Genomic DNA, 72,089 nt, shown 5'->3' with positions numbered 1-72,089 from the left:
CTATCTACTTCATTTCTTCCCTTTTAAAGCTATAATAAATAGATATGTAACTCCTGATTCTTCTTCATGCTTGTGGAAGTCAGGACAAATTGACTTTGAGCTCTGTGGAATTACATGGGAGTGGGGCAGGGGAAATGAGATGTTTCTCTGTCTGCCTGCTCTGATCTTCTGTAATTTTCCCCAGTTGCTTGCTGCTTGGATGTGGGTTAGAAAACAAGATATAGTGACCTGGCTTTACTGCTACTGCTCTCTAGTGTGCAAAGAGAGCTGGCATGGCTGTTCTGTGAGTACAGTACGTTGGCTGCTATTTAACAGCCTGAGCTTCTTAAAGCAACTGACTTATCCTATTGTAGGTATGTGTGTTTCTGAACAGAACTAAATGGTGGCCAAGGTGATTTATCCCAGTGGGGCTGAGAAGTGCCTAGCACAGTGTTATTGGAGTAATGACAATGGTAAAAACCTGTCCAGTCCGATGCCTCTTAACAGAGACATTATTGAGCCTATGGATGTATGAGCACTTCTCTCACAGTGCTTCATTAACTAGCTACCCCCACCCAAAACTTCATGGGCATCTTTCATCTCTAGGCAGCTGCATTTCCACAAACACAAGGTTTCTCAGTGGCAGGCAGTGGAGAAGTTCCTGGTGCTGTGTGATGAGAAGTGCAGACCACGGTTGCAGACATCTGGCGATGTCACTAGTCTCCAATGGTGCGCTCTGCTCTGGTGTGGCTCTACCCTGGAACAGCCTCTGCTGTTGTGGGGATGCGATGCCATATGAGAAGGGCAGAGCAAGGCTGAGCAGGAGGAAAATGTTTTTCCAGGCAACCTCTCTCAGGAGACACTGTCTGCACTCTCAGAGGTCCCTCTTTCTAGGCTTGTGAGTGACATTGTGTCTGCAGTGCCACATCACGCTGGAATTTGAGCACACCAACGCTCGGACTCCCCTGTTATCCACCCCACTTATGTGCTGGCTTCAGCTTCACACCAGTTCCTCAAAAGATGAGGGGTAGAAGTGGGGAGGGTCTGGGTCAGACTGGGCTCTAGCTGAACCCTCTCTCTGCAGGCACTGGGGATGCAGCCTTGTGAATTCCTGCCTTTGCCTGGGTGTGGATGGCAGAGGCACAAGAAAGAAAACTAAAGCCCATCTGAAGCTGTAACAACTGAACTGAGCAGACCTGAAAGGGGAGAGAAAAAGGACAAAAGGCTGTTATTCCTGCACTACATGATGCTGGAGGCTGTGGTGAGTTACTGAGGGACTACTGGGGCTGAGCTGCCCTCTCAGCAGGTGTTGAATCCTGTATTTCCAGGGCTCACCTTGCCAGAATTTGGGTCCTGAGGAAGACAAGACAGCCCAGCTACTCCTTCAATTGCCACAAGGAAGACCAAACAGCCACAGGAAGGGAAAGGCCTAGGGCTCCCATGGCAGCACCACTGCTGCCGTGTTGGGACCACTGACCTGGGGGAAATGTCTAGCTCCCACTGATGCATCTTCTTCCCCTGGAGACAACTGTGAAGGGAGAGGAACAGGACACAGTACTTAGTCTCAAGAAATGCCTGTGCTTAGACCAATGCCTGCACAAAAATGGGGAGGAAAAGTGGGGTTTGTGCACTGGGAACTCCACAGGCTCTGCAGCCCCAGAGCACTTTAACTGCAGAGCTTGCACTGCTTCTCTGTCTTTCCTGAATGAACAGGGACCTTGAGTCTTTTGGGCCATTTGTCATTTTTTATGAACACACCAATTCACTTAAAATTCTCCCACACTATCTTCCTCCAGGCTCTCGCTCGGTCCATTTAGTTGATTGCTGCATACTCCTGTTAGTGCTCTGTTGGGCTGCTGATGTATGTTCAGTAACTCTCCATAGTAGACTAGTTCTAAAAAAATAAAGTATTAAGAATTTTTGACACAGAAAGCTGAAAACCCAAGGATACGTAGTTCAGAGCGAAGCCCTGCTCTTGGCCTCCAGCCCTCTCACTGACATTGCATAGTGGGATTGACAATAGAAATTTTTGGCCCATGTCCCTGCATTAAAGTTAGTTAAACAGAGTTTTTTTGTTTGGTTGGTTGGTTTGGTTTTGTTTTGGTTTTGTTTTGGTTTTGTTTTTCAGTTAATTATAGTTTGGCAATTGTACTTTGTGATGATTAGAGCAGCTCTGCATATAATAAATGTACTCAGGTAATTACCTCATCTGTTTAAAAAGGCCTCATGGACAAATAAAATTCCCTTTCTCATTTTTTTCCCCTTTCTGAGAGGAGAGGAACACTGAACAAACGGTGTATGTATTCTGAAAGAGCCCTGACATGTATGACATGCACAGACACACACAGAGGAGCAGGTCTGACTCTCTCCCATGCTACGGTGCCACGGTCTGACCGAAGATTCCCACCCTGCAGTATCTTGGCGCTACAACTGTGCTAAGTAATAGCAAAATCTTTTAATGGGTTACGCTTGGTGCTTCCATGATACAAACCCGTCAGGCTCCATTTCCTTTTCACACATACCGTGCTGTTTTACAGCTTTCTCATGCCTTGGGTGAGAAAAAGCTTTCTCTCGCTTTCAGTGCCAGCTGGAGAACTATTTTATCTCTCCATCCCAGCTCTCCGTGCACAGGGATGCTTGGCTGGCAGTTCCCTGATGTAGGGGCAGCCCCATGATGTTGGGGGGGATGAAAGTGGCTGCAGCAAGATATGCTCTCAGCTGCTGCTTGACCCGATGTCGTCGGGGACACAAGCACAAGCGTCTGGGTCTGCAGACACTAAACAGGGTCAAGCTATACGCTGCTCCTGCTGAAATGATTGCTCCTCTGGTGGCGGAGGGAAATTGCTCCAGCCTGGATTTAAAAGCGAGGCAGGTCCTTATGCCACGGGAAGGGGTGAGTGCCTCGCTAGCCGAGGTTTCCTTTGAACGGGCTGACCTCCCCTGGCAGGGGCTCGGATCTGGTCACATTTCTGTCACATGAGCCAAAGGCACTGCTGAACGACAGCAGTAGTTATTTGCAGACAATGGTTCACTACAGCATCTCATGTGCCTTACACCTATGGCGCCACACATGCGGATTGCCAAGGGAGTGAATCAACCACAAACGCTTTCTCTAATTAATGTAATATGGTGTTTTCTACAAAAAATATAGCACAGACCCAAAATTTCACATCTGAGGCTAGAAGGAATTGTTTGAGAATTTCCTTTGCTTATGATTAAATTTCTAGTCTTCAAGTCTCCTCAGGAAAAGGAATAATTATGAGAGGTCACTTGTTGAAGTGCATTCATGTACATGATTAATTTATTGCACTTCAGCAATTTACTCTGGATCATCTGGGAGATCAGACTGTCTGTTTGTGTGTCCCTGGCCCTAAGCATATGTACGGGGCTAGGCTAACATGTATTTACACAACAATATATTTCTAAAGGATGTATTTTCAAAACAGCAGTGAAAAAGCCAGAGATTTTCGTGAAATTGTTCATACTTTCACTAAGCCTGTGATATTACTGTATTGTCACTGTGTTACAGAGCTCAAACTGTAACCTGGCAATATTTCCTAAAAGTGGTAGTACTGTTGAAGTTAACCTTTCCTGGAAGATGCTTTTCTAGCCATATATTTTTAGCAGATAAGGTTCTGCCCCCCAGCTGTCAAACATAAAACCCCTGCTCTCAACAGCTCCCGATCCAGAGAAATTCTTGGTCAGTTATAGAGTAAAATCTTGCCTTTTGTCCAATTAATTTTGTTCTCCTAAATGCTACCAGGTCTCAGTACTCTTCTCAAAGTCTAATACTTCAGAATTATTTCTCATTTCACTAACTTCATTTTGATTATTCTTCGTTGTTATGTATCAGATGTACGGAAACGAGTGTATGGAAGGCTGAGAGGACTTAGCAGAGGATGGGGTTGAACGTTGTCACAGAAAAAACTCCTGCAGCTTTCTTGCCAGGGTAGTTGCCAGTTCTTGCTGAGTCAAGTCAGTATGGATTGCTAAAATGACAATGGCTTTTTCTGCTGTAGGAAATGAATGCTCCCCTGTTTATTGCTTTTCCTTTTTTTATGAAGGAGAAGCCAGCTCAATTAGTTGGAGAAGGCGGGCAGTCTGCTGGGAAATCTGAAAAGCTAAAAACAGTGTTGAGAGAATACTTGGATAAATTGCTGAATCGGCACTCATTAACATGTAGCAAAAATGCTTAAGCATGAGTTTAGGTATGATAAGCTTAAGGGACTTGTTAAATAACGTAAGCTCTTGGATTTCACAAGCGTGCTCTCTCTCTGGAACAAAGATGACTGTGAAGATACCAAGTACACAATACTATTGAAGTTCATTCACTGCTTAGCCTAGCTTGTATCAGTCAGACTAGTTCTTGAAATGAAAATGAGCAAGAAATTTCAGGACCTTTTGGTTTATACTTTTCACACTCAGAGGCTCAACATCAATTTTGCAAAGAAAAATTTTGTCTTTTGAAAAGAAGTATGTGAACAGAAAGAGAGAAACCCACAGCATTTGCAAAAAGTCTTTTGAGGACATAATAGAGCTAATGAAAGGCTCGATGGTTTTCAATTTCCAGTGTAATTTTGCAGATTGAGGAAATATTAATAGTTCAGAGATGTCTGAAGCCCCTGCTTTATTGCATTATTATTTCACCTAATGTAAATCCAAGACCTCTGAAATCCTCTTCTATCCCTTCCTTCAACAAACATGAAAAACAGGCAGGGATGGTCTGAGTTACGAGCAGATACAGAGCAGCGGGGCTGGAAATTAGGTGGTTCTGTTAGCATAAGGTTGTCTCCACTGTGATAAGCCCAGTTTTTTTCCTTTTTCTCTGGGAAAGGATATCCTCTTTGACACAAGCGAGTGGATCAGTGCATCATTGCCCAGGGCACTTTACAGGTGAACTGCTCTACCTGCTGCTGTGGTTCCTAGGGATGAGTTAACCACCGTGACTTTGCCAGGGTTAACCAGTCCCAGGATGGGGCTGTTAACCATACTAGCTTGTTTTCAGGACAGCAGATGCAGCCTGTGAGGCACTTGCTGGATTAATGATAAAGCAGGATATGACCGCTAAGGACAACACATGGGGAATATCTACAGGTTCAGCTGATTCCCTAGCACTGGCATCCTGACAGAGTTACTTTGCAACTATCATAAAGAAAATAGAAGGGTTTTTTTTAAGGAAAAGAGGCAGCAGGATTTTTTTTCCCTAAAACACAGTGAAATAGCTTCAAAATGTAGTGAAACAGCAAATATGTTTGCTCATATCTTTCAGGAATAACTGATGTTCTCTGGTATGCTTATTTCTTTCATAGTCTCATCTCTGCTACTTAGATGATGATACAAGATCTTGTCAGAAAGGAGGATCACACAGCTCTTGGAAGTCACCATCAGTATCTCTTCATGGCAATATATTATGGTTTGAAAGGCAAAGATACAGTGTAACAGGTGTGTGCCTTCATTTTTATCTTTAAAATAGATCAAAAATTTATGGAGTAGTATTGATAGGTTTGCGATTTAACTTATTTCTGTTACCTGTGGTACTGAAACAACCCTCTGCCCTGTATGTTACACACAAGCAGTGATGATGTATCCGCTCAGGATCAGAATACACATTTGTCTGTGTTATTTCCCAATAAGCTCTTAAAATAACAAATATTTTGGTCTGCCTGCTATGTCTCTGTGTAAAGACATGTGTGCATATTTGTTTTCAGAGCTGAATGAGTAATTGGAAACAAATAATTCATTTAACATGTTCTCCTTCAGCTGAATCTACAAAGAAATGTAGTGTAATTGGGAAAGCAGTTATGTGCCTCTCAATGTGCCTTTGAACAGGATTGACATGAAAGCTGGCAGCAAGTAATTTCTCAAAAAAAAATATTATTCTTCATTTAAAACTTGGGGGGGAAAAAAGTGTCTTCTGTTTTTCTTCCATTGAAGAAAAATACTTTAAAAAAGAAAAAAAAACCCCACATTTATTGACAAAAGCATTAGGGACAGGGGAATGGGAAACATCTTTTCTGAAACAATTCATTTTCCCAGGTTAGGGCAAGGATCTCTTATACCAAATAAGAGGGGAACCAGCTCCACAGTGAAATCCCAGATAGCCTGGGATTTCTGGGGGTTTAGGGCAGGATCTCTGCTGCACAATTAGCAAACTGCCAGTCCCATGTCAGAGATCCTCATACATGTATGGTGGGGATGTGACATTTAGCTCAGAATACCACTTTTTTTCTGGTAAAACATAACCCAAATAAACACCTCCCAATATACTAACTGATTTATAGAATGAGGAGGAGCACATTTGAAATCACCTTATAGAGTTGGTGCCTAACGCCGCAGCAAAGCCAACTATTTTTTTGCAGTTCTTCTCAGCTCCAGTGGATCATTTTACGTTGGGAATTAATACTCTCCATTCCACACCAACAAATATCTGCTATTCTGTGACAGCAGGGCCACTCTCCTGTTTCACTGCCAAAAACTGCTGCAGGAACCACTGGCTGTGTGGTCTTATTGAGACATTAAATGCGAAGGTCCCACAGTAAGTGCACAGGTTAATGTGACTGCTAATTCAGTATATCTCCTAGCTTAAGCTTCCTGTGTTGCCTTTACCTGGTCATGGTTCCTTTCATCTGAACAGTATCAGTTCATTACAACATGACAATATACATATTCATCTGTTTAGGAAGTAGCTTAGCACTGAGTGTGTTTTCCACATCTCACTGAAAGTTAATGGCCATGAACTCCATTGTCTGAAAAATTTATTTGCAGTGATGATTATGATAATGTCTCATGGGGTGCATTTATCATTCATGCTTCTGAAGTGAGTCCTGTGGAAAACAAAGGTTGACATGTCTGCTTCCCTGTTCAATTAGCAGCATTAGCTACTCTTAAAATATTAATCTTCCAAGCTAAGTTGCAAAAGAATTTGTGGAAAGAAGACAGCTCAGGGCTACAGGGATGCAGGAATGCAACATCTCTTTGCAACGGTGCTATAATCTGGAATGAAAACATTTTTACCAATAAGTATACTGCAGTTCTTTGATACCTTTTGTCTTGGGATTACAAAGCATCTCACAAGCCTCAAACCAGTGCTCGTGTTCTCCTTAATGTTACAAAGCCACATAGAGACAAATGATTTATTCCAGATGGCTGGGAGGATCAGAGGAGCTACACAGAGTAGAGTCTGCTCTCCTTCTTCAGGAAACTCATTTTTCTTGCACCCCCTGCTCTATTTATTACTTGAAAATATGCCTGCTCCCTCATTTTGTCCTAACCCGTCCTTTATCCCTTCCACGTGCAGGGCTTTCTGGCCAGCTATTCAGTTGACTTTCCAGAGGGTATTTGGGGACCATGGCCCCCTGTGTGATTCCCCACAGCTGGGTCATCAAATAGAAAGTTTGCTAATCACGATGTTGGGTCTTTGGCATGTGGCACTTCGAAAATGTGACTGCTCATTTGTAAGACCAAATATAGAAATTCGTTGCTTATATTAACACTGCTATAAATGAGGTTCATTGTCTTAGGCACTGCTTGAAAGTATCCTGTGAGTCCCAGATATGTAGGAGCTACAGTTTACTTGGACACACACACACAACTGGTTGGTGGCAGCGATGTTCTGTGATTCATGTCTTCTGAATCCCCATGCTCATGCCTGCTAGAAATGTGTCTCCACTCCAGGAGCAAACAGTAGTGGCATCCTCAGCATCTGAAGACAGTGCCAAAACCAAGACACGAGTGCTGAGCTTTGGGTACCATTCTTTGGTTTTGTTTGGTGGAGCATGGCAACACTGAGGCTCCAGGCATGTTGAAAAGAGTGTCTCAGTGCTGACCTGGATGGTCCCTTTGTCTCCTTATATTCCTCCATCTTTCATCTATTGTCTTACCAAGGAAAGCACTAAGGCCAAGAAACATTTTTTTGATTCTGCATTTGCAAATGATCCAATAAGGGCATGGCTTATGAATGAGCCCTCAAGGCACTGCTGCAGTAACAGAAGTGAAAAATAACAACAATTATGATGATAACGGAGATGGCATCTATTAGCAGAGACACTAATAGAGTTCTAATAAGAATCACAACTGGGTGATGCTTTTTAATCAGAATTAATGACGTGTCTTGAAATACGTTGTGGCAGGATGCTGTTGATTCTGCAGCTGGGTAGCTAACAGAATCTCAAACCTTTCCCTAAGTAAGGTCAGTCCAAAGGTAATTAGGTAGAATATAAATAAGGAAATTATTTAAAGCTGCACTTTACTTTGGGGGAAACATTTATTTCTTTCTTTATTAACTGATTGCCTTATTTGCCATTAGGGTCGTTGGAAGATGCTAATACGTGTGCTGCTTTTCCAAATTTGTGGATATGTATTCAAGCACAAAATGCTTGGGCATGTTACCAGAGTGTCATCCTCCTCTTTAAAACACTGAAACACAGGTTACTCTCAAAGCACTGCTAATAGTAGGCATGCACGGGGCAGATAACAGTCAGGATCTTCAAAGTGATCACCTCTGATTAGTAAAAAATATTAATAAATACAAAACATCATTTTGTCACAAGCTGACCTCCAGCTCTTCACTTAGTACCAGGCTAGGGAGATAAAAGAAGCTTTTTGCCTTGTTCTAAAATCTCCAGTATTTTATGATCTTTATGACATTTATTATAATCTTTATGACATTTATGATAATCTCCAGTACATTCAAGATCTATTTCGGGAGAATGGCCCACCAGCCCCTCCCTCCTCATTTACAAGCGAGTGCAGCTCCATCTTTACCTGTCCCGGAAAAACTGCTCCTGTGTGGTGCCTTCCAGAGCTGATGAGTGCTGAGGACATCAGTGAGGTCAGAAGGATTCCTGGCTCTCACTCCCTTCAGATATCCCGGTGAACATGGGTGCGCATGGGCCAGTACCTTTGGCTGATCTAGGTGTCCCATTGCTAAGGGCTTGCTGCAGGGCTCTGTCTAGGAGGTGCTCTATTCTTTGCTTTCATGGTGCTCGTCTGTGGTGCCTGCAGTCACCTTTCACTCAGGAACTTACTGCCTCACGCACTGGGAACCCCTCTCAATGCCAGGGACCAGGAGCTGCTGGATGTGGGTCGTGATGCAGGGGATGATGCTCTCTGGGATGTGCAGTGCTGGAATGGATGAAGGGGAGGTTCATGGTTCAAAAGCAGTCATCACTGAAACAATTGGCTTCAGCAGTCACCATGAGTTTCCTGGAAACAGAGCATTTCGGGGACCAAAGACAACCCAAAAGCAACTTCCCTGTTGTGCGACACCATTAAATAGCTCTATCAGCATCAGTGGAAGGTGATAAAGCAGTGACTGCCTGTGTGTGGCAGACACACTCCCTCACACCTCCAAAGCCGCAGAAACTTCTAGGGTGATGGACAAATATGGTCATGCACACACCCCTTGGTTGACAGACAGAGCCTTTGACCAATGAGATGCCTCGGTTGAGAGATGTTTCTGGACCACTACCATAAATGACCACAGCTCAGATTCAACTAGGGTATAAAAGGAGAACCTAATGGAGTTAGCCTTGCTTGAAGTGGCGGGTCTGCAGTTGGAGGTTCTGCTCCCTAGACTGGCCATCAAACAGACATTCCTTGGGGACTGAGACACCTTACTGAGCTGGTAAGTGATCTGGGTACCCTTGAGAGTCTTCACTTTGTAAGCGTGGGAAAATGTTCATTTTGAATCATCACTCTAGAGTTCTGGGATCTGATCCCTGAGTTTGAATTAGCTGTGTAGCAACTGAACTCCTAACCAGTATCTGAACCTATGTTTTATGATGTTGTCAGGGTGCTGAATGGTTTTGGTTGTGGTTGGTTTTCTGCTAAATAGTTCTGGTTAGAATAAAGTCTGTTTGGAGCTTGTTGCCTGCCTAAATGGATTTTTGGGGTGCCTCCATGGCACTGTGATCGATTCACCCCTGCCTTCTGAGGGGTTTGTCTACTGGTCTCAAACAGAGAAGACAAGGATGAAACAACGATTTCTTCTCCTCTCCTTTTCCAGCTGGGTTATCCATGTATTAGTCTCTGGTCGGGCTTCCCTCTCAGTATGGAGACTGTGTCACCAATGGTTCAGCAATGCCTCTCTGCTGTGGCTCTGCTAATGAGCAATCATGAATTTCTTGACATAAATCTCCTTGCATCCCTCCTTAATGATGCTGAGTTTGTAATGATCATTGTTCTTCTGACATCCCATCTATTACGGCACCATTTATTTAGCAAGGGCTTTATTTTTTTAAAAAAGAAAATAATTATTCCACTCTGTTCTTGTTCCAGATGGCTTCTATAATTAGTTTATTACTTTTGCAGATGTTGTATGAAAACTTCAGGATGTGAGCCAACAATGGGGAGATGAAGCTAATGAAAGTGAGTTTTCAGTTGATTATTCACAATGTGGAAATAAATATATTCTGTATGTCAACTAGGTGCAATGCAGAATGCAAAGCATGTATCTGGAGCGTTTGATTCCAAATGGTGTATATTGTATCACAGCTTCTGCCTTCAGGTCATGTTCATGTTCCTTGCTTCTTTGGGCAGGAGGCAGGGACAGGCCGATGTCTTTTGCGCCCAAAAGATCAGGGTGTCATCATCAGGAATCAGATTATAGAGTCCCATTTCAAATCCCTAAATGCCTACCATTTTTCAGCCTTGCCTGGATCCTTTCTTCCCTTGCTGCAGTCCCCAGAAAGGAGTCTGTCCCTGTTTGGTTTTCATCTGTGCTTTCTTATACTTCACTGTTTTTCACAGCAGCTGCACTGCAGAAACAGACCTCCTGCCCCCCGTTCATATGGTAATGAGATGATCACATATTTACTAGTTTTCTGGGATGGCAGTTATTTCATTAAAGGCAATTAGTCATTCCTCTTTTGGATTTAAATCACAATTTTAAAAAAGGAAAAAAAAAAAAAAAGAAAACTACTTGAGAGAACATCCCTTGCATTGGAAAAGTGTTTCCCTCTGAAGAACACCAGTACCCATTTATAAGCCCTCCTGGATAGGTTTCAATGTTAATATCCTTGACTGAAAATACTTGGTGATTAATAGCATTGACTGGCTAGTTAAATACATGATCAACCTGGGAGCAGTCATGCTTCTCAAGTAACAACAGTAATTGACAGAACGTTCAGCAAATAAAACTAGTTTAATACTGTACTAATATATAATTCAAATACCTGTAACTGTTTCCCCCAGTAGGGATACAATGCTGCCACAGAAAAGCCAAGTGTTTCAGTTTAAAAAAAAAAAATCAGATGTAAAAAGCTTGATTTTTCTTTTTGAAGTCCCCCTCCCCCTCCATCCCATAAATAGCCACAGTGGTAATTTTGTATTCAGAGGTGCCAGTGAACACAAGACCATTTCAGTTTACAGTTGCTCCCACACATTGTGCCTGCAAACAGGAGGCGATGTATATTTAAAGATTTACTCGTTGGCATCCTCTCTTCCTGCCTAAAACATGTCCCACCTACAGCTCGGGGACATGAATTATTTACTGCCAAGCAAAAAGCGAGGGTGTTTAGCAATGGCATCCCGATGGTGTGGGCGGAGGTGAGAACTTTCAGCCTCTCCTGTACAGGTTCTCCCCCTCCTGCTGGGCTGGTGAGCACCATGGAGTGGTGACACCTGTCAGTGCTTTGCAGTGCAGGGATCCTCCTGCTTGTATGCAAGATATTGGCTCTGTATTTCTCAAACTTATTGCCCTGCCTTTAATCTGCCACCATCCTTTCTTCAGGCACATCTTCGAAGGGATTTACTGGCAGTGCACATTTAAATGTAGCACACGTCTTGAGCTTCAAGTGCTCTGCAGCATCACAGTCCAGATCTTTCACTGTCCCTGAAATCGAGAGGGGAGGGGAGACATTGACCCTATATCTGTACATTAGGCTGAGCTGCCAGACATGACTAGAAAACAAAGTGGTGTGATAATCTCCTTTCCCCTTCCATTGGCAACAGATCTCCAGTTCTAACAGAATTACGATGTGTGGTTCCCCCAGCTTTGCTGGCACTGCAGCAGATATTAATCAATTTGTGCTATACATCGAACTATTTGTTTTATCCAGATATGCTATTAACCTCCTTTCCATCAATCCAGTGAGGGCCAGAACTGTTTGGAAGTACGTGTGTATTCACTGCTTTCATAGAAGGTATAGTAAAAAAAATTAAAACTCCATAAAACTTCAGGTCAGATTCACACCAGTATAATTCTTCTGCAGCTAGCGGAAAGGCCAAAGGAGGGCTCGAGCTCCGTTCTTCCTATAGAAAAGCATTGAATATGTTATTGATTTTGAAGCTCTGTTAGCATAAGAAAAAAGAAGACATGAAAGTAATTACCATTAGTAATTATGATAGCTTATAGGACAAAAACATAACTAGAATGAAAGTGATGGCAGCATGAGGCTGTCAACAGCAATATTCTGTAGTATGGAAGTAGGCAGAGGAAGCAGGAGCAAGAAATAGGTGCATCAGGAATCCAGACACTGTGCAGAAACCTAGTAAGACATGAGTCCTGTCCTAAAGAGCTTCTAGTCTTTGGATAGAATTAGAGGGATTTCTCTCATACTTTTTCAAAGTAAGAGAGACATGATTAGGATGAAGTGACTTGTTGGAGATGCTGTAGGATGCCCATGAATTATCTGTGAGTGTTGGGAATTTCTGCCTTTTAGAAGATTTGCCACCTCTTTCTCTGGAGGGCAAACAGGCTCAAACAGAAATAGCTATCAGCTCCTTAACTGGAGAGTACTGGGAGGACAGGAATAGATACAATGAAGATAAATTGCTAGAAACCAGAAAGAGAGAAATTTGATTGATTTTATACAGTGATCAGCTTACTAAGACTTCGGGTTATTGACAAATCTTTATGTTGCACAAAACTGGAAAGTTTTTTATTAATATATATGTATATGTTCACAAATATATGAAATTGAATCACAACTACAAAATATTCTCCATTTTACTGCAATTCCTATCTCAAAACAACTCCCTCTCTTTTTATTATCATCATTCTCTGGCTGTTGCTTCGATGCTTTGTGCAGCACTGTTACAGGGCTGACATCTGTTGCGATGCATCTCTTCTTATAAGTAAACCTATCTCTTCTATCAGGCTATGCCTTTTTTCTCATATGGTGGTTCATGTTGTTGTTTTCCACTGTTCTTACTTTTTAAGTTAGCAAAAGGCATTTAAAGAAAAAAAAAGTCACCAAGAAACTTTGAAATCAATTTCAGAGTCACTTTATTATGAGTGTGCTGGTTCAGGTGGGGAGAGGGGCAAAGAACCTATTGCTACAGACCCAGGTGTGAGACAGATGTTGAAACACTGTTCTCAGGAAATTTTTCTTCATGATCTGAGTCAAAATCAGTGGGACAGAAAAAGCCGTAGGGGGCATCACACCAAGACACTGTTGTGACAATGACTTTCAGGAGTTCAGCATGTGGCTTAGCTTGTGTAGTCTTTTCTGCTGCGGATCTAGTGCTTTCTAGCTCTCATCCCAGTTCAGAGCCATTGCCTTTAAATAGCCCTCCAAAGTTGTTTTATTGACAATCTCTCCAGGCTGACAAATCTTTTGTGCACTTGAACTGGGCTGACACACCGATCCACTCATTTCTATCTACCTTCTAGTTCAGATCTTAGGAAAAATTGATTCTTTAGAATTTTCATGTGCTGGCACCGGAGACCTTTCACTCGCTACCATCATTCAGATGAAGAATCATCCCAGAGTGATCTGCTGCAGGCATCTGTGGAGCGTTTGCAAGCTTGAGAGCAAATTAAAAATGTGTTGGGAGGTGAAAATAGCAGGGGGCATCACTGTCACTCACCTTCAAGTCTGACATGTTGTGGAAGTTTAATATGAAAATTCTCCTGTTGGCTCACTGATGAAATCTGGTCTTTGATACTAAAGGGTTTATGCCAAGGAATAATTTTCAATGTCATTCTAGGCTCAGTGTACAGCATTGCAAAACTTCTGGTTTGCTAGCATTAACTGTATAGTATGCTACCTGTTTTAGACAGACATCTTCTGCACTAAAATCCTTAGGACTACTTATTTGCGTCAAGGGTTCTTCAAGCACCAGGTAAAAGCTGATTATGAGGCAGACCACAGCATGTCGTTAGTAATTTCAGTCTTGAATTATCTCAATGGTTGAATCACTTTTAATGGTAGAGAAGGGGCTTGACTAACAGGTTAGGTCAAGGCTGATCCTAAACCTTGAGGAAAACTGCACTCATGTCTGAATTTCATGGCTTCAATATTAACTTTATGGGCCAAATGATGGCCCCTATGATGCATCATTCTCTCTTTTGTATTGGACTTGTTCAGTACTTAATGGCTTAACACTTCCGAGCTGGCACTTTTAGCATAGAGGGTTGTATTTCTCTTCACATGGCTCATGAGCAGATAATCAGAGTGCTGAAAAATACAGCTTATCTTCTATAGGCATTATCTTTCTAAGGGGAAAAGACTGTGGCATGTTAAACCGCTTGTGGGGATATCCTCTTTTAATATGATACAGAGTCTTGGTAAAAGTGATTGACATATCTGGTGGACTGTTTGTTGGGGTTTTTTTTTTGGTTGAATAATTAACCCAAACCAAAAGCCTGCAAAATCCAGGAACAAGTGTATCTGGATCTAAGCGTGACAAATGGTGTCTAGAACCAACCAAAAGTTTAAGGTCCAGGACTCTCCAGATCAAAGCTGGATGTCCTGCTATTGCCTTGGCTCAAGCTACATAAATTCCTTGTCTCATTTGTGCTAAACATCTCAGAATTAGACCATGATCCAACATTGGTAACTATTATAAAATGTTGATGTGCTGTGTTGCTTTTAGTGTCATGAGCATGGGATCTTTGTAAGATCATCTGCTCAGGTAGCAGATAGAACTGAACCTTTCTGCCAGGGAAAAGACAGCAAAGCAAAGAGACACAATCCTAAGAGAAATCAAGGATAGAAATACCAACACGGCTTTCTACTGATCTGAATTCACCACATGAGGTGAACGTGCAAATGGAGGGACCTTAAGAAAAGGAGACAGGTCCTGGTATTTGTGAATTTTACATTTTGGGGAGGTTGTTTCAGTACCTAGAAGATGGATTTGGTCATGGACCGATTAAAAGCCGAGGCTTGAAAATTGGTTAGTGTGATGTATAATTACTTTTCCAACGGTATCAGGAAATTATTTAAATGCAAATTAAACTATGCTGCCAGAAGGTAGATGTATAGCACTGAACAGAGCTGTTTTAGAAAACAACGTAATTTTAGGAAAATTACCTCCCTTGTCCTGAGAAAATAACAATGGCAGTGGAATTAGTGGTACCAATAATGTTGTATCACTGAGATCAGTTAAACATTGTTATTCTCCAGGACTTGGGCTGCTATAAAACTCTTCTAAAATGAGTAACAATGCTTGCCTAATTAAGTCTGAAAGAGGTCTTTTGAAGTGAAACAATTTCCCTAGCTTTCTTGTAAAACAAAGTATATACCACTTAACACTAGCTAGTTTGGAGGTGGGGTGGAAAGTTGAGAAGATTATAGAGATTAAACTCCTGTCCTTTTGTTTCCTAAAACTGTAAGTTTTGTACATGCCAGGCAGATTGTCTAACTTTGTAACAATACTGCAGACAGTATGCTGTTTGCCATTTTAATTGGAGGATTCATGGAACCACCCGGTCCCACACTGTGCCTCTCTGAGTCACCATGTGAAAGCCACAGGAGGTCCTTCTAGGACCTTCAAAGTAAGCAAAAGAAAAAACATACCTGAAAAAAAAGGAAAATAAATTAACTCAGATTAATGTAGAGGGAATATCACAGTGTACTAGAGGCAGGGAAGTAGTTTGTTTGGCTTTCATGGGGGCAGTGAACTCCCTTTCCATCTGTCAGGCTTTCCTGCAGGACTGTTGCAGGCTGTACCTACCACTAGTTCAGCAAGACAATTGTGCTTGTTTGACAAGTCCGGGAATTTAAAGTTGGTTGTTTTTGGTTTTTTTGTTCCCCCCATGTTCAGAGCTTCCTTTTCTTTCCCCTGGGAGGTTAAAAAGGAAAAAAAAACGAATGCTTTGTTGTAAAATGACACATTTAGGGCTAAAGACCAAGCAGTTCTGGTTGACTTGCTCAGCCTGCTTTTGTACCAATTTGCAGTGAGCACAGCTGGGTAACTCTTAGTAAAGTGAGGCTTACTCATGCAAATGGACATATGAAAGAAAGAGTGAAATGATAAAGCAGAAATTATACAAGCACATGTGGAGAGGTAATGGTGTTAGTTTTTGCCCTGTTGGGCTTTCTGTCAACCCTGCTGGGACAGGTCTTGCTAATAGCTCAGACCTGGGTTTCCATGTGTCCAGCATCCATTATAAAGGGCAAATTTTGAAGATCACTTTAAATCCTCTTGGGATAATGGTCCACTTCAACTAAAGAAAAAACAAACCCAAACCTGTAATGGGGAACAAAACTAATTTTTTAACTACAAATACTTTTCCCAGGGAAAACTGGAAACTTCTATCCCCACAGCTCTTTTGATGATACTCTGAAAAGGGAGACGCAGTGATAAAACCAAACAAAGTCTTCCTTGAAGGCTGTCCCACAGACTCCAGAGCTTGGTGAGGTTCCAGGGCAGCCAGTGCTTTAACACCACATCTGACACACTTGTTCTCAATGTCTAGGAGTCGGTCACAGGTACAGGACATGGGCACAGAGTCCACTTTTCAGCTGCTCCAAATGTCTGAGAAGAGTTGAGATGCAGCCCCTAGGGAAGGGAGATTCACCTGGTTGTAGGGATGACACAAGGCAGGAAGCAGCAAGATGCAAAGCAAGAGAAAATCAAAGTTAGAGACCCTGCTTAAGACTACCATTTCCAACCCTTTAATCTGTTTAAGGGAGTGGTCAGGAGCATCATAGGCAGAGAGGTTAAAGGCAGAGGACCCAGCATGGACCCTCTATGTGTGCTGGGTACGTGTGTCCTTGTGCAAATACGTGTGGTCAAATGCTTCTCTGAGCTGTGTCGTAGGGCACATAATTGCAATTCAGTTCCCACACCTCCCAAGGAACCTGCTGTGACAGCTGCTGAAAGACAAATGCCAGCAGCAATCAGTGCCTGGCTAGCAATATTTTAAGCAAATGTGTACCCAGAAAAAAAGGTTCCCTTGTTACCTGCAGTGTCAATGACTTCCAAAAGCAAGAGAATATCTGAGATGAGATCTGTACCTTGACACTTGAGGTGTAAATGTGCCTTACATTAGTCTAAGGAGGATCAGAGACCAATCTGCCTTCTCTCCCATTCTTATATCTTGCGTGTCCCTGGCATGTGAGCACCCAAACGGTGTGGGAAAGTAACTGGCTTTGTGTGCATTTGGAAAACTTCTCGTTCCTTATTTCTATGGCCTCTTAAAGGCTCATTGCAATAAGACTGAAGGGACTAAAATCAGTAGTAAAGAAGCAAAGCAATAAACGTTGATCAGGTTAGAGCAGCCAGGTGTACACTACACACAAAGAGCTCTTATGGTAGCAAAGTTTAAACTAATATGTTGCACAGACATCAGCCTCACAGTATGCTGAAGCCTCTTTATGACACCTTGGCAGATGAAAGAAGTTTAAAACCATTATTTCGCCTAAAGAGCCTCCTTGAATAGGCCGCAAGTGCATGTGTGCTCATGCATAGTCAAAATTAAACCACAATAACAGCAAAGGCTTTTCATTCCAGAGGCTGTGGGAAGTAAAGGGTGAGAAAGTGGTTCTGCAAGGGAATGTGAGTTTACTGCCAGGGGCTGGGGAGACTCCTGCTGCACTGTGGGGCAGGAGGTGGGCAAGTGTTTTCACATAAACATCACTCTCGCCTCTTGTTCCCAAAGGGTTGTACTAAAAATGAGACCTCCTTACCCTCTGAGAAGGATTATGTGGGAAATAAAAGGCTATAACGTGAGGGCACAGGGTTGCTCAGAAGAAATCGGTTAGCAATTTGGCCAGGGGAGCACTGAAGCAGGAATCGAGCTTGCTGTGAAATGATGACTTCTGTTGACAAATCAGTTCCTTGTTGGAGATTTTTGACAGCTTGGCCCTGGATGCTTGTTCTCACAAGATTCTTGTTGTTTTGGCTTCTGGCTCTGGCCTGAAAGAATTGGGAAGGTCATGTTTACCTAGCAATATATAATTTATAGAACTTGAATCTGAGGGGGACTCTTTTGATATGAAATATGGAATGTACTGCAAAGTCTGACAAGCTGTCATGGTGGAGGAAGGGACCCTGTCCTTTGTTTAGCTCTGCAAAAAATACAGCAGCACTTGGGCAGGATGGTGATAAACACGAGGTGCATGCTGCCTCGGGCAGAGGGCTAGATGGAGCATTTCAAACATATGCCCAAGGGTATTACGACTGAGCTAAAATCTTTCTGCCTACACAACTAGGATGCCTTGTTAAATCTAAGGTCCTCTTTGACCCCCATCTGTAAGCTGCTTGCTATGATTTTAGGCTGGTGAGGTATCTGGTTTAGGCTGCTCACACAGTAGAAGAACTGCCAAACTGGCCTAACCACAGAGAAATCCATATCTAGGAAGAAGTTATGATTCAGCTTTCTTGGCATGTCCTTTCTTTGCAAGTAATGAGAAATAAAGGACATGGAAGTTCAGGTAGTCCTTTGCACTGAGCCAGGCATAGTAAGTAATGTTCCTCTACTGATCACCGATAATGTGTGAAGCTGAGGCGTGAGGTAGTATCCACACTGTCTATTTGCCATAGTAGGTGGTGAAATTATTGTTACTGTTGCTTAATCAGTAAAAATATTCTTTAATGACCTTCATATCTGAGAGGAAATATGAAAAAAGTCAGAGCAATTAAATAAGTCCTCTTAAAAGCATAATTAAAACATGAAACATTTGATTTCAAGCAATTAAAAGAGGCATTTTCTGCCTTTAAATAGTGTTCTGATATACTCTAAACAGAATATGCTTATGGCTGGAGCTGTCTTCAAGATTATAATAGTCCGGATTAGCAGTGCTTCAGATGTGCACCTCAAAGCAAAGCTGAATGCAAGTATAGAGGCAGAGATTTCTTCCCAAACACTAATGAGAGCTGAAGATGCTCTGCTGGTGGCTGTCAGCATTGGCAGCTGCTTGTGAAGCTGAAGGGCATAGGTCAAAAATGGGTAGAAAGTTTGGAAAAGAAAATGTAAATGATTGTGCTTCTCTGGAGTTAGACAGCCAAGTATAAGTGACCATAAACTGTCCACTGTATGTTTGGGAGCAAGCCAAAAAAGATGCCTTTTTTCCAACTAAGCCATTCATTCCTCACTCCTTTTTTCTAGCCGAGCCTAAGGCATCCCTCAACATTTGGGTGAGGTCAGAGGGAGAAGATGGGCTTTATTGTCAGTCAAATCTCAGCTTTGGAAAGTAGCTTTTGCCTGCCTCAGTTTGTTCTAACTGCACATGGCTGGAGCTTTTGCTTTTACACCCTGCCCTAAAATACTAAACAGCAGCATGCTAGGCAATTAAATAGCTGTCATGCCTTCTCCCAGACCTAACAGCACTTTGGGGATATTTATGACACATGATTTGTACAATCAGTTAGTAAAAACTTTGTAAAGCACTTTGGGATTCATCTGAATGAAAGGTACTGCCATAAATGTAAGAACATTCTCATTATCATTAATATTCTTTTACAAGGGACCTTACGAAAAGCATTTTGAAAACACAAGTAAATTATGTCTACCAGGTCACTTTTATGTACTATTTTATTAACTTTTCAGATGAGGGATTGCTTTGAAAGAACGATATTTCCTTATGGAGACTGAAGTGGGTTTACTCCCCATTGTAATTTATTTGCCTCCGTGATGGTGACATTACAGGTGACAGCTGAGGTCAAGGCTCCATTGTGCTTTAGGCTGCACAAACATGAAGGGAGAGAGTCTGGTTGCATTTTGGAAAACTTAAAATTTAAATAAACTTGCGGATTTTGTCCATGCTGAGGTCTGTGCCCACGTGTCCCGTGCGCACCAGCTGGACAGTGGTTGTTCCCAGGGACAGAAGGAGGGATCATCCCCCAGCCAGGGTATTTCTATCACTTTTGGGGTGTGATCCAGCCCAAGAGATCCTGTGCCGTTCCCCACAGCGCTGCAGCTGATTGCAGTTGGTGCATAGCCAACAGTGCTGCCTGGATGAACAGGATTTCTGCAAGGATCTTCAGGTACTGCTCCTGCATTAGCCCTCAGTGAGTTTTCCCTTACAACACTGAATCCCTTCCTTCATTTTCAAGGGGGGATTTCACCCGGTAAGGTGAGTTGGACACCTTGTTTGACAGGTTCACTATTGTGTAGTTTGTTTTCTCTACAGTCTGTGCCAGGTACTAGCTAGTCCAGGTGATTTATTGCCCTGGTGAACTGGCGGCCACATAACTCCTTCCTCAGGTCCTGTTCACCTTCTAGGGAGTTAAAGTAAATCACTGCTGAAGTCGCTCTCTAGTTTCCCACAGAAAGCAGCACAGACAAGGAATCTCTTTAGTTACATCCATGCAAATAACTCAGGCCAAGGGTTTTTTCCCTGCTTAAGCATCCTCTGATTTTCAGCCTCCCCCTCTCCCCACAAAGGTAGAGTATTCTGCAGAAGAAATGTCTGATTTTGTACATCTGATAGCGAGTTACCACAAAGAGTGGTGTCTTCCAGCAGATAAATCTATTTGAGTTAATTAGGTACAATAAAGCTGTCACCTAACAACAGCGCTTTCTGAGTTTCACTCATTACATGCCTGGTTGGGGGTTTAATTTTTTTATTCTCTACTGTACCAGAAATACCTTGAATTTTTTTTTTTTTTTAGCCCTATGTCTCTGTGTCTGTTTCCTATCTAGCTTGACAGTATCTGCTCTAGCCTCTGTTCTGCTCTTTAGTCAGATACCACTTTTAATTTTTAAAAGGATGTTTTTCAATAAACTCTGCTCAACCATCCAGATTTTATCCTTCCTCTTCTTATTTTCAGCTGAAAGGTCCAACGACCATCTGCTTCTCTAGCACAGGTTCTTAAATAGCCTCCAGACTGATAACATTAGCCAAGCTCACCCTTGGTACAACTCTTGGAGCTACCAGAGGATTTACTCTAGGAACAAATTTGCTCTAAGTTGTTAAAGAGTTTCACTTTGCCCTTGAGCCTTCTGTTAATCATTTTTCTCATAGTTTTAAAATCTGGCCTTTTAAAGTTCACCCTCACTGCATCACCCCTAGGAGAGTAACTTTCTATTATGATATCAAACCTAATTGCACAGTGATTATGATTACCCAGTGGGTTTCTTACTCTCACCTCCCTCAACTCCTGTACATAATTTAGCACAGAGTTGAGATTCAGTTCCTCCAACAAAGGACTCCCCTGAAAAGCAGTCTTTAAATAAAGTCAATTAATTGGCCTTTCAGATCATGGGATTTTCAGCTGATGGGCAGCAGAGGTGTTGAAGTCATAGCTCTTGCTCGGTTGACTCTGTGTCCCCCAAAGGGTCAACCTGCATTGTCCTAGTGGTGGTCCTGAGAGACATCCAGGGCTGATCTCTGAAGCCTTGCTGGTCCCTGCAGCTTACCCAGGTGGCTTTGTCACCTGCAGAATGGTGACATGGAGAGGAAGAATCCCCACCCCAAACCCTCAAAAACCAAAAAAGGAGAAGGTTTGGAAATGTAAAATCTCTCTGTGTGATTATGGGCAGAGGATTACAGAAAGGAGGGAGGTGGTGGGATTCCGTGCATGTTTGGAAGGGCTGTTTGGTGACTGCGGTTCTTGCAGCACACGAGTGATACACATTAATACAGCTGCACACTCCACCAAAGCCTCTTGGAGCCTGTGCTCACTCTTCTCTTCTTCCTATAACCCTTAATAATGAGTGTGGTGGCAGACCAGATAAATACGTTTGGTGGTTTCCATGAACTAAGAACAAATGAAGCAATCTGAAGAGAGCATTTTGCTAATTTAAGAATGTAATAGCTCCTGGTGACTGCAATGGGTCATTACCAAAATGTTTACCCTTCAAGGGCTTTGGGAAATTTAGTGGAAATATTTAGGGCTCAGTATGACAGAGGTAAATATTCTGGTATTTTTAGATTTCTCAGTTGGAGTACTTTTGCTGAGGATCAGGCACCCCTTTTATAAGTAACGGTTAGCAGAAAATGCAATTCGTGTAACAAAAAAAAATAACACTCATTTCCTCTTTAAAAACACCATGGTAGCTGTGAAGAAATGAAGGAAATGAGAGGTAGCTCATAAAGATTAATTAATCACAGGAGAAATTTCCTCTGTGAAAGGTAAAGTGTGGTAGGATTCTAACTACCTATGATAAATGCAAACGAATATTTTCTGTTTGCCCTAGCAGCTGTTAATACATGTATTTATCTTAATGCATTTGGAAAAAAAATTAAGTAAAATAAAAATAAAGCTCAATGGCTTGTTATAAATGGGTTCTCAACGTTGGCAGAAAAAGAGGTACAAGGCACTAAACATGCCTTTCCTGAATGCCGTATGAGTATATACCAATCGTGCTGAAAACAACATAACGGGCTATTGCGTTTCAGGTCTGTAATTGTGGCTACGTGGTGTTGTTAGGAAATCTCCTGCTTCATGAGTGGGATGTGCTGAGCAGAGACTGGTGCTGATATTGAGCCAAGCAACAGCTCTGCTTGGATTGATACCAATCCCATATTTTCCTGCTTTCACCTGTCCCTGATGTGAAGTCCTCCCAGCTGATGGTTTGTAATTTCCTTAGAGATGTCAGGTGGCATTGCAAGCTAAAGCACTCACAGAAACATTTGGAAGCTTTAAGCTTTTATTTTTACATGGAGCTGACATGCCATTTGAGTGTCCTCTCTGTTGTCTCTTGCTGACAGTTCAATATCGCCCTGGTCATTTTCTTCTGCTGTTGTTCACAGCACTTTGCTTTTAGGAGGTGGTCATGCAAGCATTCTTATATTGTTCAGATGATCAGATCAGCCACTTGGTGGTCACTCAAGCTTTCTCTGTGCTCCTTTTCCTTTTGAATAATTTCTTCACCAGGCTGCATCCAACACATTTACACAATAATCTTGGGCGTAAGTAGGCTGAGATTTCATCTCTGGTATGTCAGGAAAACACATGCTCATCTGTAAGGACTTGTGTTGTTGAATGCTATGCAATAAACACAGGAATAAAAACCACAGGGACACTTAAGCCCAGAATAAAAAAAAAAAAATCCCGCTGATTTAATGGACCCAAAGGCCTCCCCTCTCTGTAGTGGATTTTCTTACTAGCACTGAATGGAAAGAGAAATCCAGCCTGGCACCATCTGCTTAAGTCTTTGTTTCACCATGCTCAAAGCATCTCTGCCACCAGCATCTACAAGTGCAGGATGATATGAGAGGAAACAAATAGTGGCCAGGCACCCACGATAAGCCACATCATACCTTCCCCAGGCTGCTCTGTGCGAGATGGGTGCTGCTCTGGGGTGGGAGGACTATGTGGATCTGTGACCAGGTTGTACTAATGGGGAAGCTATGTCCCCATTAGATAGCTAATGCACTCCTCACAAACCTTCCTCTGCTGCAGTAAGTCTAGTCAGACCGAACCTCAACTGAAGAGCTTTCTGAAGGACTTGAGTGTACCCAGCCTGTGCAGTTGGGGCTAATTTGTACAATCACTGGAAAAGAGGGCAGAAGTGTGACCGAACTGGGAAGCCAAAGGCAATAATAACTAACATGTATCCATAAAAAATTCATGGGAAATGTCATCTTGGGTAAAAGTGAATGAATAAATATGTTGATTAAGTATTAAAAGTTCATTTTATTTTTAGAAGTACTCAGAAAATTGAAAACATCTGGGAACATTATGCAATCTTTCTACATAGTATCTGCCATTTACATTTTATCAGTGCCGTCAGTTTAACCCTGACCTGTGTGGAGGCAACCCACAAGACCCAGTCCTCTTTCTTGCTGGGCTGCAAGAAGTGGCTGAGTTCAGACACTTATCCCCCATGTAAAAAGCAGTGTGTGTATAAATGATGGTCTACAGCAGAGCGTAATGCCCAAGCCCTTCTGCCTGTCTGACTTCCAGCATCTTACTAGCAAAGTGTGACAAGTTTGAGGCGTGGGTCATAGAAAATGTCGTAAACTGAGTGTTTTGATTGATTTGTTAAAGTGTTGAAACCTTGGGAATTTGCTCTGGAACATCCCATAGGGCTGGCTGTGGATCCCATTAAATCATCAGGCAGGAAACTTCCAGAGAAAGCTTAGATCCTCAAAGATATTTTGATAGATAACACCAGAGGTTGGTATCTAGATTGTAGAAATTTAAGTGCTTTAAGGGTCTGCTGTCATCCCTGCAGTGACAAGCCCAGGTCTGTTGATATTTAACTGCAGGATATTTTACTCAGGATGTGCTCTGATCTTACTATTTTCATTTCTCTTGAAGGATGTGAGACACAGAGCTGTTAGAAGTGTTAATTGTGCTCATTCCCTGGGGGAGTGACTCCTCCAGAGAGCAGCTGAGAGTGGGCAGGGTGGGTGGTGTGGAGCTCCAGCCCTTCCACAGCCGAGAGGCTCCTCCACAGGTCTCTGGCAGAAGATGGAACAAAATGACAGCAAGTTTTTGGCTCACCTTCCACATCCAGCAAGCATTCTTGCTTTGGCCCAGACCTTTGTGATTTCCATCAGGTACAAATACACCAGAGCAAATTTTGTTTATCTGTCGCTAAAAGCGTCATGCACCGGTGTTGCAGCACCTTTCTACATGAGATGAGTCCATGTATGGGGAGCTCTGTTGCACATCCCACAAAGTAATCACCTTTCAAGGACAAGGCTCAGCATTCACTCCCATGCAGAGAAGCTGCCAGCAGGAGGGACTTGGTTTCATTTGTGTGTATTTGTGAAATTGTGGCATGAGGTTAACTCATGTAGGATTTACCAGATGTCCCTCTGTGGAGTGGGCTGCTTTGGAGAGCAAAAGAGTCCTTCAGTCTATGGCTAACCAGAGGAATGAGTCATACACCTGTGCACACTCCTTTCTTTCAAGGACATGGTGCCTGTGGAGGTGGGGGTGTTCCTTTCACAATATCACCGGCAGGATATCAGAGGAATGGGAAAGAGATGATGCATTGACTTGACTTTATAGCCAGCCTCCTACTTAGTCCCTTTGGTGGGTTAGATAAGCCCTGTCTAATCTCACATAAAAAAAGTTTCACCAGTGCTTGCCTTTTTCTTTTTTTTCTCTGTGTTTTAGCTTCCCTTGCCACTTGCTCAGCTAACAGAAGGTATTGCATCCTGTAAGTGCTTGCAAAATGTGCTTCTCTGGCTGATTTCCAGGCAAAGAAAAATAGATGGGATGAACTGAGAACTATCTGAATCTGAGCAAAGACTTCCTAGAAAGGCAGTGGGGGCAGTTCAGCTGGCTATGGTCCTGACAAGCACAATTGCTCAGTTGTTCATCCGCATTGGTGGGATTACGCTGCAGAGCTGGCTGGGGTGTCTTCAGTGAGCTGTGCAGAATACCTGGTGCAGGAAATAGTGTGTGCAGGGACAGTGGCCTTTTCAGGGTGTCTTGGGAGCTGGGGACAGCAGTGAGGTGCGAGTTTCATCCCCCCCAGCAACTGCTGAGCCTTGTCTGGAGCTCATGGTGACAGATGGGTTGGGTGGGTAATGGCGTCTGGTCTTTCTCACTGCCATCGAGGACTCTGACTGATTTGTCCAGTTTGCCATGATGAAGTCATTAATCTTGATGACACTTGCTGCAGCTCAGACTTGGGCACACCACAGTAATTCTTTTTGCACCTGCCAACAGACAGGTCAGACAGCAGGATTTTCACTGTCTGTGAAAACTGTGAACCTGATTTCTAAGAAAGGCCTGATGGAGAGCCACTAAGGAGAACAGATGAAGAGATGACCCACCTTTGGTGTAGACTGGAAGCAAGCAACTTGTTTCTTGTAGAGAAAGGAAAGCAAAGGGTGAGCTGTGTTTTCAAGAGTCCATATTATTCCCATGACAGGTCCAAGACTGACACTGCTATCCCTGTAATCCACTCTGCAATCTGAATCCCATAGAAGGTACTGAGCAGGACAAGAATCTGGTAGACACAAAACACCAGTGCGTGTCCTACTTCCTGCTGTTCAACATAGTTAGTAAACTTCCTCCCAGCCATACTCCAGGAGATGTCTTATTGCAATGCAGCTCCTATTTTGGAATAATAGCATTATATTAAATTGTAGTGGTAAAAAATACTTCTCAGTGACCTGAAATTGCCCTTCTTGAAAGTGGCATCAGATACTTTGACTTTCTGAGTACCCAGACAATGCCTGCACATGGCAGAAATGGACCTTAAGGACAAATGTCTTCTACAGCGGAAAGCAGGAGTTGCTTCCTAGGGTTTTTTTCTACCAATGACCTCTTGTTTCTTTGTCATTTCCTGCCAACCCACCAAGTCAATACTGAACAAAATGAAACATGAGTCTATAATCTTTAAAACTCAAGCAACAAATGCTATCAGGCTGTGACATGGAAGGGAAAAGATAAATATGTTGGATGAACTTTAATATTAAGCTTCCATGTAAAGGTTAAATGGTTAATTTCTGTCCACTGAAAATCTACCTATTTTTTTTTTAATCATGGCTATAGCTCTGGAGGAATGAAAGTTCAAATGATTGACCATAAATTGTAGTACAGTCCACTGCTAGCAAGGTTAGAGTTAATAGATTATTGATCAGTGTAATGGTAAGTGGCAAACTAATTTTTTCTCATCAACTCTCTTATTGGGTAGTTGCTTTCTGGGCGCCAAAGATGTAGCAGAACTTTGCATTGAATTAGCCTGAAGAGTTATGTACTGTGTATATCTGGTAGATTCATCCCAAGACACTACCAGAGACCTCCAGGATTCCTGTAATGGCGCTAGTGTTCAGACACATTTCAAAGCTGTTTTTCTCTTTACTATTGAGACTGGTAAATCCTTTGTTGAGAGCTGGGAAAGGTCTGCAAACATTGAGATATGAGCACTGTATCTCCATGTGCCATCAAACACTGACACCTGTTTGCACTTGACTAATTTTCCAGTTATGCAGAATCTTTTCAGTACTGTGAGGGGGTGTCCCTGGAAGAAAGGTTGCTGGTAGCACCTAGAGAAGATATCTGACTATGTGATGGAAAGCAGCTTTTGACTCACCAACTGCTAACTGCTAAAAATTTTGTGCGTATAAAGAGGATATTAATAGTACTGGCAAAATTATTTGTTCCGTGCGCTTCTAAGAACTGAATGACTGAAAAAATCCCTGCTCCACCACTTAGACATTAACATGTCCGTGACTTACTCTGCTGTGTTTTTATGGCACAGATTCGAGTTTTTCAGATGAAGAACCTAAAGCTTGTTGGAGAGTGTAGGAAACAGGGAGCTCAGTGTGGGAGAAGGGGCTACCTGGTGCCACACAGCACAGTTCCCTTGTGACAAAGCAACTGTCTCTTTTTTGGGACCTCAGGACTTGGGTGGACACTTGCCACACTCTGATCCTGTTACTGATTTGGGCTGGGTACCAAAGATGGAATTGATGTCCAGCTTTGATCACCCACTGGAAGTGAGATCAAAGCTTGTAAGTCTGGCATTGAACGAAATAATGTATTCCTTATACTAAGGTGTCAATATCAGATCCTGATTTGCAAAAGCTTACTCTCTGCTGACCGTATGCATTAACACTACACATACACACAGTACATAGGGCAACCTGTGCTTTCAAGAGCTTGCTATGCCATCCATAGCAGTAGATGGATGTGAGGTATACTAATGGAAAGAATCCATTGCAAGTAACATGGGAAATCAGCAATGACCCTTGCTCAGCCAAAGCTCAGAAATAAATGTTTTTTCATCCTTGGAGAATTTCTGAGATGAGAACAATTTTTTTCTTGTTCTAAGCTGGAATGAAAAAAACCCAAAATCTTGCCCCTTTTTTTTTTTTTTTATTATTCTCCCATCAAACCAATGACCTGTAAATAAATACATAAGATAATTTCAAATACTTCATTTTCCAACCTTTAATTTTTCTAATTGACAATTTTCAACACAATAAAACTTCATCCCCTCTCCCTTTCCCCCAGTTTCTTGAATTACATTTTGTTGTGGACTTCTTCCTGGCTCTGTTAATAAGGAGATGTTAATTAACAAGCTCAAACTTAAGCAACAGACAGAGAGCAGCAATGGTGGTTTGCGTGGGGTGGGTTTAGTTTCCTTAGTTTCCTTCTCCTGGCACAATGATGTGAAATGCTGATGCAAATCCATTTTTGATTGCCCTGATGGAGATGCTGGCAGGAAAAGCAGCTCCGGCTGTGGCTGCGGTTTGTCATCAGTTCCCCCTCCAGAAAGATTTTGTTGGGAGCTGGCAGCAACTCCCATCTTGTGCCCCTTTGTCACATGGGAATGAGGACTGAGCCCTCTCCTGCCCATCATTTTGGAGAAAGCAAATTCTGGACAAGCTGAAATGAGAATTCAACCTTAGATGATTTCTTGGCTTATCAGTGTCAAAAGGCAAGTGATCTGAATGGGAGGCAGTTACTTGTGAGAGGTGGACCAGCAAAGCAGATTGTGGACAACTTCTTGTTAGGTTCCTCCTTCCTTCTCTGGCTCTGGGTACCACCAGATGTTTTACTACAGATCCTTTCCTCAAATGATCAGCCATCTTCTTTTGGTGGCAAGTAATTTTACTAAGGTAAACAAATGTTGCATACACACACACATACACATTTGCACGTATGCCCAAATACGAACGTGAATTTTGTGTTTATGCTTACATTTATGTTTCTACACAAACACAAGAAAAAGGTCAGTGTTGTTTTGTAAAGACACAGAGTGCTTGTTTGTTCACAGAGAAAGGAGAAGGAATCAATATGTTTGGGTAGGGGAAATGGATTATCCCTAAACATTCTGCACAGGAGAAAAAAGTTTCTGTTTGATGTTCATGTGAGTCTTTTCTAAAGATCAGCCAAGTCAGACTAGTTTAGCCGTAGCCGGCACAATGAGACACTGCCTTCAAACTTTCAGAAATACGTGTGTATTTTTCTGCACATAACTGGCTTAAAAGCAAGTTTACTCTGTGGAAGTGGGTAGGTGCATGTGGTGTTTCTGAATAAAGATGAATATTTGTTGTTGCACCTACCATTTCTATCTTTCCTTCACAGAGGTCTTTTCTGTTTATTCCATTTCCCATATTGCAGTTTCCTAGACAAAAATCTGTTTGCCCTCATGCAGGAGCAATGTAAAACTTCTGGATTTTTTTTTTCATTCTTTTAAACCCTCTGCATATATTTAGCATGTGAAAAAAACTGGTGTGTGTATGCACGTGTGTTTTTGCATGGTATTTCCCTTACTGGGAGGTAGTCCAGATTTATACCTCTGTCCTCTACTAATGCAGATATGTATTTAAATAACTCAGTGTCTACAGGGAGCAACTCCATTAGCAGACAGAAAGTGTTGACTTAGATCTTTTTTCAAATAACAGCGAAGGGGAGCATGAAATGTGCTTGGGATTACAGACAACCTGCCTTTCCCATCCCAGACTAATTCTTGAGATTGAAACAATTTGTCAGAGTAATTTCAGATAAAGAGTTAAAGTCTTGAGAATTTAGTGAACTGATAAAATCAGTTATTGCTTCAAGACAATTGGAAAAAATCATTTTTCAACGTTTTTTTCTTCTCTATTTCTGCCCCACTCCCACATAATTACATTTATAAAGGAACAGTTTAACACTTCCCAAGTGAAAAAAAAAAAGACTCACAGCAAAATTTGGGGTGTGAAATTATCACAGCTATCACTGAATTTGAGATGGGCTGCAAATGGCCTTTTCCTGGCATCTTTTGCTATTTTGACAAATTCACCAGGTGTACAGAGCTGCATGTGCATAGATGAGCATATTTATAGAAGTGACGGTGTTGTATGTGAAATCAGCACCGTACACAAATCGTTCTGCTTCTTAGTTGTACTTTTGAAACGTGTACAACGGTGCTGCAGACTTTTAAGGCTCCTTGGTGCACAGCACCATGTCGCGGCCTCAGCATTCCCTAGTATTTGCTTCCATAAAATATATCGAGCCTTTTGCCTTGTGGCAAGGATGGGAGCAAGCTGAAACAGCAGTGAAATAAATTCTGTAACTAATAAAAAGCGTAATACCTTGTTCCTTTCTTCAGTCCCAATAGTTTCATTGTTTGCTTTGCTTGACTTGAGGCTGCAAGAAACAAACTCAAAAGGAGATTTTTTGATGAAGTGTCCAAAATTAATACCACTGCCCTGACACAGCAGCAGCAGCAGCAGCAACATAAAAAAGAAGTAATGCTTAGCTGCAGAGTTTTGTTTTCAGACAGATAATCAAAAGCGAACTCAAAGAGATATTCAATTACAAGGAGACCTGGTGGTTTGAACAACAGCGTGGTGCAACATGCCTCCGCTGCGGTTGAAGGCACACGAGATTGGAAAGTGCTGGCAGGGAGGAGGGATGGTTCTCGGGGGATGTTGGCTTCGGCACAGCTGTCAACATCCCTTCTCCCATCCGGCAGCAATGTCTGGTGGCAGAGCCTGGTGGGGTGACGGGGAGAGCAGGGGCTGTGCAGGGATCCACCACTGCTGGGTGCTTGCCCTTCTCCATGCTCTGCTGCCTGTGCCATGGGACCCGTGTTCTGCCACACTGAATGAGGCAGCATTTTCTAAGTGTGTCATAGGCACACTTAAAGCTGCATGAAGTGACAGAGATACCTCCAGCCACACCCCACAGGGGTATCAGATGAAAGTGCCCATATATATAATTAGATGCCAGCAGTGATGAGGTGCTGCATGGTGGCTGATGCAGATGTCTCACCTGGAACTCTCTTATTGCTGACACTCACTGTGCTATCACATCTTTACAGAGAGGTTGCATTTATTTGAAGGAAATAATGAGACAACAGCAGTAGGAATCTTCAAGTTTGTCATCTGTTGATGTTCATGCACCTGAAGTGAGGAGGCTGCCAGCTGTGACCTGCTTCTCTCACCTGGCTTGGGAAGAGTAGTTGAGGTGATGCAGCAGCAGTGTTTTAGGAACAGCCCAAATAGTTCTTGCACAGTCTCTGATGGACTCCCGAGTGCCTCCTGGAAACACTGGGTGGAGAGCACTTAGTGTTTCCAGGGAACAAACTCAGAGAGAAACTCACTCTCAGGAAGACCTCACAGTTCTACCACCATCGTAGGCTCTTAAACTGTCACGACTCAGATGAAGTTTTGTAGCAAAGAAGGATGGCAACAAGACCGACCTGTCACCTTCACATTTTCATTGTAAAGAAATTCCATATACTTTTTCTGGAGAGGCCAGGATAGGCTCCACAGGTAGACTTTTGGTTTCCATTCCATAGGAGTTATAATCCTTCATTGCTTGTAAAATATTTGCTTAATCTGTAGCTCCTTGATGACTCTGTTCCAGATATCACCAACTCAGTTCTTGCTGATTTAACCAAGGCAGCGTCCACCACAAACACCAACTAGGTCTCTCTCCTCCAGGAGTTTTTCTGGTTGTTAGCAGGGGAGTTACATTCACCCATACTTTGCAGAATCATTATGTTATTTAGTTACATTAAAGTAATCTCCTTAGAAAGGACTTATTGATGAGTTATACTCAAATGTGCAAATAATATGCTTGTAGAACATTAAAATGGCTCTAATAGGGTGGTAATAAATGTCTTTTTTCAATATGGATGATTAGGAACTTCAGTAGTTAGAAGCTATTAATGTACTCACCATAAAGCATGGAAGTCCATCCTCATGAAACCCTAAATGACAGTGCTGCCTATAAATTTTACTGGAGGTGAAAGATCAGTAACTACATGGCTGGCATTAGATGTAACACTTTCCGCAGAGGTACTAGTGGCAGATCTTTAGCTCGTGTTGTTAAGCACTATTTTTGGGCATAGCCAGTAGCTGGAGTATGCTGTAAATAATGCTGTTTTCCATGATGGATTTCTGCACAAACGGGAAGAAAGAGATTTTTTATTAAGAGAAAAATTGGCAAACAGTCAAGTGTAGATGGCTTTGAGAGTGGAAATGCAATAAAGGGCGTTGAACATCTGATTCAGTGTTGTCTGGCTGGACTGTGTGGATGATGATGACTGAAAAACCCATTAGCTGCTGGCAGAGGAGTAAGTCTAAGGTTATTGGGCAGGCACTAGCACAGACATATTGCAAAACCACCACCAGCTCTGTTGGCATCCTTGTGGCAAGAGTAGTGAAGTATCTGGGGAGTGGTTGATCTCGCATGGAGTCTAGTTTGCACCCAGATAATTCCCTGAATGGCCACATAAATTGTAAAAGCCTTATGAGGTTTGTTTTATGCTTCTTTAAACTGGACAGTAAAGTGACTTGCAGGTACAGCCTGAGTTGCTTCCTGCCTTCCAAACAGCAATTATTTTGGGGTACCAATGACACCCGCCTTCCTCCTCTTTAGCCCTCCTTTGAGCCTCCTATCCAAGCCCCACCAGCCTCATATTCAGTACAACACTTACAGAAGTTTCTGTCCTCCAGTTCTGTTACTGCAGTGTCCTTCTTTCTGACAAAACTTATATTTTTACTTTCAGTTCTTGAAAGGAGCTCATGGGGGCAGGTAAACTTTTGTACTTCCTCACAGGATTCTTAGAGTAGCAGAATCTAATTCTTAGGCTGGCAACTTAAAGTGTTTGTGACACAGATTAGAATGGGAAGCAGCTAGCTGGCAATGCCTTCTGATTTCTCATCAAATACATGGAAAATATTCAACACAATGTCATATGTTTCTCCTGGAGCTAAAAATACCTATTAACATACACCTCTTCTGCCATCTGAGCTATCTGTCTGGTAGCCTTTGATCATGTACATGGAGCAAAACAAACAGAAAACAATCATTATCAGTAATACAAATAGCTGACTAATGTGATAACATACAAAACAATTTGGTTTTGCATATCAATCTTATAAACTTAAAGTACGAATTACTCAACTGGAAATAAAGGTTTTTGAATAAATTTTAAATGTGAAGATTTTGACAGGTTGGATAGAACTGTCTCTGCATATATTTCTTAGACTATATGTTTTTTTTTTGAAAAATGTTGAGTCCTGATTCAGCACAGAAGTGAGGAGAGCCATTCTTGGGCACGGAAGTGATTTTTGAAGGAAAACGGAACATCATCTTATAATGTTCAGAACATCTTGAAATCCCACAGTCCAAAATGTTTCCTGTGACATTATTATAACATCAAATTCCAATGGTGAAATATTTGGAAGGATTAAGGTCTTCTGATAAGTACGATTACTCCAAAGGAAACCTCAAAAATTTCTACTTGAAAAATCTGTTGCAGAAAGCATAGATATGGGCATGGTTCATTAACCCAGTGTAACTTTTCCTCTGTCTTCTGCATCACTACTTCAATGGTCAAGTTACATGGTGCAGACCTCAGCAACAAATGTTTTGCTCAGAATTATTAAAGCATATAACAGAGAGAATGTACAAAACCTCATATCACTCAAAGAGTTTTGGTTTAAGGTCTTAATTTCCTTATTTTAGCAGAAAACTCTCTAGTGAGTGTTAAGAACTGGCAGATTTAGTAGACAGATGAACAGGCACACATTTGGAGGATCAACCTCAAAGGCTGTTAGGACTTGATCAGGATTTAGAAACATGTCAGACCTGCTCAGAGTGAAGGAGACAATGTTGGTGGCTAAGGGACCACAGGGCAGATACCTGTTTGTGACTTACAGTTTATATCTGCCTGGAAACATGGCTTCTGTGTTGCCATAACCCTTCCTAGCAAAAAGGCTCTTTGTGAGACATCACATTACTGTAAGCTGATGTGATGTATGGTGTCACTACACTTTTCTTCTGGTAAGTCCTTTCCCCTTTATGGTGAATGACCTTTCTCATGAACTGCTTCTGACATGAAGAATACCACTCACACTGATTTCCAAGCTGAAAGTGTATTTTCTCCTCTCCTGCGTCACTTTGTCCCTTACCTAATAGATTTCTGTTTTGACCTGCAATTTTATTTATGGCTATAGAACATATTGGGAGTTGGTTTCCATAAAGACACTTGAAACTAGAAGATGTTGGATTCTGCATGTCAAGTACAGCCAAGAACATGCCACACGCCTTTAAGAACCTCATAAGGTGTTTGGTGGATAAACAGGTAACTGCTGTCAGTTACATGAAACAACACGATCTTCATGACCTCAGAGCCCTTGTATCGCCAAATGTTGTAGCATGCAACATGATTATATACATGCAGTAGCCAACACACAATGGTCTTAATGAAGGTTAAAAGAAAGCACCCACTCTCCTCAGTAAACCGCTGCCTTGGAATATGTTGCACAGGGTCATGTTCAGAAGACCTGATGCTTCATCAGTCTTTGCAAATACACTAATTCCAGCCTGGCTGAAATTTAATAACATGGAAAATGTCCTCTTACCACTGCACTGAAGATACCACAAATGGTAATTTGTTAATGATCCTAATGTTTTGAGTCTCTTTGGATGAATAATTTCCTTGTTGAGAACTGTAACTTCATGTCAATGAAATAATTCCTATTTGGCTGAGGATTTTTTTTTTTTTGAAAAAAGAACAAAAATGTTTATTTTATTATGCACAGAAGGAACCAAATTTTCAATCCCTGGCTGTGCTTAACTTAAATAAAAGTAAAGCAAACAACATGGAACAAATTATTAATTTGCTGGATAAACAAAATATTGTACTTCACCAGATAGCTTGTGAAGGAAAGCAGTGTCTGGGATCAACAAAAGGAATATTCTGATTTTTTAGTATGGTTATCATGAAAAATATTTGCTCACAAAATTGTGAGCCCCAGGTCCTTATAAGATGTTCTTGAAAGACAGAGGCTCTCCCTCTTCTCCTGAGCTGGGGTGTCAGGGAGGTCTCCCCGAGTTGGGCTCAGCATGGATGTTGAATGGCTGAAACACCAGCTTATAGTGAAGTTGAACATTTGCAGCCTTGCAGGTGCTTAATAAATGCAAAGATCAGTGACAAGATTCATGTCAATTTAGTTTTCTAGTCTCAGGTACTAGTATAGATTTCCTTTAGAGTCAATACAGGGAGGGAAACACATCTCTAGGGAAGATTTATCTCATCCCAAGACAGATACCTAAAAGAGATTGGATCCTTCATGGACATCCCTCTCTGTATCTACTCTGTAGGGTGCAGGGACATCTAACTTTTGAATGGATAGGAATTTCTGAGGTGAATCTCATCTTTATGTATTATTCCTTAAGCCAGAGAAATTCTGTGCTAGATATTCCTCCTCATTATTTCTACACTAAAAATGAACACCATTAGCAACCTGACATTTTCACTGAGAGGGTCTGGTTATCTTTTTACTTAAGCAGACATAAAAAAAAGATGTATCTTCATTAAAGCCAACAGATTTTATCTAGTGTAAAGCTGGTGGGAGACATGTTCATTGTACACAAGGTATGAAGAATGTCTGAGCACAAGCTTGGAAGGTGTTAAGCATAAAAGGCAATTCATCCAGATACCTTTGCAGGCTCCAGCAAATAAATTGTTTCCAGCCAACACTTGAATTCATTTTGTATATGGAAAGATTTGGAATTAGTGATGGGTTTTGTTCTCATTGCTTACCATGCACTGTATGGTATATGCAGTGCAACAACAGGTGAACCTCAATGAACAACAACAATAATAATAATGTGGGGCAGAAAAGGAAAATTATAGCAATTTAGGACTGCAACACTGAAGGCTCAAAACTTTCGGTTTTTCGAGGACTTACCATGCAGTCCTGTCCTTCAAATGGTTAGACTCAACTGTGCATCACAGGGTCTTTGTGGAATGATTAAGAGCTGAGGTATACACCGGGCTAATTATGCTGTTGGTTGTGGTCCAGTGATTACTTAAATTTGCAGCTCATCAGAGGGTTTATTGGATTGCCACCCCAAGCATTTCTTAGAATAAACAGTTTTCCCTTAATTTTGCTGAAACTTCATGTGCTTATAATATGACGGTTAAAGGCAATAAAATTTCAGCATGTTAAATATAAGCTTTGGGTGTTCAGTAAAGCCAAACTAATATAGTTTTAAAGCAGAAGGCTTTCCTCTAACTCATGGAGTTTGCTGAGGAAACCAGGCCCTAGTCCAGCTGGAGACACAGTGAGAGGGACAGATTTGGTCGTGGTGCAACACCCAGAGGATGCTGGGGACCTTGGCACCTGGGCTGTGTCTGTGGACAACTCTTCTTGCAGCAGCTCCTCTGCAGGGGCATTTGGGTTTGCAAGAGGGAATAAGCCAAGTGTTTTGGAACTTCTGCTCCTTCTGCATCTAAGACCTAGTTTTAACCTGGACAGGGTTCAGACTTTGTTGGAAAGGACAAGTCTGGGATTGGTTGTAAACCTGTGCAGTCTTCCGTGTGTGTAATCGGATTTCTAGTGGAGCAATAGGAAGTAAATTCTGATCCTCTCTATGTATCTGTAGCTTTCTGTGGTTCAGCAAGAAAAGTTTGGTTTTCTTGTTAGGACTGAAAAATGGAGTTTCCCTTGAGAAATTCTGATATTTAGATACTTGTTTTCATTACAAGCTGGGATGAAAAATTAAAAGATCAAAACTTTTGGAAAACAAAAGCTTCAAACACATATTGAACTATAAATGTCAAGTTGCTTTGTTTCAACACATTTTATTCCAAGATGTTTTGACTGTCTCTGACTGATGAAATTTGTTTGAGAGTATTGACACTTTGGGATTTCGTTATTGGTAATCTCCGTGCTTGTGTTGGCACCATACTTTTTGGGGTCTGTGTCCATAGTCCAGTCATGGAGGGCTGGATCCCAGTGCCTCATGGGGTTTGTAGTCCAAAGAGGGCAAATACCCTGTAAGGAATGAGGAGGAAGTGATGGGGCGCACTCGGATGACTAAGCCAGATATAAAATTCTAGGTTGACTTGGTCCAGTCAAGCATTTTCCTCTTCTTTATATAAAATTATTTCAAAATTATTTTTCTCCAGAAAATTTAAACTAAGACGAGACTGAGTTTTCTGAGGTCAAAACTTCAACAGGCTTTGTGGTTAGTGTTGAAGGATTCTTACACCTTATACCTTTGCTCTCCAGTTATTCAATTTTCAATGCAGTTTCACCAATCTATTTATTTTGTGTTTGTACAAGAAGTGAAATAATGTAGACACTGTGCTGCCAAGACTTTTTTTTCCTACTTGGGATGCAGTGAACTCATCTTTCACATTTTGAAAGAGATGTGGGTATACTTTTTGCTTTAAGTCCACCTTAGTCTTGTGACTTTGCTCCCTTTTAATCTATCTGTCAGGTTTACACTCGATATTGATATCAGCATTTGTAACAGACTTTTGGAGCTACTATAATCATTACAAAGATTGCAATGGCAGGATTTAACTTTCAATAAGCTATCTGAGATGACTGGAAAAGCAGACAACCTTTCAACCCCTCACCCACCAAGGCATGTTTGGTGTTTTCCAGCTTAATCAGTGGGTCTAATAAAAAGATAATTCCTTGCCATCTTTTTCTTATCCAGCGAACCTGTATAAGGAAAGCAAGGCTTGGCTTGCAGCCCATTCAGTAAGATGTCAGATGCCATATAGACTCATTGCAGGCTGTATAGCAAAGACCATTGTGGAACTGGAAGATGTAGGATATCCCCTTCTGTTGTCCCAGAATAAAAGTGTCATAAATAAAATAAAATCCTTTCTAACTAAGATCACCTTCTGGTTCAGTTATCTATAGCTCCAACCCCACTTTTGCTTCATTGCCTGGGCTTGTCTCAGCCACATTTCAGGGGGGATGAGGATATCAAGCTTTCATGTTTGGCAGGGATGCAGGTAGCTGAGCAGAGAGTCTGCAGCGCTCGCCAGTGTTAAATGCTGAAGGATCTATGCACAAGAAAGGCAACAGAAGTGTTGCGAGATCCCTGTTCCCTGACAGGCATCTCAAGTCCTCCTTTGGGCCAGCTGGGAGTGATGGTGGTCTCACCTTTGGGGGTGTCTGCCTTCAGCTGCTGCCATAGGTCAGACAAACTGGCCTCTCTCTGCCACTCGGAGACCCTCTGTGATCAGCTGGGCTGAGATATGTAACTATTGGACAGATAACATGCAGAGAGAGGAATCCTGCCCTTGTCAAAAAAAATCAAGTCAGGCCTGAGTTTTTCCTCTGAAGAGGCAAAGATTGCTCCCCTGTGCCTTTCACCACACGAGGACTTGCCCTGACCCTGGTGGTACTTGTGACATCTCTCCAAGGCTTCAAGATTTGAGTGCTGTGCTGTGGCCAAGGCTGAGTCATCACTCCTGGCTCTGCTCCTGTGTCTCGATGCTCTGTGATGTTGTCACGTTCTAGGGTACATTTCTTATTCAGAGTTAAAATTCTTGAGTGCAAGTGATCTGTTCTTATTGATTTGAAAAGGCTGAACTTTAAATAGCTGTTGTTTAACGTCCTGGAACATTAATATTAGATTAGAAAGATATCCCTGACTCACCCTGAATGTTGGAAAAAATATATATCAAACAATTCTGCTCTTCCAGGATCATCTGTGACAGTACTGTCCTACAATAATGAATTAACACTGTGATTAGGATTCCTTTGCTGGGTTAAACAGGACTGGAAAGGACAACCTGGTAATTCATCCTAGTTTCCCTCAGTCTCAGGAAACCATGGAGCAAAGACTGAAGCCAGAAGCACTCACAAGAGCAAACACCCTGTGTCTCCAGCCTAACACAATCCAGAAAATGCTTGTCAGCATCCCAGGACAAGATTAAAACCTTTTGGAAACACTAGACTAAAACCTTCTAAATCTCCTTTGTGTCACAGAAGCGAGCAGGGAACATAATGAACTGCTGGTACAGTTTGTTATTTTCCTTTTCTTAGCAGTTTTCTTAAATAAGGCTGAACTATGTGTTTATTACTATCACCTTTCTTCTGGTACAGGAAGTGCCTATGTATGTGCTATATATCTATAATACATATCCATGTATGCACACTACCTTTGAGTGGATATGTATATGTGATTTACATGCATGCACACTCACATACCATTTAGCTCTCACTTTTCGGTTATTTTTTTTAAGTCAGTAAACTTTCTGATAGTAGGAGTGTGGCTTTTAGGTTTTATCCTGAAATGTTCTTAAATGGTTCCAAATCTCCATTTTCCACTGCCCCCGAATTCAGATACTCCCTTCCGTTTCATTTGGTACATATGCATTTTCAGTGCAGAGCAATTTATTATTCTACCTTTTAAAGCAGCAGGTAGTGGAGTCATAGTTTGGGTTGTGTATTTTCTCTGCATATGACAAATGTGATCAAATTAGAGTTACTGCATTGTGTCACTAGCTAACTTTCAAGTGCTTGAAGGATTTCTCTTTAACTGTTGCAATGAGGTTTTATATTTACATCTCATAGATGCAACCTCTTTCAATTTTTCCTTTTTCCACAGCATATTATTCTGCTCACTAGATAGTAACTGTTCCAATAGTCACCATGTCTCACACAAACTCTTTCTAAATGTCATCAGTGACTGTGATGATCAAATGAAAGTAAATTGTGTTACAGAAGGACTTGGCAATTAAAAAAGCACAACAACAAACACCTCCCAGCCAAGCAGAACTGCAAACAACTCATTATAATTATTCCAGCCTTTTGAACCTGCCTTCCGCTTGCACTCAGGCGGAGCTGCAAGGCACTTCTCCATCAGGGCTGAATCGGTCTTTTGCTGACTTCTTGTAACACAGAGCAGATAAGAGCTCTTCAGTGGTAATTTGCTTGAGTTCTTCATAAGGAGAGATTGTAGAAAGCACCAACTAGTGTATGCAATAAGCTAAAAGTATCCATATCTGTAAGTAAGTAGTTCAGGGTGCTGTTTCTTTCTCCCTTTTCGTTCTTTGTGCTTCAGAGACTGAAGCAATTAAAGGGCTTGGATGCATTTTTTTCTCTTGGTTATTTAAGCAACATGCTTATGCAGTTTGCAAGATGCTGTTTTCACAGCTGTTCTCCAGGATTTGTGGCTGTGAACCAGGTGGTACAGCAAGAGCCTGAGGCTGCACGGCATGTAGCACTGTGAGCTGTGCTGCTCTGATGGACCACAGTGATTGACCGAGGTCAGGGCTCAGGCACTGCCCAGGCAGAGTACCTAAACAATTTGTAATTTTCACAGAATGCTTGACATGCGATTTATGTTTGGAGGGTGCTGATGGATTATTTCAGTGTACTAGGGCGCTACTCTCAAGCTGAGCAAGGGCTTTCTGGAGAGCTCCTCCAGCGGGGAGCCCAGGGATGAGTTTAAGGCTGCATTGGAGAACGGGGTACTTTGAGGTCAAAGATGATGAGTAAAGTGATACCACAGTCAGCACTTCCTCTTCTGGATTATGGGGAATTTTAGGAATTTTAGGTATCAAGGAACTCATAAAAAGTGAAAAGGGCGCTTTGAGGGCAACATTTTGGCTCCATTGCTCTGTTCACAAAATACTGGTAATCGGTGGTGTGACATCATGACAACAAACTGGGAAGGCGAGTCCAGTGTTGCTGAGGTAGGGCGAGGACATGGCTGCAGTTTGCTTTGTGAAAGGCATGAAAGGTTTTTTTACAATAAATCATAGCCAGGAATGAAAACATGTAGGGAAGATCTTCTTGAATGGAGGTTACCAAATTGTGGCAGTTAGGATGCACTGAGCAGAAACTCAGTTGTTCATGAAATGGTCTGCATGCCCCTTTTAACAAGGACATCTGGGAAGAATGGTTTAGGTTGTGCACTTTCACAGATGAGCCAAGGAGAAAGACGGGTTGGTTTTGCAATGAACTGTGCAGTAGGTAATGTGCACCCATTTATTTGGAGGCTGTAGGGGAAATTCATCAGAAGGCCAGATAGGATCTATGTACCAATTACATCCCACTCAAACCTTTGTTCACAGGAATGAATTTCACCTTGTTTGACCCATGAAGATATGTCAATACTTATCTCCCTTTCTTTAAGACTTCATTTTTATAGTTTCAAATAGCTAGATTCTTCTTTTTCAACAGCAACTTTCCTTGATGTACACCTGTTTCCAGTTTAATACTTACCAGTAACGTGAAACAAATGGCAGAGATGTCTTTTGTCTGCAGTCTAGTATGGAGGCAACTGAATAATTTACTTTTAGAAAGTGAAATTATTTATTTTAAAGTCTTCTGCAACTGAGGTAACGTTTGCAAAATGCTTTGAAGATGAAAAGCACTACATATATAAAGTATATAAAAAATTAAGTGTTATTTTTATATCTTTTACATCTTAATCATCTATGCTTTAAGAATTAATATGAAAAATCTCTGTGAATACCCAAATGCCCAGTAAAATGCATATCCTTCTTCTAATCTTAATGCTTTATTTTCATCTATGAATCCTCTTAATCTTTGAAATTAATTACCATGATTAAAAATGGGAGATGTGTTTTCCCAGAACAATCAGATTGTTCTGTTGCAAATTTTCATACTAAATTCACATCATTAGTTTAATTTCTTTTGATATTAAAACACATGCACACTCACATTCCTGGATATTACATCTTCTCTCTTTTTAGAGTAAGAGGGAGTCTTATTTTGCTTCTTGTTGACTACAGCCCAAAGTGACCCTGTACAGTAACCTCAGAAATAGAAAGGGGGGGTTACCATGTCTGCCTCAGAGTCTCCTGTATGGGCAAAGGCCAAGGCTGCTGGCTGTAGTCATCCACCCATCCAAAATAATCGACTTATAAAAATGAGACCTTCAAAAGATAAGGTACATGCACACTGCTGAATACGTGCCAGTGGAAAGGAATCGTTACAGCAAGACTTACACAAATGGCAGTTTGAGTTTAGCCCAAAGTCCTGCTTCTTCAAGTTAGTGTGAACCGTCTGATTTCTACTCTGGCGTCAGAAAATTGAATGAGTGTGCTTTTATTGCATTGGGGAAGCAAAATGCCATGAAGACTGATATTTTAGTAGCTGACTGGTGAAGACGGCCAACACGAGTGTTTCCTGGCAATCAGAGCAAGATCAAATTATCGTTGTGGTTGGGTTTTGATCCAGTCTTCTCCAGATATTGCTGACATTTGGATGTAGGCGTCTCATTTCTGTTCAGTGCCTACTGCATGTTTGCACACCTGAGCCCTATTCCCTATTACCTGTTTACAAAGACAAGAGGGAAAATAGCCAAGTCCTCACCCTACCCAGATTCCCTGACTGGAACTGGGAGGGGAGAGGGAACTCTCTTAGAATATTAGTGTCAGTACATTTTGAAGACCCTCTACATGCAGCACTCACAACATGAGGCTTTAAGGAAGTCAATTGAATGGTTCCCTAGGAAGATCTTGCTTTGATATTAACACAGAAAATTCCTTTTGTTGCAAAAATGGCAAGAAGAAAGGGGACAAAATGTGTGAGCTTAAAAGGAAGAGAGACTGAAATAAAGTCACATCACAGGTGCTGAAAATGGATCTTTTATTGTAGATCACAACAATGCAGAATTTCTAATGTAGAAAGGATTCAAGAATAGAAAAGAAGGCATCCAGTGTGCAAGAAAGGCACAAGAAGATATGCCTTTTATCGCACTTTATTTTTTTTTCTGCCCTTCTCATCAGAAAAAAGAGAAGGGTCAGGCATGAGACGTGGAGAATATTTTGGCAATACAGGCACTGTTGTAGTGATTTGTGACTGACAAAGCAGGGAGATCATCCATGTGGAAAGCTCACAGAACTACTTGTTGGTCCAGAAAATGTTCAGTTAGCTGTGGAAAGAGGTGCATGGATATGGGGAAAGCAAGTGAGACAGCCTAGCCAAAAACGGAAAGAGAACCAGTAGTGCAATGAAATGAGCTGAAATGGGAGAAGCCTGCAAAAGGGTTAGGTTGAAGGGACAATGAGAGTGTGGTGTGATGAAGCTGAACAGGATGGGGATGGCTGGGTTTCTGTGGGTTACACAGGAAAGTTCTTACATAGAATCAAATGGATATACGTTTGTGGTCTGGGAGATCCGGGCTGGAGGCTCAAAATGGCTGGGAAATGGTTTGTTTGTTCTTGAAGAGTCATTGAAAGAAGGAAAATTGCCTTTATCTGCAACTTGCTATGCTGCCTTATTTTTTATTTGTGTGTGTGTGTGTGTGCGCAAATGGATATTAGCAAATCTTGGATGTAGACTCCCAAAATACACAGTTTTGAACTTAAAAAATAAATATGAATCACAGTTTGAGGAAATTCTGATTTTCTTCTTGTGTAATAATATAGTTACCAACTGCAAGTCACACAGAAAAAACATTTTCCACAAAAGCCCTGGTTTTGGAGTGTGACAAGACAGCTTGACATGACTACTCCATTTTTTTTTGGCTGTGGCCTTCTCTGTCCTAGTGCTGGCCAAAGTCCAGGGAGGAGCAGGAAGGTGTAAAGGATGATACATGAGAGTGAGCATGGCATTGAGAAATGTAGCCTGGTGAAATGTTGGAGTGCCCACCAGGAGCAAGGTGGACCTTCTCCTGGGGAAGAAGGAGCCCTGGCACATGGGAGTGTTGTTGAGTGTCCCCTTGTGTGGATGGAGGTGTCCAGCCCCAATGCTGTCAAGGGTGGCTGGGCAAGACCTGAATGTCCACATGACCAGTACGTGGGGAGGGATCTACCCTTCTGAATGTCTGGCAAGTAACTGTGGTGCCAAGGGGTATTCAGGGATAGTGAAAGAAGGGAGTCCATGGCCATTTTCTGTTTAAGCATGGAGAGGGAAGGAAAGGAATAGTGGGAGTAATCTGGTATTTCCACATTTCCCAAGTCATAAAGTTCCAGGTTATCACTCAAATTAAAACGGCAGAGCAAGCGACTACAAAGCTGCATTTTGGCCTCCCTTCCTCTCCCCTCTCAGTGCAGAGAGGGGATTAGCTGTAAGCTCTGTTTCCATGGTCAGTGTCTGTACTCACTTCATTGCTCTGACTGTTTCCTACTGTGGCTCTGCAAAGCACAGAAAAGCTTTTATGTAATGAAATTTAGTCCAAGAAAAGGATCTACTCTGATGAGAACCCCCAGAAGACAATACTAGTTCTAATTCCTCCAGTTTAACTTTCTACTTCCGGAGGATTTGCCAAGGAAGGAATTTAATTTTTTTCCCTAGACAAATGTATTAATATTTAATAAAAAACAAAGCCAGATGACACTTCTAGAGAAAATAACGAATTTACATAAACCTTTTGCTGTGTTTGAACAGAACAAGATAGATTGAGAGGATTTAACTCAGATTTTTTTTCTTTTCTAAAAAATAATAACGATAAAATAGCCCAAAGTCTCCAGCTTCAGACGATGGTGGTTTTTTTTGTTACTCCATATCAAGTTGTCAATGGACTTACAGATATTTTACATCCTTTTCCACACTAATTTGTCTCCTGATTCTGGCTTGCGCTCCTAGCCTGTGCGTGCACCCAGTACCAGGCACTGTGGGGTGGCTTACCAAGAAAGCACTGAGTCAAAGGAAGTTTTTCCACCTCAGACTGTCTCATACTCTTTCTGACCAAGGCTAAGGCCTTTTACATAGCCATTTCTCAGCGTTTTCAGTCATGAATGTTTATTATTCACCCCCTTTTACAAGAGACTCCTTAGGACCTGTATAATTTTTTTGAGATTGTTCTCAGGTGAGTCCGGAGTCTAAGAAAAGCAAGAGTTCACTCTCAGAGAAGCAAAAATGAACCGTAAAACTTTCTGCTGGTGGGTAGGTCTGCCTGATGCCAAGATCACTTCCCTTTGGTTTTCTTCGATAGGCTGTCAAATATGATCTTCGTCTGGATGCTGGGGGACACAGATTTCACCCCAACAATTGACAGGGACTGCAAAAGTCATGGATGCCATGATACAGCATCTCCAGTTTGGTACACTGAAAAAGGTTTGACTTTAGGGTGTCCTCACACTAGCCCGTTCCACTGCTTTTCTCTTCCCTCCATTTGTACATACACCATAGAGGTGACAGCATCAGTAAAAGACTGAACTTTCTTGCTTGCCATTTTGCTTGAAAGACTGTGCAGAGACGTTTGCTAACTCTATTTTAGAAGGATATATCAAGTCTTCCACCAGGACCCTGCACAGTCTTTTCCAGTATCACTTCATTCGCCATTGCCAAGCTTTTAAACAAAAATAAACCAAGATAATGCAAATAAATCATCTTCCCTCCTTTCCACCTCAGCACCAGTGGAAGAGTTGGTAAGTTATCATGTTTTTAACTACAAACCTGTCTAGCTTTTTGTCATTTATCTTGTGTCTTCTACTCTGGTCTGGCTCAAGGCTGAACATTAGCAAATGATGAATGTGAAGCTGTCTCTCCTGGTTTGTACTGGCATTATTAACCCATATTCTCCTGAATATTTCATACCATAATACATTATTAATGAATTGCTGGAGTTGTGGCAATTGACTCTCAGGTTAGTTGCCCTGAGCGTGGGGGCAGGACAGAAATGTTTGCTATTGACAGGTAATCCCTATGTAGTATTCTCAGGGATTTTCCTTGACCCTATGATTCTGAGTATTGTAAAGCAGATTAGCTATTGTAAATTGGCTATTTCACATGTATTTACATAACCATCTGTCCTAATGATGTCTGTTTTTTTTCAGGTGGCTATGCTATCATATTTTGATTTATTGTGATTCTAAGGACCTGAAGAACTAGTTGTATAATGCAGTAACTCTGTGGCTGTAACATGTATTCAGCTTTCTGTTGATCACATAATGATCTATTAACTACTATGCTATTTTTCCTATGTTCCCTATATATCTATCATTTTCTTTTTTTTTTTTCTGTTTGTTGTTTTTTTTTTTTTTTTTTTTTTTTCTTTTCAGTTTGTGTTCTTTTTTACCCCTGATGCATCACCTCAGAAAACAGCTGCTACATACAGATAGCAGCAATAGGAAAATATCTTGTTTTCTCCCCTGGACGTTGCCATGCTTGCATGAGGCAAATATCTGGAGGTCCAGAGTTTAGTGATTCGGTGGGCAGAGTTGGACTGTGAAGGTGTGATGATTTCTGATTGTGTATGCGGGAGGTGAGGTCTTTGAATTCAGCCTGGAAGTGAGTTAAGAGCCATCTTTGTATCATGCTGTGTTTTACTGTCTGTTTAGGTGTACATGTCACAGAGCAATAGCTTTATGCCTGATGGTTCTCCAGGAAACCCCTCACTGAGAAGTTCATAATGAGTGCCAATGCTGCATGTACATACACAGCGATCTTCCTGGGAAATTGAGGCGTCTCTCTGCTGATCTCCTGACCGTGAAGCAGGCTTCATTTTCAGATTGATATACATATGATTCACATGTGTGGTGATAAATGACATAAAGTCTCGAGAAGTGTTGACAGCTGCTCATCTGTCTCATCTTCTCTCTCTGACTCTATGATTGCTGGAATGGATGACCAATGACAATGGAAGATCTCCAAGTAAACAGGTGGCATAGACTTCAGGATGTTTATTTCAAGGATTATACCCTGCATTTTGTTCCTTTAAAAAAGTAAAATGGCAAACACTTTTGACCCACATTAGGCCAAGAAATTCTCCAGAACTTCTGTTTCTTCCCCTGAGCTCCTGCACGAGGGTAGAAGATAGTCTATATCATCACTGTCTCCAACAGTTCTTCAGAACTGCTCAATTTAGTGCTCCTAAAAGATAGCACTTAGATACTCTGCTAGAAACTAAGGGAAGGACTATAAATCTGTGCTGCTAGCACCAGTCTAAGTTGATGAGGTAGAAAAATGATGAATTGAGAATATGAGTACTGAGAAATTGAAAGATACTCCAGTATCCCCAGTCATACACTTCTTCCTGCAGCAGAGGTGGCTGCACTTCTGTCATCAAGGAAATACAAGCCGAAAATGGATTATGTTGCTGTGGTTGTTTGTGTATGTGCAAAATCATAACAAAGATATCATCTCCAGAACTCAGGGTTATAGCTGGAGGAACAAGATTTTCTGCAGAACATCTGCAGGACCCCTGCAGTGTTGATTACCAAGCTGTGTGTCATGTAATAAGGGGCTAAATATGTCTGAGGCTAGAGGCACTGTAGGTAAATGGTTAATGAGGTGCTAATTGGGTGAGAAAAAAGAGAAACAGGGAAATGAGTACGGAGGCTAGAATGTCTTGATTCAGAAGAGCTGTGAAATACAGAGTCATACAGGGTGTTTTTGGCTCTAGCTCATATTCCTTCATTCTCAGGAGATGAATGTTGACTGTGACTCAGCTGGAGACCTCATTGTCCAGCATGACCACTCTGCTGGTGCGTAGACATGGAACTCATGTACCATTTCATCCTGTTGCAGCTTGGTTGCTGTCAGCTCTGCCTCTGTGGAATGATGGAGCAGTTAATGGGGTGAATGCCTGGCAGGAGCTCCTGAGAGCTCCTCATTAATTCCGTGCTTGAAGTTAACTGATACGATTGGCTTGCTTACAGATCCCCTCTCCAGGGGTCTTGGTGTCCTCCTGACTTTGATCTTTAGTGAAGGATGAAATCTTACATGAAGTAAGGGTAAGGCAGGAGGGATCCAGGGACCAAGAATGTCAGAGCAGAAGCTCTTGGAGCTGCAATCACACACATAAAATGCATCGGAGGTGAGCTAAAATATTCTGTCCCATCCTGCACAAATCATTTCACCTTCGTACCACTCAGCAGCTATGGCAGCAAAATGAACATTGACACTTGTTAGTCACAGTTTTGGGGACTACTGGAGACAAGTTTGGGGGCTCCCAAAGGAAGGTGTTGCAGATGGTTTGAGTCTACATGCATCTCCCCACTGCCATCTTTTCTCTGCTGTCAAAGGCTCACACTGGAAGCTGCCGGCTGAGATAACCTCATTACTTACCTATGCTCATTGCAGGAAATACCACAGATACTTTTTCTTGCTTCTGACTGATGGATGGTCTCCCAGTCTCTAAGTTGCCCAGTGACTCAGCTATTGTGGATTCCCTTAAGCATCCCATTGATCTGTGACAAGCATCTTCCCTCTTTCAGCTTTGATGTGCAACATTCTTCTTACATCTCTGTCTTCCCAATACACTAGGGAATGATACACATTTGAAAAAAACCCACTGATTTCCTCCTTTCTATGTTTTTTTTGATAATGGTCTTTATGAAAATATTTCACTTGAACATCACATGGTTTTATGTTAATACGCCATAAACTGTATACTAGTGACCTTGGTTTCTCAAGATGATTTACTTTTATTTGAAATATTTGATTTAAAAAATAGAACTATGGACTAAAACCTAGTAATTTAGATTTCAGACGTAGCATTGATTCAGACATTTCACATGTCATAAATCAGTTCCTGTGCTTCAGTTTCCCTTTCTATGAAACAGAAACTGTGTTATGCCCTCCATTGTTGCAGACAGGCAGTAATATTATGGTAATCAATGATTATTCTTTCATGGAATGAGGATGGCCATACACATGCAAAATGCTGGTGTTCCATATATTCCTGATGCCTATAATTTCTGCTTGCCTTTCAGGCTGAATGGCAGTGAGTTGCTGTTTGAAACACATTTAGATCTTCTGGGTTTTCAAGGTCTACAGCCATGTGCAGTGAAAGATGTGATAAATGCTGAAGTTGTTTCCTAAGTCAGATGAAGAAAACGAAAATTATACCAGTGCTGATGAAGGTAAGCAGCAAGGCTTAGATTTAAACAGGGAAAATGACGGTGTTATCAGTCAGGTATCATGTCAACCAAGGATCCTGGAATTTGGTGTCAACTTTCCAATCACATTGTCTCTTTACTTGGCATAACAAGGTACATTTTCCTTTGGGGAATGTCACTTCTCCACTAGAGGTCATTGAAATATTGAAGCACCTGACTGCACTCAGGAACTGGGGGGAATTCATATTGGTCCTGGATGCCTGTGCCTATATAACTGTATGAGAAAAAAATAATTTAAAAAAAATACGTCCAGCAGACAGCTCTCTGAAAGCCATGCAGAAAAATACGGTTGTATAAGACACTCTGTTTGTTATCTCTACAACTTGGTTGATATGAATTTCATGCTCAATGTTACCCGGTGTCTGGAGTTAAAATACTGTAAATCCAGGTTTTCTCTGGAGACAGTACAGACCGTTTTTTGCACAGTGAGCTGAACCAAGGATGCTTGTAAGGCCAAAGGTCTACCATGAAAAGTCATCTTTGAATGACACTCTTTTCTTATTGTAGACACATACACATGCTCATGTCTGCATTGCAGTCTGGGATGAGAGAACTGCGAAAGGCTTTAGAAGCATGGATTTAGTCAGGAACAACTTCTCTTTGTGTCAGAAAAATAAGATTATGATGTAAAGTAAATCAGTGGTAGAATTAGAAATTAGAAAGTCTGAGATCTGGAATAGTTAATCCTTGACCTGTTGCTCATGTGATGGTAGGAGCAATCAGACTACGCTGGAAGCTTCTTACTGAGTGTGTGATGAACACATAATATATTTCTAAATTATGAACTGGAGAAGATTTATTCAGAGCTGGTTTTCTGTCTGAGGCAAGGGCTAAGAATAACAGCTGCAAGATACAAATGTGGTTGATGCGGATAGGAGTGCAACGTCTTCTGAACAGATCCAGGAGGGAACTAATTTCTTTCTTCAAATCGTGTATACACAATGCATGCAGTTTCTTTTGTTGTGTAGGTATTCTTTTATCATATAGGTATGAGCAATAGCCCAAACTATGACAAAGAAGGTTCTTCAGTTTTCCTGAGTGGAGGACTGTACCTATCTAGTACTATATAACAACAGTGGGATGCTGTGCTATTTCTTCCATGCAAAGCTTTTAAGCTTAACCTTATGGCCTGCACACAATCTTTACTCTTTCATTTCTTTCTTGAATTTAAATCACAGATTTGATAAGCTCTGCATTTTAGTCAGTTTCTTACTTACTTCTAAAAGCAAATAGAGGATGGATTAAATACTGTTTAAAACCAAAAAAGTATTCGATGTACTGTTATTCAGAAAGTCACAGCAGGGTTTAAAATCATGTTTATACTGGATGCATTACTAGTCCAGTGAGAATCAACTGAATTTCTCACCCTGCTGCTAAATGTCACTGAAAATGAGTTACCAAACATCATTCGACCAGTGCCATCCTGGTCTCATCTCTTCTCCACCAAGAGAGAACTGGGACGGGACTTTAGAGCTAATTGCATGTCATCATGGAGAAGTCTCTCATAGAAGCTCTCCAGAAAACAAGCACTGATGAATAAAGCAGTAGGACACCTGGAGTAGTGACTCTGTTAGATAGGATTGCAGAGTGGTTAGCTATGCCTGGGACTTGGACATGTTCATCACAGCAGCATCTTCTGTTTTCAAGTCCCTCCAGGACTATAGGTATGTGACACAGGATCCAAGCCTGTGTTCAAGCAGAGTGGTTTTGCTTTTGCTGAACTTCAGTGTCAGGAACCCACATGTGTAACGTGTGCTCAGCCAATCCTGTGTTTGGAAGTTACCAAACATGACTGTATTTCTCTGGGACTGTGCTTCAGGTGCCTCTGAGTCTGTTTCTGGGTATGCCTAGAAGTACTTTAATGTGGAAAACAGTGCTCTGTATTTAATCCTCCTCCCACCTAAACATGTATCTGCACACTATGATCTGAAACCTTGGAGATGGTTTGTGGTCCAAGGACAGGAAAACAAAATCTGGAGAATCTTGTTTCTGCTGGGTAGGTGACAGAAGGGGCTGTGCTGGGAAGGATTATGTTTGGAAAAAAGAGACACATTAATGACAGGAGTGGCTGTCAGATGTAATGGTCCATCGGGACTATTTTCATTAATGCACAGTGTCTCACAGCCTCATGTCTGTTGGAGCGCCACTGCCTCCTCCACAGCTGCACCTTGGACATAAGCGTGTGTAGGGAAGAGGAGGTTGGAGGCTTTGCTTGTTGTCTTCCAGGTGAGGGAAATCCATATCTGCTATTCAACAACATTTAGCTTAGTGCTGCTACAGTGACACAAACAGGATTTATGAAGAGGAGCAGAATTTGGCCCTTTTGATCCCCTGGAGTGTGCGAATCTGGCTCTTGAGTGTTATATCCTTCCATGGAGAACATGTCCCTTAGTCTGATTCGTGTTTCACTTTTTTCCTCATGTTTCTAGAAGACTGTTTTGTTATACAATCTGTTTATTGCTGGAAGTTACGTAAAGGACAGTAAAAACCTTTCTGCTTTAAACATCAAAATCAGAAGTAAGGAACAGCATGCTGTCTTCCCTAAATGTGTTGCAGGTCATGCAAATCATGTTAAAAGTTGGAATTAGATAGGGAGTCTTGCACAACAAAGTGCTATGTATAATTTGCTGTTTCACACACACATTTTCTCTGCAAAAGCTGAAGGCAAAGTATCCCTTCTCCCTTCCCCAACTGCAGAGTGTTCAATGCCACTACACTTGCTAGAGACATTAGTCAGGTCCATGCCTTGGTGAAATAAACTGAGAGCGGAGGAGATGAATTCTTGGACTGAAATAATTTAACAGCAGATATTATGGAACTAATTCTCCATCTCCCACTTTTTGACTGGTAGAAAACTGGCAGCTGCTAGACATGGGAAATGATTTTCTAATGTGATTGCTCTGAACCATTCTGCACTTAAGAGGTCTTCTTTATTTTTTATTTTTTTCAAACAGAGACACTTTGCTGCACTGGAAGATATGAAGTATAGGAAAGTCTTTGCCTTGAGTTTCTCTTGAGTGATTGCTTGCTTTCTGTGACTGATTTTTGCTGCAGTTAACGAGGGATCATGCTTATACAGTTCAAGAAATCAGGCTGAATTGGTTAGTGAAGGAAATGAAGGATGGATACTCTTCACTTAGATACTTGATTGTACTATGCCCTTCACAGACTTGTCATGGGAATGAAGAAGGGTAACAGAAGGCCTCTGCATTTCTTGTGGGGAGGCTAGTAGAAGGTATTTTAGCAGAAGTTTATGTCATCAACTGGATTTTTCCTTTGAACTCTTCAGAAACTCATGCCAGAATTGCTAGTTTGTTCTGTTAACTGCTGCTGCTGGCACATGGTAATGTGTAGGATATCTGCTCATGGATGACAACCTTAGCATGCTAGATGCTGTACAAACACCAGCTTTTAGTGGATGAGGTTGTAATTAAGTATACTCCCACAGATCATGAAATGTAACCTCAAGGGATTTAAAATGGGTGCTTCCATCCTGAAATACAAGTCTGACTCAGTACACAAACTGATCTGTGTAAGAGGAGCTGAAGCAGGCCGATGCAGAGGGAGTTGTGCAGCTGAGGGAACGGCTATGAAGCTGCAAGTGCATCTGTCCCCCCAGAGATGTGCCAAAAAGCTCTATCGCACTGGTGGAAATCAAATCATGTCAGCTCGAAATAAGGAGGTTGGTATGGCTATTGCTCTCTCTATCCAGCTTCAGTTTCCATTTTGACTTCAGTGCCCTGCTGTCTGCATTAAGCAGAAGGCTATAATATATCTCCTTTGTGACTAGAAATTCAGCCACAGAGTTATTCTTACACTTGGTCTCCATCTCCTTTTCATTTTCCTTCTATTACTGCAGTCTCCCTCCCTTATCCCACCCTGAGGCATCCCATGATTGCTGTTGAAGGATGATAAATTGATGTGAATGGGCTCTCCAGATTACTGCCAACAGTCACCTGAGTGTGTGTTCCCACTGCTTTGGATGCTCCTCTCCTCCTCCTCCGCTGGGAAGAGGCCAGGAAAGCTACAGGTGACAGAGGTGGTTGTTTTGAGTCATAGTGGTTTTACAACATTTGCCTTGTCCAGCCAACAGAGACTGAAGGTGTGTGGTGTGGTCCATGAGATCTGGCAGTGAAATCCTCATGAAATCTTGGAGATCACTTTACAGTAAGAAGTGACATCCCAGGTTCCGGGGCTGGGCAACCTTGGAGCCTCTTCTCAGCAAATAGCATGTTTGCTGTGCTGGGATCCCTGTAGGAAAGGTGTGGGGATTTTGCTACTATTGTTATAATCAGGCCTCCAAGGACACTGATTGTCACTAATGCTAGCCCTGCAGAGGCTGGTGTTTTAGCTCATGACACCACTCTGTGTCTACCTGTAATCTGGTTGGAGATCTTTTTTGCTGCCTCTGCAGCCTAACTTGCTCTTTCAAGAGGGATGAGGATGAGTCAGTCTCTTTCTCAGCTGAATTTCAAAGAAGTCTGTATACTAAAGGGTTCCCAAATTCAGAGAGCTCATATTAGCTGAGCAGCAACCCCCTTCTGGGAGGACCTCATTAATTTATGGGCTGCTAATTTCCATGGAAGTATCTTTCATGAACAAAATCTCCCCCAAGGTCCCTGCCTCTTTGTCAGCAAGCATCAGAAGCTTGTAGTGAAGCCTTGTATTACTAAGATTTCATTACTTACACTAAATATACTCCAGAGCATTTATTAATGTACTGTAAAGCAAAAAGAATAATTAAAAATAAACTATGCATGTCAAAGAAATAAAGTGCATCTTACGCTGCATGATCCTAGCTTTTTTTTGATAATTGCCCTTGTTCATTTTGCCATTATTTCAGGGTGTGAAAGAATTGCAGTACTGTCTGCAAGACGTTAGAACAGTTTAATGATGCTTTTCTTTGAAGAACAATGAACAGTACCTCATTTTCCATAACTGGACAGCCAATGACAGAAGCCCTCAAGTCTTTTACATCAGAATTTTAATAGTTTAAGTGATTTCAAGAGAAGGTTATGAAGGCTCAGACTACCGTACATACTCTACTTATATGAAATAGAAGCAGCCCTCAAAACATTTAGCGATCTCTCTCCATGTTCAATGGATGTTTTCTCTGGTAGATTAACCTTTTTGCTTCTAAAATAGAAGCTTCCAAAATTGCCATTCAGAGTCCAATTGCAGGTTCCTTGTTGGTAAAACATCTTTTCTGCCATTTTAGCAAGACAGTGACCGGTAGAAAATAAGGATAAGGTTAAAAACTAACAGCTGGAGACCATATTCAGAGACGGTTAGACATTCCCATGCCCCTAACATGACATCCTTAGAGCTGAACCTGTACAGAAACAACAGATGTATTTTAAACTCAATCAAGGTATTCTTGTAGAATACCTGTAGAACAGAACTGTACTTTCTTGTCTTTCCTTCAGTATTTCTATCTGGCAGGAATATAGGAAGAATTGCTCCCAATCCTATTAATGCACTCAGGCCCATTCAGTTGTATTGTTTTCCCAATGGAAAACTGAGGAAATTAAAAAACCAAAAAAAGTGCATACGAAAATGCTGCCAATACATGCAGATGGAACTAAAGAAAAAAAAGCATAATTGATATATAGTAGCTGTTGTTGTTTTTTTTTTTCTTTTTTTTTGCTTTTGCTCAAAATAGACTTGCTTCTCATTTCTGTACTCCAGGGAAAGGGACATTTGCAACTAACGATGTTTGCAACTAGAAGAATAATTAGGAAGAACAACAGCCCGTATCTCAGAACTAGCAGTACATTTTGAGCTTGTTCTCTGTATTGTGGATTTTTTTCTTGTTCTGACCTAATGGGATGTGTTCCTCATACATAAATGCTATGAAATGGAATGTTCATGGAGCAATTGCTTTCCAGAAGAAGTTTGTATGCTAAAATGCTGCTCCATTGGTTAAGCTTAAACCATTAAGGAAGAGACTAACCCATTGTATTCATCAAGATAGGACTGATTGAAAATCTCTGATTTGAATGCAGTGCCAGCTCTGTGTCTGTGCCTTTTTCTGCCTTTACCAGCTGAATTAATCTGTTGCAGTGAAAATGGTATTTTATTGCCATTTTACCAGTGTATCACTGGAAGAACTTAAGGAAATCCTAATCCCTGTCTCTCCACCTGCACATTTACGAAGCCTTTTCAATACTATAAAAGCCTGTTTTCAAGAATAATGCTAACTATATCTTACAGAACAATTCTCACCAGTAGTCATCAAATTACCTAAACAAATAACATAGGGAAAATGATGTCAGAAAAATGGTGTGGTGAAGGTATTCCCAGGTGATCCCAAGGCCAGTGGCAGAAGATGAACACATCTCCACTAACTGGAGAGTCTTGTTTCAGTGAACTGCCTTGTTGAAGGATATTTTGATATCTTTCTGGCCCTGGGAAAAATCTTCCACCATTACCCCCATGCAGTCCCTCAGAAGAATTTTTCTGGCCTCCCTCCAGCCTCCACACAAGGGGTCAGACTGTCAGTCGCAGCAGTCTGATCTTTCACATCTTTAGCTCTGAATTGGCAAACAAAAAAGCTGCCAAACAGGTCCCATGACAAGGCACATCTGGTGTGAGATTTATAATTCCTTGCCATGTCTGACTGACAGAGAAAGGATGATCTCCTGGTTTTGGTCCTTGGGTGGTTCCTAGGGACTCTGGAGTCAAGGTGCAGCCTATTTTTCGAAAGATTACTTTTTGGACATCTAACCACCCTTCCCCGTGCCTCCATTTCCCTCTTACTTCCCTCCTTTGACAGTTTGCCTGTTGGATTCTGCTTTAACATAATCTTTTCCAGCAGAAACCTGCTCCATGTTTGCACGGTACCTTGCATGGTGAGATCCTGAGGCGACTGTAGATGATAAAAATAACAAAATCCTTTGAGAAAGGGTAACAAATTTGTTTCCATGCTATTGAGATGCTTCTTGTTAAACCTTGAAATCTTTTCACCTATGGGTATGAATGACATTCTGTATTTTTAGTCACAGTTCTCTTAGGATGAATATGGGCAATAGTTCTTGTAAAATACTGGTACCTTGACAACAGAGTAAGCCCAGTCCCTTTCTAGCCTTTTGTATTTTTTAAAAATTAGGGTTCTGAGAGGTTAAGAGAACTTCTATTTTTCTGCACATTTATTCTGCTGTCTGACACTCCAGATAGGAACAGAGAGAACAAAAGCTCAAGACCCGTGCATGTATATTTAAGATAAAGTAACAGAATTTAAAAATGTTTTATTTTCTGGGAAATCAAATACATTATTTTTAAATTTTATTTTTCTAATTGTGGCTGCTAGTTCAGCTGGAGGAAGAGGTCTGTACTGGGTTACAATAAAGACAAACAGCTTTCCTACAGTGTGCATCGAAATCAGATTTTCTTGCCCCCAAGAGGGAAAGGACTCTAAAACAAGGGAGTAAATCTCACCTGGGGTCAGCACAGGTATTTGTTCAGGCTTTCAGCTGTGGGTCCTCCTACGGCTTCTTGCAGTCGGGAGTGATCCAAACATCCTCTTTCTCAAGGCTGCTTGGACCTGCCTCCCTGTGTAGTCGGTGAGGAGCAGAGCCTGGAGCATTTCAGTGACATACGTGTGCTATGGAGTTGGAGCATGGCCCACTTCTCGTTGCATCAAGACAGTCAGGCGTTCTCCAGTTGGCAGTGAAAGGAAGTGCTTAAAACCATCTTGAACTTAGGTACCAAATCAGGCTCCTAAGGTCTGTTCTTGGCTTCCCGTGCCAGGTCTGGAGCAGTTCCTTTCTAGAAGCCGTCTATAAAGTGTAGGGAAGGGTTGTATATGCTGAGGGAAAATGCTGATATAAGCAGGGAGAGATGAACTTTACTCATAGTGCTGTCTGAGAAAGGCAAAAGCTTTGAGGAATGGATGCAGAAGCAACCTGGATGATTTAGACATTGCCAGAATCCAAGGTCTTTGAGAAGGTGCTCGGGCCCTTGGTTCAAGTTATGAGCAGCACAGCAGTGAGGTTTGCAGCAGCTTGGAAAGGGGGCTGACAGGGATAGTGTGAAGGGTGAGCTCTGCTTCAGCCTGTGTTTGAACTTGTGCTAACAGCCAGACAGGAGAGAAGGCTGAGACACAAGCTATGTGAGGGCTGACTGGTGGTCGTGCTCTTTTAAGTTTCTCTTTTGAGAAATCAGTGGAGACCTGTGCAAAGATAGCAGTGAGGCAGAAGGAAGAGAAAAAGCAGAACCATTAGAGCTGATTGAGAAGAAACGGAATTTCCCTTGACTTGAATTGAGTCTGAGACTCAATTAAAACCAGATTAATTTTAGAAAGAGTTAAAAAGTTCCCACTGCCATGTGCTCAGGGGCCACTGGAATGAGACAAATTATTCAGGTTATTCAGTTTCTCATGGATTGGCCTTTTTTTCCTGTGTTATGAAGAGATTTATGGTTTGAGGAGTTATTTTGTGGTTGATGATTTAATAGCCTCATTTAACTGCAATGATATTCTTGATTTTCTTGCCTTAGAGTCAGCAGATGACTTTCACTACCAAAAGCACTGCATTTTTGGGGATGGGTGCTGTCAAGACACATTTCCAAACTGATATTTCTCACATTTTTCTTTTCCGATCAAACCCTTTCTCCCCATGTACTTGCAAGCAGCCAGGAATATAAGACCACTGACACAAAGAAAAGTCTGTAACCAGCATCACATTATCAAAGTATCCCATTTACATTATGCCAATAAATCAGACAAGCTGAAGCCATTTGTCAAAAAAAAAAAACATTTGCTTGAATCAAATTCACTTTTTGGTTGGGAGGTTAGTACTTGCTAAATAATTAATCAGCTCATGATTTGTTTGAAATACAGTGCAAAAACAACAACAACAAAATGAGGCTTTCAGCTATTGTGGCTTGAACATTTGAAGAACATTTAATTATGTCATCCTTTGATCAACACACACAGACTTTAAATATAGATAAAGAGTTTCAATGAGGTGGTTAATAACCTTCTTGTCAACTGATACGCATTATTAGAAGAGCAAAAATCCTACTATTTCATGGCCTATTCTTTTCAGGATGGAAAACAACGTCTTTTTTTTTTTTTTTTTTTACATCTCCTAAATCCGTTGATGTTTCCCGGCCGAATTTCTTGTGGTCTCGGAAAACATGAAATCAACAGTGAGTGTAGTTCTAGTCTCAACTATGCTGCACAAAGCCACTAACTCCTACCATAATAATGGAGGCTGACAATGTTATAGGCAAAAATCATGATCTTCTAGAAAGTGCTCACCTTGAAGATTAAAATGGCTGGTGGAATCTCACCTTGTCATCAACTGGAACAGGGTGACTCTTGCTGGTATGCTGAATATGTTATGTGTAACATCTACTCTGATGTGGTTTGAGGTTTGGTTTGGTTTTGGATTTTTTTTGGTACTTTTAAGAGACTTTTCAATCTGAACCTGCCTTACAGGCTAAATTTAGATTATTACTCTTGGTGAACAGTTAATGTGTGCTGCTAAGTATGACACATGATACTTCACTATTTAGGAGCACTGACCAGGGAAGGTCTCGTGGGAACCTAGCTGACTTCTGAAACATCCTCATATTTCAATAGTTGTCATTTGTATGGTAGCCCACCTATCATACAAGATTATCAGAAAACGTTGTAAGTATTTGCTATAGGCAGGGTCAACCCAGAACTCAGATGAAGAAATCCATTTTATAGGAAGAAACAGTGAATTTGAAGGGAGTGACTTACCCACAGCTTGGGAATGTATCAAGGGCAGAACCTGGGAAAAAACCCTGGGATGCAGACACCTATTTCCAAAAGACAAACATGCATTAAAAAAAAGGCAGTAAATCAGGCAGTGCTTCCAAGTTCTCTTGATTAAGAAAACGATTTGTACAAGCCGTTTTCTAGGAATTTATTGCTGATTGCTGCTTCCCTTAATGTGCATGGAAAAGTGACTTCCATTCTTACTCAGCAGCAATTAAATGGCATGAAACATCAAACTGTAGAAAGAGGGAATGCTCAGTTTGATAGAAAAAAAAAAGGTGACTTTTGGTATAATTAAGAATGTAATGAGGAGTATTCAGTTGTGTGTTGTTTTTTTTTAAATTTTTCAGAAGTATATTTTTATAAGCCCTTTGAGCTGCTCAGCATGCTGCGATTTTTGTTAATTTCTCTTTACCAGGTTTATCAGCCTTAATTATAGCTGAAAGCAATCTTTGTCTCAAGAAGATGAAAACCCTTTGTGAAAATGCATTGATGCAGCTTGTCTAAACCCAGATAGATTTCCTAATTAGTTCCTTGTTGTAATAGATTGCATAATTAACAAAAACACAGAGAAATATTCAAAGTAATAATTTGCTTTGAACAAATGTATATAAAAAGCACAAAACTAAACTATTACTTTAATTAACCTGCTTTGGAAAGGCACCGTCAACATCCAGCTGAGCATTAGCCCTTCTGGGCCATGCTATATTTTATATGTTACCTGTCTGTTAATCTGTTTAGGCTAAAGATCTTACACCTCCAGGAACAAACCTTATTTCAACAAGATAAGCAGGATCAGGCTTAATTAACGTTGCACTTGGATGAGAAAACTTTATGGGAAATTCCACATTTTAGTTTGCTTTGATACTTCTGTGATGCCTGTTCCATGACTGGCTATAATGACATGGGCCAATGCCAACAGGGGTCAGCAGGCTCCGGTGACATCTTTCCACTCTTCCCTTGTGGCAGCCCTGGGATTCACGAGTTCAGCTTCTCGATCTCACAGAAAACTGTCAGTGGAGAAACTAAGAAATAAATACATCACTTGGGTATGGCTGTGCCCTCATGGGCGTGGTACCGCAGTGATGGGGCTGGAACGCCTGTTGTGTCACCCATGGGTCCACCTCTGCTAATCCCTGGAGCACCCTCCAGGCAGGAGATGGCATCCATTATTTGGCCCCTGAGACTGGTGTTCGGTAGAACTGTGGTATGGAGCAGGGATGTGTGTTGACGTGCTGGTGGGATAAATGATCTTTTCTTGATCAAGCTTCAGCTCAGTCCCAAGATCTCCCCTGGTCAGGGGAGTCTTTCTTGGATGCTGTTGTTCCATTTCTCTCTGGTGTTTCAGGTCTGCTCAGGCAATTTGAATGTATTTCAAGATTTGCTGCTGTCCATGGAGCATATGTTGTTTCAGAAGACAGATTTATATCCTGGTCAGAGAAAACTCAGGGCTTTCAAAACCGTGTCCCTGCCAGGGATTTGCTTGAACTGAAGATCCCCACCCCCAGCCCATTTCTAAGTTAGTCCTTTTTCCAGTACATGCTCTGAAAACACCAGCTTTCTTCTCAGGGTTCCTTTGCAGCACTACTATTTCTTATTGCAAAATGCCATGAGACTCTGATAAAAACATCGTCTAGCAACAGGATCTGTGTGATTTTCTTAGCTAGAACACAGCATCTGGAGCCTCGTTTGTCCCTTTTGCAGCAAGGAGAAACTTCTCACTTCTCAAGGGGGCATCTCTTGGAATAGGGATGCTGTTGCCCTGAATTGAGCGTGATCCTGCAGCTCCTTTGAGAGCCAACAGGATAAGCCCTCAGCATTCTGCAGTCTGCAAACATGCTTGAAGTATTGTGAGCTTTTCTTGGATGTGGTATAAGGAATCTCCAGGAAGCTTCAAAAAGAGCATCTGTGACTCCCTTCTTTTGATTCTTTGACCTCTAAAGGTCAGAGTTGGCGTTTGATTTAATGCCATGCATTTGTACTACCTCCATTACATTTATATTGCTGAGGCAGTATTCCTGGGACAACAGCAACATACATTAGCCAAGCTCTGCAAGTGACAGATAAGTCTGTTCTGCCTTTTGGATAATGTAGCACCCTCGTGGTTTTGCACAATGAAAAAAGGGAAAGGAATAGCACTGCATATTTTGTCCTGGCCTGTTCTATAAAGGAAGCCTGCTTTCTGTCACACAAATATAAAGGACATTTGAAACAAAATAGAAAAATCTAGCCAGCATCCCTCCTCTTTCCCAATCTGCAAAAGATTTTTCCCTTCCCCGAAAACCATGAGATGATTCTTGACTGATGACAAAATAGAGGAAGAGTTGAGAGGAGTTGACTTATAGGTAGTTAACTTACTTGGAAGCTTTTGCTGTTGTAAGAATTTATGAGAAGTAGAAGGGAAATAAATGCATGGTTGCATTTAGATTCTGAATTCCCCATTGCCATGCTGACATTAAATTTTCAGGATGTTTTTGCGTATATAAAACACAACAGCTGTCCTATGGGAAGTATAATTACAATTAAAAAAAAAAAGGAAAGAAAATAAGTTATGAGCATACAATCCAACCTTGAGGGGGGGAGCCAGTATCTGAAATGACAGAATCAAAGCTGCATGAAATCTTTTAAGGCACAGCTTAGCAAACAGTTTGGGAGGAGAGGCCAGAGCAGAAGTTTCCAAAACCAAAATGCTAAGAAGTGTATTAAGAAAAAGTAGTAGCAGAAGCAGGTATAATTATCCAGAAAGAGTGAATAGGGATCTAGTGTTTACCGTATACTTTGAAATAAGAACAAGGAGTAAAAAACTGAGAGCCCAAGGTCCCCAGAGTATAGGGAGCCAGATTTAAAATGAGCAAGATGAGCTGGTTTTTCACAAAATTTGTGGTAGACCCAGGTAATTCATTTCCTGGGGATATTTTGGATGCAGACTTACATGGGCTCAGAGGAAGGCTAGAGAAATACTTGGAAAAGAGAGCTTTTTGGACTTATTAAATAGGCAGGCCACAGGAAGCTCAGGGGTAAAGTCATGTATAATTGTGAAGTTTTACTTTTCCATAAGGGCTTATGTGCTAGATGGTGTCAGACAATATAGCCATTCCTGTGTGTTTTTTGCTGAAGTTGGTTGACCTTTAGCAGCATGAGAATGTGGAATTTGGGTTCATTTGCGTTGTAGAGAAAAGAGCAAAAGCCTGTTCAAATATCAGTACTTTCTGTTCTTCCCAAGTGTTAATAACATGGCACATACTATCTCCATTTGTGAAACTTTAAAAAAAAAATGATTGAATCAGATAAAACCCACATTTTCCCCTTCTTTTTCTCCTTCAGTAAAATTGTTAACGCCTCTAAAAGGTCATCACTTAGATGTGAATAGCACAGCGCACAACAGATAATGTGCTCTTACTAGATAGCAGAACTGAAATAAAGGTTGGGAAGGGCTGGAGGCAAGGAGGCAGATATTATGGCTTTCAGTCACAGGCCCCAAATGGGATAAGGAACACAAGATGTGAATGAGTATCCAAAATCCCCAAACTAAGAGTATGGCAGCATTTGGATCTTCTTGTTGAGTCCTTCACAGTCCTAACCAGACATACAGGGACGCATAGAAAATACACTCAAATCACCTGGCAACATCACAAATTCCTCAGGAAGAATTAGATAGCACACATCATGCCCAGATAAAGGCTACTAAATTTTCTGAGCAATGTTCACTCACTTTTTGAGGGAACTTTACTGCTCTCCAAAGATTTTGTAGCCGTTCGATATTTTACGTTATTGTAGCTGCTATTTAGCCAAGTTTAAGCCTGTCTGTTTTCTCCAGGCTCAGGCAATCCAAACCCCTCTAATCAAACACAGTTCAGCAACTAACTGTTGAGACGTGTCTCATTTATCATCAGCCTGTCTGCGTTATGGTTCATCTTCTTCAGCCATCCCTACAGAGGCAGGGCAAGCCAGCGGGATGGCTACATCTCCCACCTTTGGGCATCCAAGGAATAGGAGGGGTGGGCTTTGGCCAGTAGATCCCCGAGTGGCAGAGACTCCTGGGTGGCTCAGTATAAACCAACTCTTGTCTATCCAACATTGTTATTGGCGTGGTCCCTTCTTCCCAAAGTCCAGTTGTAGTCCAGTAGACCTTGGGACACAGAACAGCCATCCTGGGTCTATTGACAGTTAAGTGTCTGGTGAATGGATACAACTTCAGGGAAAGTACTAGACCCAGGGTCTAGGCTTATTCTACTGACTGCATCAGAGAAGATATTAATTTGTCCCCTCTCTTTCCTGTGGCCTGTTTCTCTCACCTTAAGCTGTAAACACTTCTCAACGGAGACCATACCTTCACTTCATGTTCATAGATCATCTAACTCAATAGGGCCCTGTTCTTGATGTATTCTTACAAAGCATGAAATAATAATGGTGACTTTGCTCTAGTATTTAATAAGATGGAGCCTTTCAATCCTTATTGCAACCTCCAGCTGTGTAGAGTGAAGGGCCAGGAGGGATGATTAGATTATCTAGTTTAACCACCCATAAAACACAGGATTCAGAATTTCATTCTCCATCACAGCACAAATAATAAATAGAATAGTCCAAGGCAAACTCTAATATCCAATTTTTAATATCAGCTACAAAATACACATAGAGGGAGACATTAAACAAACCCCTGTGTCTAGCAATCTACAACCCCCCTGGCAGTACTTCCACATTTCTTATTGTTCACTAGCTTATTTACTGTGAAGGAACAAACTTAATGCTGAGCTCTGAAGCATTTCTAATGTGAATCAATTTTGCCCTGCAGTTCTATAATGAGCCCCACCCTTCTTCATCCCCTTCTGTTCCACCTTCTTACTACTTTTCTTTCTTTAATTTAAAAATAAGTTGAAAATATGCCCTTTCTATGGAACAAAATTTAGATTAATTTCCTTTAAGCATTGTTTAGTGCCCAGGCTATTAGCTTGAAGCCAGCACTGTGAATTACAGGTTTGATTACTCTGATAGTGCAGGAAAGAATGTCTTGCTTACAAAGAAAGAATGAAAAAAAGATATTAGGTTATTAGCATAACTTTTGTTTGGGATTTTTTTGTTTGTTTGTTTTTGTGGGTATTTTTGTGTTGTTTTGTTTTCAGGAGGAAAGAAAAAACCCAAAGCTTTATGGGGAAACTATTAGAGTCATCAACTTTCCTTTCCTTAAGGTAAAAAACTATACAGTACCACTGGATAATATGATTTTAGAAAATTTCTATACAGTGTTCGTTCTTTCTTTTTTCTCTTGTCATGTTTATGCCTGGGGTGTTTTTATTTGATCACTGTTTGATTAGTGGCCTTGCATCAATGAATGACCAACTATCTACAAAGTAAGACAACAAGTAAAAAGCTGGGACCAGGAGAAAACAGATGGTGTGGACAAACCCTATGTTATGGGGAGCCACACAGACTTACCAGTGAGCCCTGGAGGCAGGAGAAGATGAAGGGGTCTCTTGGGAAGGGAGATTTGGCAAAATTAAGACTTCTGGGAATAAAATGAAGGACAAAGGGAGATGACCTGCAGAGTTGTGTGGAAAAATAAAATCTGTCCCTCCCTTCTTGCAACATATTTCATAGCTTAAATTTGTCATTTGCTGCCCGAAGATAATAAATGCAAACTGTTTTACCTAAACACTGGCCTTTGAAGACAAGTGTCACATTTTGCAAATCAAGATTGAAGAAACCTGTGTGTGATCAAGGTCTGAAAGCCATGGGTATGGTGAAGTATTTGAGCTCATCAGCTGTAGGAATAGTAAGGAATTCACATGCAAAAATTTAATTCAGTCATCACACTTACTATAGTGAGTTTAAAAATGTTTCCCTGGTCTGTCATTCGCAGCAACCCCCTCACCTTAGCATTCACGTTGCATTTCAGCAACGTCACCTCCTGTAGCTCAGGGAAACTCATTTTACATCCCTTTCTCAGCTTTTCAATCTGTAAAATGGGAGGCAATGCTTATCTAGTTCAGAAGCACACAGCTAAAATTAGTGATTAGTTCCTTAAAAACCCTGTGGAAGGTCTATGTATGATTTATTTTCAATAAATAGGAATAAAGAATTAATTACAGGTTTGTTGTTCAATAGTCTCAGCTTTTCAACTATTTCATATGGAATTTGTAGTATTCCACACCAGTAGGACTGGACACTTCATAGTCTATATGTGTGCCTTTATATTTGCTTATAAATGAAGTATATAATTTTATGGTAAATCTTAGGGAATTAGGAGGATTAAGCCCCAGTTTCACTAGGTGTTATACAAACATATGACAGGGTCTTCTTTTTACTAGGGTTTATCATTTTGAACCTTGATCCCAATCCCAGCAATTGCAGAAGTGCAGAGATAAGCATTAGTTTAAATGCTTTCAATGGCACCATATTCAGTGATACAACCGTAGGCTTAGCTTCCTAGTATTTATTTAATCACAGCCTAATTTTTGCTGTTATGGAAAAAAAAATGAGAGTGTTTTTCAGGGGGTGAGGGTAGAAAAAATTCAAAACCTTGTATCTGATGTGAAATTTGGAGGGAAGTATAAACTGTCAGCTGATCTATACTGATGCAGCTGATGCGTGGTAACCTTGTGTCTCATGTCTGGATGGTCAAGTCTGTGCTACGTGACCCAGGGCCAGTTCCCACACCCGGAGCCCATTCAGCTGTTTTGGGGTGCATCATCTCTTGCTTCATTGTGGAGACAGCTTCAAAGTCACAGCGAAATGCTGTCCTTGCTGTCAGCAGTGCGGGGGAACGGGAGGAGAAGAATTTCCCCAAACTGAGGGCTGGATTAGCAGCAAGTGAATTTGGTGCTTTGAGTAGCTTGATGGTAGGTGGGAAGGAAGGGAGGAAAAGAAATTGGTTCTTACCTTTTTTAAGCTCTTTGGCTGTAAAACAGACACCTGCAGAGCCTGAGTGATGGAACATAAAAAGACAACTTGTTAGTACAGAAGATTAAAACCATTTGTTTCAAATTGTGGGCATATGATGTAGTACCTTCCACTACAACTTCGGGATTGGCATAAGTTATGATGCAACCAAAGCATGATGCAATCAAGTCATTTAGGACGGTATTCTCAGGTGTACTCACTCCTGTGCAGTTCAGTGTTTGATCTTTCCCTTTCCCTCCTGATACTCTCTTTGGTTTCAAGACCAAATCAAACTCAACAACACAAAAGTGTAAAATAGAGGAACCTATTGCTCTGCACATATGGGTGCCTTCACAGGTGCTGAATGTTAGTTAATGCCTGGTGCCTGGGATCCTGGTTCCTGACATCAGCTTGCTCAAGTGAAAATAACTTGTCGAGGCTGAGATGCACTAATTCCTGCTCTTTCATGAGTTAATGGAAAACAGACTCAGGCATAAATGAGGACCGATTATTCACTTGTCCTGGGAATAAAGTGGATGCAAGACGCTACTGTTGTGGGTGCAAAACTCTAATTTTTCAGAGGGAAAAAAAGCAAAAATGATAAAAGTTTAGTTTTGAGGAGAAGAGGGTGATGAAAGAACCCCATTTAGCTGCAAGAGGTTGCACTGTAGTGGGTTGGGGACTAGCCCCAACAACTGACAGGAAGAATTTCTGGACTGGATATTAGCAGAAAGCAAAGGTTATTTGTGGAACATCAGGTCTTAATTTCCTAACATGCTCCCATGCTTTTCCACTGTGCTCTTTCCCCAACAGCACATCTCAAGACACTTTTCCCCCATCTCTAGCTTTATATCACTGTACCAATCCGTGCTCCCCTTGAACACCCTTGACTTGATGCAAGCTCAACGTTTGGAAACAGTTTTCCTTGGCAGAACAGAAGGGAAACCCAGGGATGATAGTCTCCCAGAGTCCCCTGTCAAGGACTGTGCAAAGTCCTTGCAAGTCCTTTAAATAGATGCTGGCAAATTGCAGCAGTGTCATTTGGTCTTCTGCTTAACAAGCTGCGTTCACCCTTTCTTACTGTCAGCTCCATTTTCCTGGGGTTTATCATCTGTCAGATATCTGCCAAAAGGAGCAGATGAAATCTCAGGCCTCAGGGGAGGCGTTCCTCTCTCACCTCCCTCTAAACCCTCTCCCCTGCTCAGTTCTCCCATTTGTCCACTCTTTATTTATAAATCAGATTGGATTGAAATTGGGTTTGAGGAAGCGGCTTTTTTGTGTGTGTGCGCTGGTTATGAATAAAGCATGGGGTGGGCCTCCCAGTTTTAGATGTCTTTTTTTTTTCTGTCAGGAACAGTGTGACTCAAAACTGCGTTTAAAAGGAAAGGATCGCTGACAAATCAGCGCTGGATTAGCTGCAGTAGTTACGGCTCTATAGAGAAATGATAGTATGCCAGTGAACTGGCAGACACATGGTTAAAACATTTCAGCTTGATTGAGCAACATATTGTTATTTCATAAGAAGCTCTAGATATTGAGACTGAGGTAATTAACAGGCCAAGCAGAGTCTGCAGGGTCGAGTCTGACTGATGGCACATGCAGGACACATCTGAAAGCTTCTTCAGCCACTAAATCCCTCTCAGGATTAAGGCAGTTCCAAGGGGTAATTTTCCTATCTAGAATTTATATCAATACTGGCTAATGAGATCATCTAGCTCCCTGGAAGAGATATTTTTGTATCTTTAAATAAATTAAAAGTGAGATATTCAATATCTCAAACTATTCTTAAGCATCTAAATTCCTAAGTGCCAGGAAACTAGGTAATATTGATTTAGATGAATTTGGATTGGTCTAGCTCATATTCACAGATTGTTTAAAACCTGTAGAATCTATATTATTTTCTTCAGAAATGGACAATCTTTTTTTCTTACATTAGAGTAAAATAAATTATTGTAAATGAAAAGATTCTTGTAAATAGGAGATTGCAAGGAATGAGGTCATAGGTTCTGACACAATGGGGACAAGGTTAGAGGCAACTGGGATATGGCCTTAAGTATAGTAATTATTTTGACTTAATTCTTTGCCGGACGCAAAATATGGAGGCAAGGTTAGAGCTCCTGCAGAGAATGAGTATGTAGGAAATGGAAATCACTATGTCTGAGGTGGAAGCAAGAATTCAGAAGAACTCAATATGACTGAGCTTTGGGACATCTGGCACTCTCTCAGAGAAAAGAGAGATTTTGGCACAGAAAACGTACTTGTGGGCTTTTAAAGAAAGAGAGTGTTTCAGTGCCAAACAGGCAGCTACTGACACGCGTGGTGTCCAAAAGTAGGTGGGCAGGGAGAGGGAAGGGAGCAGGCAGCAGGGTGTTGCTCTGACCTTGAGGGTATGGAAAGCATTAGGGCAAATCTGAAGGAAAGAAAAATTAAAAGATGTGGAGATAAATGGGAACATAATACAAAAAGGTAACTTGGGTTTGCAAGAGGTGAGTGTTGCAGACTGGTAGGGTCTATCTGTCCAAACTGACTTTTTTTTTTAGGCCAGAGAAATGAAGTGGGACTAATCTGCCTAGACTGCAGATGAAGAGGTGACAGAGGATAAATAGGTGAATTGTAGGCAGATAAAGAAAGCGATGAGGCAAATTGTGCTGGAATGGGAGCTGCTTGGGTTGGACTCAAATTTTTTCAAGGATCGTTCTGGGAACTGATGATATTTGATATTTTCCATAATGACCCTGGCATGAAGAATGGGTCTGTGCTGGTGAAACACAGGTGAAAAGCTTTGCCATTGTCAAGGAAGCCTGAATTGGTATTTTGGAACAACCAGGCAAGAATAATAAGATGGGATGAAATGTAATTGCCCAGATTGCAAGGTCCTGTATATGGGGACTAATGAAAGGTGTTTCTTCTTTCAGTTGATCCATTGGGGAGGTCACCAGCTGGAAATGAGAGGGAAAGAGAACAGCCTAGCTGTCTTAATTGCAGGATCTTTGTGAGCCAGTAATGAGATGTGCCTATTAAAAAACAAATGCCATCCTATTAGGCAAGGTTTTCCGGAAACATTTTCCACAGTTTTTTGGAGCGGATTAGCGTAGAACCCTATAAGAATTCTTATGTGGAGCACCCCAGATACTAAGGAGGAGAGAAGGACTCAAACAAATTAGGCCTTCATGGGTCACCACAGGAAAACAAAGTCTATTTTACAAGAGGAAAAAGAAGATAATGGTGTGTTTAGCCTCAGAAAGTGAAAGATGTGAGATGTGATTCACTGCAGCTGTGATTTAAAAATATCCCACTTACACGGGCAATCCAAGTAATTTCCTATGAAATAAAATCACTGCAGTGAAGAGAATCGTCATATAAACAGATGTTGTTGCCCAAATCAAGTGAACAATGAGGCATGAGTGTTAAGTTAAGATATAGCCAGTGCCTGGTACCTAGCCTTGAGAAAAGTGGTAATGAACAAAGGAGGTACCTGCTGCCTTTCCTTCATGTAACTCAATCACAGTGACAAGAATAACCCTTTGGATGTTTTTGTGAGAAATGCAATGGAAGAAAGTAGCTGTGTATGTGATTTGAGATCTATGGAGGGGATGCTTGCTGAGATTTTGGATCTGTCTCTTCTCCCAGAAGCCTGATTCTTGGAAAAAATTTCAAAACAAGACATTAAAAAGCTTACCAGAATCAATACATCCTTGTCCTCAAAGGGCTGTGTTCAATCTCTGGTTAAATATTATAAAACAAAGTATGTCTGGTTCTATTTTAATGCACAAATCACAGCCTAACTGCGGTTCTGGAATTGCAGCTGACACCACCACTTTGTATCTGGGAAACCACATACAATTTAAAGTCAGATCTAGAAAATCATAACTTAAAGCCAAATCTAATTCCTTGTTTGTTCCTGGGCCTGTTTGCGAGGCAGCCAGGTGTCCAGCTTTTCACAGGCCACTGCCAAAGTGCCAGCAAACACTGTCACCCGGGGAGGTGAATCGGAGACCGAGACAGATGCTGTCAGCTCCATGGCACCTCTGCTGTTTTTTTGTAGGCTCCCACACTTTTGTCCCACAGTAGTTCCCAAACCAGTACAAAGCAAAAAGAAAATGTAATTCCGCCAACCAGAATTGATCATTTGGGCCTGAAGAGCACCATGAGCAGCATCTTCCTGTACATATGCATGTGAAAAAAGAGATTGTGACTTCATGTTTATTAATGTGTTTTATTTGATAGAGGTAAGAAGAGATAATTCAAATGAAAATTTGGTTTAAACCAGAGGAAACTTCTTGCAACTGTCTGGATTCACACTCAAAGCTGTACTTCTTTCGAATGTGCAAAGCAAGTAGAATTTTAGGGCATTCAGAATCTTCTCCTATGAAAAGAAACACCCAGTCCTCTACTAAAACCTTGCCAGTTACTGTAGAAACACTAAGGTGTCCTTGTGTATCCCCAGGAAGAAATCCTAATCTCAGTTCCCCCAAAGCCACTAAATTATGGAGTATCCTAAGTGTTTTGTTAACCATTCAAAGTGTATGAGAGAAAATTAATGAAAAAACAGCTGAAGTTGCTTCCACTCAGAGAACATCTTTTGTCCCCACCCCATTATTACTCATGCTTTTACATCTGCAGAAACTGAATTCAGATTCGTCTGTACTTTGTATCTCATGTTGGTTCCCTGGAAAAGAGGAAAGTGTTGGACCCCAGGAATTTATTTTCATGTGATTTAATAACTTCAAATCATGTGTGGGGAACAAGGACCCAAAGAGGGATCCATCAAGCCTGTAGTCTCAGCCTGTGCTATTTAAAATCTGCCCTCTTCTTTTGTTTTCACATCATTCTCATGGAGGAGTACACTAGACTGTTTTCCTAACAGAGCATTTATTGCTTTAAGTTAATTCCCATTCTCTTCCTAGTAACTTTGGTGTTTGGCATTACTTTTTAAACTAAGCATTTGCCTTACTCATCCTAGATTTATTTACATTAGCAGACACACAGCTAGCATTATTTTAGATGCAATATTTTCATTGCACCCCTGTGCAAAGACATTTATGAAGCCTCCATTTAATACTTCAGCTCTTTTACGATCCTCCCTAGTAACTTCATTTCCAATTTTCTTCTACCACAATCTTTCTTCCTGTAACACCTCTAGGTTTTGCAACACTGAAATATATGTACACATACATATATATACCTATATAAGCCTACCTCAGTTACAGAAGTGGAACAGGGCATTTAATTTCTTTCTTCAGAACATTTCACATTGACTTTTCTAAGTCCATGAGAAGCAGCATTGGCATTTCTGGGTCTTGAACTTTCATCAGATGTTCCTTTTGTGTCTGGGACTGTTTAGTCTTGAAAGCTGTTTCAGTCTTTTTTGGGCACACACATAAAGATTTACCTATTGCAGAATAAAGATGTCTGAATACTTAAGAGGTAAACTGCATTATAAATTACCTGTTGGACATATAATCTGGATGTTTAGGTAAAGAGCTACACAATAACAGGTCCTGGTATGTGCCCAAGTGAAGAGATCTGCTGCAGACTGTCAGAATCATCATGCTCATCCAACACACTTTCATCCACTACCCACTGCTTCAGCTCACTTTTTAATTGATTTCTTACTTAGTCTCCCACTGTATTCTTGGGTCTAGTTTCTCTTGCATTTCCAGATTTTGGATTGATGTCTGTGTTTTGGAAATAATTACGTTGGTGTGGGAGATGGCCCTGAAGAATCTTGGGCAGACAGGAATAAAGAATATGGTAGAAATAAAAAAAGATGCACCATCCACAGACATGGGTTTGCATTCACCAATTTCAGGGATGGAGATTCCTCCTACAACCCAGCCAGTGTATTCCCATGTCACATATTTGCCATGGTTTTCCCTAGTCTCACTATAAAAAGTCCCAAGCACCATGGCTGCCTCTAATTGCAATTCTACAGTAATTTCCTTTGCAAGACTGATGGACAGGGTGGAAAACTGATCAGTCCTCTCTTTTAAGTCCCAGAGCGGAAGAAAAATGGTTCATTTGATTAAATTAATGACTTGCAGGTTTCAAAGAATTAAAAAGTAGTCAGGCTGTGAAATTCACTTCCCTAGGAGAGTAACTGAGTCAAATGTTGTTAGTAGATTTTAGAAGGACTAGGGATGGTGTTATGTTAAAAATGCACAGATAAGGTTTACTAGGGGAGGATGATCAAATCAATTTTGTTTTTCAAAGGTGAAATTATCTACTGCTGAGAGATTGGAAAGGTTCTCTTTCCCCTCCTCCTCAATTTCAGTGGCATTTAGTTTTGGTTTTGGTGGGCAAAATCTTACACATTTGACAAACTGGACTTTATATAGTCCAAGGTCTCACTAACCCAGCTCAGTCGTTGGCCCAGCCACCTCAAGCAGAGCAGAGATGCGGCTGTCATACCATGGCAACACCTCCTTGGATTGTTTTAACATCAGATTGTTTTAACATCTAGGCTACTTTCCTAGATAACTCTCCAACACCAAATATGTTAGTGTATTGGTAGCACAGGCAATAAATAGCAGCTCTTGCTCCCTTGTTTCATGTTTTCCCTCAAGATATTGAAATGCTGCCTGAAGCCCGGTGAGGGAAAATGGACACCCTACACATATTTCTGTCCCAATTGCACCCTAGAGACAGAGTATTCCTCTGTTTCCTCCTTCCTGTAACTACTTAGGGACATTATGACTGTTCTCCCTTCCTTGCAGCGTGAGCTGTGCATCCAAGCAGGACAAGAGCCATTCTTTTTCAGGAAGGTGTTTAGATGCCTTGCCCGTGATCACCTTCATGCCAGCTCCCAATTCCAAGGGGCACTTTGTATGGACTCAGTTCCGTAGCAGGAGACAGGTAGGTAGTAACATCTCG

Source organism: Streptopelia decaocto (assembly GCF_964273445.1).
Source record: "Streptopelia decaocto genome assembly, chromosome: 5".
NCBI lineage: Eukaryota > Metazoa > Chordata > Aves > Columbiformes > Columbidae > Streptopelia > Streptopelia decaocto.
The sequence above is the reverse complement of the archived record's forward strand: the minus strand, read 5'-3'. Positions refer to the sequence as shown.